This window comes from Centroberyx affinis, unplaced genomic scaffold (assembly GCF_046629955.1).
Source record: "Centroberyx affinis isolate AG114_WGS23_722 - 3 ecotype Tasmania unplaced genomic scaffold, CSIRO-AGI_Caff_v1 ptg001031l_1, whole genome shotgun sequence".
Classification (NCBI taxonomy): domain Eukaryota; kingdom Metazoa; phylum Chordata; class Actinopteri; order Beryciformes; family Berycidae; genus Centroberyx; species Centroberyx affinis.
The window spans coordinates 1-72,089 of NW_027279590.1; the positions used below are offsets into that span (position 1 = coordinate 1).

The following is a 72,089-nucleotide window of genomic DNA, read 5'->3' on the forward strand; positions in this document are numbered from 1 at the left end:
CCGCCCATATTATAGTGACTTTACATTACATTAAGCTCTACAGCACACAAGAAAAGAAATCGACTGGCCTTTTCCATCGGTCCCAGTGAGTAGTACAGTACCACAAAATGGAAATCACAGATTAATATATAATTACATTTATTCAACAGTTAAGATACAGTACATTTTTAAAAATGTTTGAAACATAAAAGCAAAACCAAGCAGACTCCATTATTTCCATTCTTCGAAATGAGTTTGAAATGAGTTTTATGTCACTGATCCATCACTGAACTTTGATGTTTCTGGTGTTTTTAGATATTTTGACCCGACAGTGATCTAATCTATTCATCATCGACACTTCCCAAACAGAGTAAACACAAATTTTCGGACAAAATATCAGACTAAACATGTTCAAGTGATTCTTCCCCTCTCAAAACAAGACACTTTCCAGACCTTACAAAACCCCAGTGATGTAAAACAAACCGAGTATCAAATGTTTAGTTTTTGTTGAAAGCAAATGCCGAAAGCTTGGAGGAGGGATCCAAAGATTTTTTCTTTTTAGCACTACTTTCATCTGCTTGTGCGTGTCCATTTTCATTTTCCGCACCTCCTCCTCCTTCTGCTCTCTTCCTCTTCTTCAGATCTGCTGCGTCTCCGGTCTGGCCCTTCGCTCTCTCCGTCCACGACTGCATCACACCGGAAAGGACAGAAAACACACGTTAATTATCTTACAAAAAAATAAATAAATAAATAAAAAGGACAAAACGGTCAACGCTCTGCTGTTTCCATCTAGTCACCAAACACCTACACAGTGACTAAACAGCAGCACACATGAACAGTCAGCCATGCAGTTTGAAATTGCATCCTGTCATGTATAATCATTATCGACAGGCCGCTGCCTCTTTTCCTCCTCCTGCTTTTTTCTCCCCAAGCCGAGACAAAAGGAAGCGGCTGCCTGGACGTAATGGAGCTGGGATGAATCATCAGGCCAGGCGAGCGGACTGGACCCCCCACCCCCCCCCACCCCACCCCCTCCCACACACACACACCCCCTCACCTCCAGCCCCCGGCGGAGCCCTGTCCATTAACCCCATACATATTCACGCAAGCAAACACACAGCACCATTATTGAGCTGATAGATAAGTACAAGCCATAAAGCCTATTCAATTGTCATTTTATTGTATTTGGAAAGGATAACGCGATTAGGAACAAGCCCACAGTAATGATAACCCCCCCCTCTCCCCCTCCACACACACACACACACACACACCCCCTCCCCCACAACCACCACCCAGGGTCAGACATTCAAATTGCTCTCAAAAGCTCATAAAACGCCTGTGAAATTCAAATGATCAGGCAAAAAATTCCAATATTTTGCATTTCACCCTGTTTACATGTCTTACATTATCTAGTCAAATATTCACATGTGAATGTGACTTTACTGTCCTCTGTGGGCCACCATAGATGAATCATGGGAGATTCTTTACTGTACTTTCTGGGTGAGAAAAAGTGAGCTTTTTTTTCCCCTCCTAAATCAGAAAACAAGTGAGTTCGCAGCCTGGAGCAGCAGAAACTGTCGGCACCACACGTCCAGATGTAGAGGAAAATGCAGACCAACACAAACCACTGCAGCATCAAAAACTCAAACCACCAATATAGTAAAAAAAAACTCAACAATTTACAGCTGGAAGATGGACTGGTTGGGGACAGAGAGTCTTCTGTAAGGCTGCTGCCAGTTTCCAGCAGTGGGAAACGAGTTAAAATAAAAAAACATCATAATACAATTGGCCCCGAGAAGGACGAAATGCTCCTACAAATCAAATCAAGGGGCTTTTAGTTAGTTATTTTCTTAACCTACTAGTCAGTAACAGTTTCTATTATGTGGATTAATGAGAGAATCAAAACCTTTCATCTGTGCTTGAAAATCTGAAGACCTTAAAATGGACATGAGGTCAGAATGGACTTCAGTATGGGACAGCTACGCACGTAAAACAACGGCTGATAAAAGATGCTTATGTTTATTTTATTAACAGTTTATTCCTGGCTGCTGTGGTCCTGACAGTGACGAGTGACGCGAGCGCAAAACCAGATCGGGAGATTTCTGACTGCCACACAGCTGAATCTAGGAATGAATTACCTGAGCCGTGACGCTGCCACCTAGAGGCTGCTGGGACATTTAGCGCTGTAGTTTTATAAGTGTTGCATCTCACTGGTGAAACAGATTATTTACCAAACGTTAGGTAAAATTAGGCCAGTGGAGTCAATATTTTGTGCTAGACATAGAATGATGCATAGGGCAGTTGAGGTTAAGGTCATAATAAATGATTAATCATCACTACACACACACACCTGGAATTTTACTGTATTTATTCAACCTGGGGCACATTTCCAAAAGAGAATCTAAGAATAGTAAGATAAGATAAATCATAACACGCTTTTTGGAGAAACAGCACCCAGCCCCACACTGGGCGTAAACCTTCTACATTCCAGAATTTCACACACACACACAATAAAGTGCCATCTCATATCTCTCTCTCATCTTATCTTATGTTAAGATGGGTCAAAAACTCAGAGATTTATTGCTCTGTAGATTTACTGACTCCCTCTCTCCCTTTCACACTCTCTGTCTCTCACACAATATTATCATAAGATCAATACTTTGTGCCCTCGCTGCCGATACACACTTGAAAAGGTTCCCAAGCAACAGGTGCCCCCCCCCCCCCCCCCCCCCCCCCTCTCCCCCTCTGTTTCACATCCTCTTCCTCTTGTCTTTGGCTGTGTGGAGTGTCATCTAGCTTTCTGCTGAGTGTCTTTGTGTATGCAGGGTCACGACGAGGGCTGCAACACACACACACACACACACCCACCCACACACACAAAGGGTCTGAGGCCATTAGCTGTGCAGGTGGGTGAAATGGAGAGAAGGGTTATCAGTGACAGAATATTCATAAATCACCGTGAAGTGAAATAAGGCGGACAGCTAACCTGGTTCCACCCTCACAACTGAAACAATGGATGGGATGGAGGTTTTGTAGGGCAGTGGTTCTCAACGTGGGGTCCAGGGACCACCAGGGGTCATTGAGGGGGTTCCAGAGGGTCCCCGGCAAATTGATGAATTGTTAAACTTCACCATTATTTCGTTATAATAAGTTAACACAATTATAGAATGTAGAAGAATGACTATTTTGATCATAGTTTCTCTGTTATCTCTCTACCTACAATACAGATAGTCAAGGAATTCTGGACAAAATCATATCTGACAGTAAAAATATTCTCAGATTTGGGTCAGAGAGACAAAATCTCATCAAATGGGGGTCCATGGCTCTAATGTGGACTAAATTAGGGTCCTTGATATGAAAAAGGTTGAGAATCACTGCAGTAGGGAATGAAGATCAGACCAAAACCAGCAAGGTTTGACTCAAACAGCAGGTGAGAGAGTGTGGAGGAGCTTCAGCCTGACAGTGAGGACGGGTCCTGGATCTGGAGCTGATGATCACCAGACTCACAGAGTCTAATTGATGGTTTCACTGGTCAGTTTTCCCACACCAGGGCCAAGTGGGTCAGCTGGGATGAGCTGAACATGACTGTTTCAGTCACATGGCATAAAACAAAACTTCTACCACAACTATACTGGACTCACTTTTGAGGCGACAAGATGTATTTTGTAAGAAAGTTGTAATATCATATATAATCATATATAAGTTCAGTCCCATAGCATATTTGTGGTTTTGAAAGCTACAGCTAGCTAGCGAAACATGATAGGCGAATATGAAATCTTTTCATCGCACAAATGTTATCCATTTCTTTCCCATACACACTTTTACAACCCACTTAATATGTTGAAATTGTTGCCAGCATATCTTTACATAATCCCAGTGTATTTATATTTTATCGTTTGATTATTTTCTACCATTTTTTATTGATATGATATTTCCTTTTCCCCGTTGAATCGTATTACTTTTGCCGCTGCAACAACCTAATTTCCTCACAGTGCAGTGTCATGGGACTCGTAGTCTCGCACTGTGCGGAGGGGGCGCTGACGTTGAAAACCACGACTCATGGTTGAGGGGGCGGGGCTTATAAGCCTCAGTGTCATCTCAGATTGTTCGGCCTGTAGCTTATAAACAGAAGCGTAGGAATCCTCGCGGAGCTGTGTGTTAGTCGGCATCATGTGTCTCCGACAAAAAGAAGTTTACACAAAACACCATCAAAGAAGATATCTGTGTGTCGTTGTTTTAATTTTAATTCCCTGAGGCAGAGACACAGTTACTGTTAGGAAAGAATGAGGACATTAAACCGGACCGCTCAACATCAACCGTGTTGCCAAAGTCTGATCTAACTGTCAGACCTGCTGTGTCGATCACTGATGTACCGTGGAACCAGAGCGCTTCATGGTTTGTAAAATATTCCTCACTACGCTCTATTTCGGCCATGTTTAGTGGGTTCCTTGTCGGTGACGATTCACTGCAACAACAATGGAAATATTGGGGTGTCTACTCTCTGAGATCTCCATTAGCCTCGTTCTATTTCCCGTACAGGATTTCTATCGGTTGCACCCAGATGCTTTCGCTAAGTGTTGCCAGAGCTTCTGGGTTTTCCCAGATCAGGGCACTGGTTTCAGACCCACAATCACATATTCCTCTCTCTCTCTCTCCCCTCTATCCCTCCCCCCTCAGCCCCTCGGTGTCCCATACCAGCCGCTCCTCTGCCGACAGCGTCCTGAAGCGCCCCATGGCCTCCTTGATGACGTCCGTCTCCTGCAGATCGGGGTTGTCCGCCACGATGCTCTTCCTGTTCTCCTCCAACCACAGCTGGAAGCCCGTCTTTGGTCTGACGCAAACGCAAACACAAAGTCAGTCAACAGCAGCAGCAAGACAAAAACCAGTGCAAAACAGAAAGCCAATCTGGAAACGGCTCCCTCACTGGACACCAACGCTGAATTTTGGCTCCGATTTCCCGGATAACCACGTAATCACATCTTACCTCTTGTTTTCAGCGTTATCTCCCGGTGAGGCTGGAGGCGGGGTCTCAGGTCGCTTCAGCCTATCCACAGCCGGCTCCGTGTTCTCTGGAGCCTTCTTATTGGCTGCTTTAGAGCCCGTCATCTGTAGCAGTGTGGACTGGGTCTGGAGAGGAAGGGGGGAAATGATCAGTGGAGAACTGAGACGAATAAATCTCTCTTCTGGGACAGCAGGTCTGAAGTGTTGCGTGATGTCGCTGCATTAGTGAAACCAGCACAGAACAAAGTTTGCATGGCATTCCAATACTAATACCACAAATAACTTCATTTGCATAGCATATTTGTATGAACCCAAAGTGCTTCACATAAGAAATACAATAAAATTAAAGAACAAAATGTTAGACATACAGTTAAGCAAATAACAGTAATAAAATAGTTGGAGGTTCACAGGGCTTAAAGCAAAAAACATTCTGAGCCTGAAATGTTCCTGACTGATTTTGGTGGTGGTGGTGGGCGGGGGGTGTAAATCAGCACACTGCACCATCAGGAAGTTCCCCAAGCGCCGGCTACTTACTCACTAAACGTACACACTATTAGAATTTGGTAGTGAGAACCGAATTTATGAATGAGAGTGACTGCGCATATGTATGGTACAAACTGGAGCAGACTGAAGTACAATGACTAGACTGTGTCTGTACAGGTAACAGGAGTCACTCCACTCCTCCGATCTCATGATGGCTGGAAATAATGTCTGTAACCATAGCAACGTTTACTTCAGACCAATATGGCGGCTATCACTGCCTGTATTTTCAGTTTATTTGACACCAGTAACATAAGTAACCAGAGGTGTCAATTAATCCATAAATTAATCTACTAATAATCCTAATAAATCACCACTGACAGCAGCGTCATGTTCTCTTTTTCCACCACAGAACTTGATACTTTTAACCGCAACACAAATTATATTCTATTTGGGACAGCAGATTATGTTGATGGCATATTGGATGGTAATAATTAGCAACTTTTTCCATATAAATAAAATATCCGTTTTGCTATACTCTATCAACGATTGATACCATACAATAGTAATTCAACCTATATCCAGTTAATAAAGCTTTTCCATTGTCTGTTCTAAACAGCCGGTGTCTGGTAGCTCTTTCCTGGGAAAAATCGTCTGCTGCACAGGAAGTGATGCGTTTTACATTTCCAGTTTATTTGGAATAAACAGAAGAAGAAGAACTGGGTAGTTAGCATGAGCAGCGATAGCCACCATGGCTGAACAGACAGGGAAAAGAGAAACTCAAAATGCATCAACAGAAAATCCAAGGAAAGAAACATTAATCGCTCCAATGCTGCTCTGACACCATGAAAGACGCTGGCTCGGGTGAGTGTGTGTGTGTGTGTGTGTGTGTGTTAGTTGTACCTTGGTCTTGGGTTTGGGGGCCAGGGGCTTGAGGATGGGGGTTTTGTTGGGTTTCCCTGTGGAGCCGCTGAGTGGAGCCAGCCTCCTGCTGCTCGTCATGCTGTCCAGGACGTTGGTGACTCTCGGCTGACCGGACGCAGCCGGCGACTTCCCCGAGCCCAGGACCTGCACACAGCATCACATCACATCACATCACATGACATGACATTACATGACATGGTGTCATTCAGCAGACGCTTTTGTACGGAAGAGGATTAGGGCCACGTGAAAAATGTATTTGAGCTCTGATTTTAAAGTCAGAATTCCAATATATTGAATATTTCATGAATATTTTTAAGCTCTAGCAAGAGAAAAATTTGAAGGATTGAAGCTGGATTGATAACAGAGACTTTTGTTGACTTCAAAGTTTTAAGTTTACCCTACAATAATTAAGAGTAATTAATAATAAAGAGTAATTTCACAGCTAAACCCACATAGAGATGCACTGAAATACAAAAAGCAGCAAAGAAAACCTAACTATAAAATCTAAGTGTGTTGCTGCTTACTCCAGTTTTGGTTCCCTGAAGAGGAACCATGAAAAAAAGGGGCTGCGGTTCTTTAACTGTTCTGCTTCAAATTAAATCTGATAATCTCCTTACAGTCATTATGCCTGTTTACATCCAAATAATCAGAATAGTCGCCATCAAAATACTCAAAAGTAAATAGAATAAACTCAAAGTCTGGACTTACCTTGAAAGGATTTACACGTCCCTCTTTGCTAACTGCAAAACAGATTTGAGACATTAGCCATTTATTCAAGTTAAACGTATTTGAACAATGCTGTCCTACCTTTCAATATTAATCATATAATATGCAATATCATTAATCATAATCATAGCAGAAGCTGTATTATACAGTGTATGAGTAGGTGTGTCAAAAAGCAATAATCCATTGCAATACGGAGATATGAATGTGGAAATCTAAAGTCTGCGATTTCAACTTCTGTCTTGAAAATAGACATGTAGCAAATTAAATGTATTAAGTTTCAATTATTGCTGACTGAATAAGTCCCCTAAAGTCACATTTGCATACTTATAACAGTTTTAATCTGATGAATCTCAGTAGAACAACCCCCCCCCCCCAAAAAAAAAACAGGTCTGAATGAATGGAGAACAGCAGTAGAAAAAGAATCTTTTAGTGGAGCTGTCAAAAGTACGTTCTGCTTTTTCCCCCACGGCACAACAGAGGGCATCACAAGGCAAATTCAGGTCAGTCAGTCAGTCAACGCTTAGTGAGATGTCACTTCCTGAACGCTGTGGCTAAACACCACATTGATTCTCATACACTGATGCCATATTGAATCCCACACAGAGCCACACTCTTCGCTGTCTATTTACAGACATCCACATCTTCTGCTGTCCTGCAGACCTTAACGGTCGGTCACGTTATCACCTGTGGTGTGACGTTGGAGTAGGTAATTTAACCGGTGAACGCGTCGCGCTAGCCGAGCATCGCTCCCACTCTGAGCCCCACTCTGTCGTTAATTTACATACGTCCACGTCTTCTGTTGCCGTATAAACTTTAACGTTAGGTAGAGTCATTACCTGTGGTATCGAAGTGATGTTAGTGGAATTATTTAACTGATAACCGTGTCGTAATGCTTCAGTGCACTGAAATAAACTGAACACACACTCTGTGGGTCTGTACAGGATCTGTGCTGGTTTCCCTTGACATTGTTGCATTTGCACACAAAAACACACACAGACCATATTTGCTCAGCTCAGTTTGCACAAGTAAAAAAACAACAAACCAGGCCTTTGTTGAAGAAAAACCAGAAGGCACTCAGAGCGCAAACCTCTGCCAAACTGAAAAAAATCTCCAACTTGCCATCACACCCAGACACATCATTCATATTCGTAATTTTTAAGATAAACTGATTTCTTTTACCTGCAGTCACAGCCTTAGGATTTGGAATCAAGTCTCTATCTCTGTTAGTTTCATAGTTATGGCTACAAAACGATAACTGTCTAATGGCGAAAATCCCAGATGCAGATCAGCACAAAAACTGATGAACTGTTCTTGGTCAAAGGTCGATCTGATCAAATTTATCAAATTTAATGGAATTCATAAGTTTTTGAGAAATCGTGCTGGCAGACAGACAAGCAAACTAACTTGCAGAGGTAAAAAAAAAAAAGCCGGACTGTGTGCATTTCTCATTTACATTATGAACAAACATTAAAATGGTTGCTAACAACCACAGTGAAGCTCCTCAGTTGACTTTTGTTAAGCCATGTGTTCTCAAACAGATATGGACTGTTGATCCAGTAATGTTTGATAATGTTTACTCACTTGGTTTCAGGGACAGCTTTTCAGGAGAGCCTCCTCCTTTAGCAAATGGATTCAGACCTGCATGGACAATCCAACATGTTAGAAGACACAATGCAGTAGAGTACAGTTCAATCTGCAGAAAAATCATCTGCATTTTGTGTCTGTCTTGTGGAGGACACAGAGGGGAAGAGAGAGGTGGCACTGACGTTTCCTGTTTTCTGCTGCCTCTTCTGTCTCCATCTCCTGTCCTTCCTCCTCCTCCAGCTCTTCTCCACGCTCCTCTTCCTCCTCCTGATGACGTCTGTTGTTGTAACGGCTTCCTGTGGCCTCACTCTGCCCATACCTGTCCAATTCAGAAACTCAGGGATCAGACCTATAGGGCTGAGGTCCCTCGGTGCAGAAATACTACATTCACCATTAGCTTCATAAATAAAAAAAAAAAATATCTATGCTTTTATTTTGAAGGTAATTCTGTCCTTGTCTGTCTGGCTTGACGCAGCTGATTCTACACTCGCTCTGCTGCTTTGAAGCGACTCTCAGTGTAACTGAAGCACCACAAATTAAACCATTTATGCAAACGTGGCAGTGTCGGTTTTGGTAATTTTTCATTTTATCGCCCAGCTCTAACCTGACCGGTTTCTCCAGAAACACTTTGGAGTTAACTGACATTTTGGCAAATAAGCTCTCTGATCAGCTTACCATTTGCATTACTCTTTATTGAGTAAACACAGAGTTTCTCTTCTGTATATCAGTATTTATGTGTGCTATGTTTCAAATACTAATCTGTTTGAGATGCTACTAAGCAGCTTGACCATCACAGTTTCACAAGCTCTCCATCCAAATTATATTATTGTCACTTTGTAATGACATTTTTAAATTGTTGTTTACATTCTAGCAGCCAATGCCATCGCTAGAAAGATTTGTGTCTCAGAAATAAACAGAATTCTGCACAGTCAGACTTTTTACATTGTATCGCGGTTGTATTGAATCCTGAACCCCATAATATATTGCATATCGAATCGTATCATGAGATAAACAAATCGTCCCATCCCTATTAATAACTGATTTGGGGAGCCAGGTTGGCCTATAAAAATGTCATTATCTGTGTCTGTTTTCAAAAAGAGTTTAAGGCAGCAGTTGCTGCTAAAATATGTTTAAGCTTGAATACCCTGAACGGCTGGGGACTTCTAAACTAGTTACTCTACTCTGAAATCCATTCAAATTGTACTGTTATTTCCACTTGCCATATGTCTCTATTGTATCTTACCTATTTAATCAATGTTTAGACTGATGGAATAAATGTCTTAGGACCATTTAGTAGTACTTTTTAGGGTCTTAGGTTAGTGTTTTAAAGTTTGTAAGTGTTACTGTATAATACATGCACTTTTTCAAATCTAGACGCGTTATAAACGCGAATAAACTGAACTGAACTGAACTGGTGGTTACAGAGAACGCAGCTAAACCAGAGACACGGGTTCAAATCCCTGTGGAAGTATCCACCCATGCAAAAAGACAATTTCCCAATGTGGATTGATAAAGCACAAGGAATCGAATGGCCTAAAAGTTGTAGATTCTAACAAGTAAACCCCAGTTCCTGACAAAACAACACTACGGCTGCTGCTTCTCTTCGTACAGCCTTAGTGATGTGTTGTATCGCCACAACCGTTACGGTAATTCAGTGTAGCAGCCATACAGAATGATCTTGTTGGACTTTACCCAGAAGCCCTCCTGGCGCTGGAGTAGTGCGGCGGCTCCTCCTGCTCCTCCTCCGGCTCTTCTTCCTGGACCTGGTTGGCCTTCTCCAGGGCGATCTCGCTGAGGCGCTGGGCGAGGGCCATGTGTCTGGACCGGGAGGCGTAGCGGATGGCCAGAGTCACCGCGTTCTGCGTCATCAGCTCCGCCAGCTCCACGCAGCGAAACTCTCTCTCCAGCTTACAAGACAACTGGAGGGAACAGTGAATTAAAATCATCCATCAGGAGAGTCGGAGCACACGACAAGCAGCTGGAGTGTCCAAGATGTAAAATGAACACCTCTAAAAGGTCTGATCACATCATTTTGCTTTTTTAAAAACGGCCAGAAACCTTTTTTTTTTACATTTAACATAAGTAGGAAGTGTCTGCTAAGACGTACGAAAAGTGGCCCTTGCTTGACATTTTTTTGGCACTTTCTAAAGCTGACAACAGTTCAGCTTTTGAGAGGAGACAACATGACAAGTTGAGCCAACTAACCACAAAGAAAGAAGAGGCGGGGCTTCAAGGTACAAAGGCAGCTGACTGTTAACAACACCAACAACCAGAATGAAAATAGAGAAAGTGCTACTTTCCCAGCACCTATTTCACACTCAGCCCTCCTGGTGGCCTGCCCAAGGTTTCTTCCATTTCTTCCCCCTAACAAGAGTTTTTCCTAGTATGCATGGAGGGTCCAAGGCTGGTGGAGCCGGTAGGTTAGGCTACGTAGATTAGTTAGGCTGTTATGTCTTGCTATAATCTGTTTTTGTGAGTCTTGCTCTTCCTGATGATTGTTCTATGGTTGATTGTTGACCAGTTCTATTCTCTGTACAGTCCTTTGAGACATGCTGTGATAAAGGGCTGGAGAAATAAACTAACTTGAACTTACACGGGTAGAAAAGTTGTTAGTAGCTGTTACTCTGATCATAAAGAGTCAGCATGGAGCGAACTGGCTGTGTTGTCAGAGTTTCTGATGTCTGAGAGCGGCAGCTGGTCGTTTTGGATACAAAGTGCATGTTGAGGCTGAGGGAACGCTTTTCTGCAAAAGTGGAATAGCGTGAGCACACCCCAAGTCAATACTTTTCTCCAAAGACAAGTTAAGGCGTTACACTCCGATAGTTCATTCATTTCAAATCCATTACTGCTGCATCATTCAGCTGCAGATGAACTATGTTGCAATGAAGGTGTTGCATTTATTCTTGTTATGTGTCGATAATAGATGCCCCATTTTTTACTATTTTAAAAGGAAGTTTTTGTGATGAAAACATTTCATCAGTGAATCAGAGTTGTAACAAAAATGTATATTGTAATGCTACAACCAATCACAAGCTCTAATCAGGTTCATCTCAAAACAGCATCCTTATGTAGAGCTCGGCTCACAGTCTGCAGCAACACAGACGCATTACGGATTAACGTAATCCCAGCAGAAGAGGTGTGTGATGTGTGTGGATCTCCATCAGTCTTCACAGGTTTCTTACTCACAGCAAACATCTTCATCAGCAGCTCCTGCTGCTCCTTCTGCGCCCGGCTCTGTCCCTCCTCGTCGATCTCATACCCACTGGAGGACAGGAAGCTGTAGTGGTTTTGGAAGAGGACCGAGCGCCAGAACTGCTCCTGGAGGAGGAGGAGGAGGCAAGGATGGGTGAGTGGGAACCGTTCACTTAAAATTCACATTTCAGTAAAGTTAGAAAGCGTAATTTCTTGAATTTAATTGAGTTGGGACGGTATGGTATATTTGGAAGTTCGGGTTTAGGGGACGGACCCCTGGTGTGTCTGGCTGGATGTGTTAGTATGTGTATTAAGCGTCGTCTCAGGTGTTCGGTGTCCTCACCTCCATCTGTCCCTTCTCGGTGACGGTCTGGCACAGCGGCAGCTTGAAGGGCAGGATGGCTACAGCCGGCCGGGGCAGGGTGGGGGGGTACCGGGAGCCTTTACACGGGATACATCTGGACGGACGAGGACACACCAGACTTAGGCCGAAAGTAAAAATAATAACCTGCAGGCAGCGGACGATTACTGCTGGGATCAGGATGGAATACTTGCCAAGAATGAGGCTGATAATGCTGGTGAGATTTAAAGGCCGTTTATGTTGAATTGAAATGGTTTCTTAAGGGCTTGTATCATGCAGTTCATATTGCTATATTACATTTTAATTATTATAACCAACAAATGCAAGCAAAAAGCCTCCAGCTGCTAAAGGAAACACTAGCCATGGGAAACTTACACTTCCCACATCTGCCCCCCCCTCTCAAAACATTGAAGTTTCTATGCCTTTTCTATTGTTTTTTTCAATATCAATATATATCACGATATGGCTTATATATGTAAAATCACATGATAAACAATCAAATTGATGTTCATTGCATTGAACTGCATGGTAAATTTAAGTCTCATGTCAAACAAAACACTGAGATTTTCAAATAATATTCCATAAAATGTTTCATACGTTACTTTTAAAATAAAATTTGCTTGTCGTCATCACTTTACACAACCAAATTGTGTATCACAATATCAAAATATCTTCATATCATCACAATATGATTCCAGTAAAACACAAAAAATGATAATATTGAATTATTGCCCAGCCCTACTTTCCTCCATTTAGATCAATGTGGAGATGAGTCATACAGATAGATAGTAACAGACAGTAACATATATTACTCTGTATACTATTTCACCAGCCAAAAACAGCCTCCTACATGCTTCCAACACACTCCCAACACTTTTGAAGAGAAGACTAACATACAAGCAATTTCTCGGACTAGCAAGTGTCAAACTGGAGGAAGATGGAAACAGAGTGGTAGACACGAGGAAGGCAGGAGAGAGCAAGAGAGAGAGGGGGGGAGAGAGAAAGAGAGAGAGAGCCAGAGACAGAGAGTGAGAGAGGGCGAGAGACAGAGAGAGCCAGAGAGAGAGACAGAGAGAGAGCAAGAGAGACAGAGCGAGAGTGAGACAGAGAGACAGAGAGAGAGAGAGTGAAAGACAAAGAGAGACAGAGAGAGAGAGATTGAGAGAGACAGAGAGAGAGAGACAGAGAGAGAGCGAGAGAGTGAGAGAGACAGAGAGAGAGAGTGAAAGACAGAGAGAGACAGAGAGAGATTGAGAGACAGAGATAGAGAGAGAGAGAGAGAGAGACAGAGAGAGATTGAGAGACAGAGAGAGAGAGACAGAGAGAGAGCAAGAGAGTGAGCGAGAGAGAGAGAGAGCGAGAGTGAGAGAGACAGAGAGAGATTGAGAGACAGAGAGAGAGAGACAGAGAGAGAGCAAGAGAGTGAGCAAGAGAGAGAGAGCTTCACCTGAGCTGCTGTGGGTTCTCGTGAACTCCGACCACCCAGTAGTGGTCTGACTTGCCCTTGCAGTTCTCCCTGGTGTTACACACAGGAGTCCATGTGTTTCCCAGGCAGCGGTTCAGCAGCCGCACCACCCCCTCTGAATCCACGTAGCAGGGGGTTCCTGGAAAACAACAGAGCAGCCAGGCTGTAATCTCATGGATCCTCAACAGAAATGAAACACAATGAGAGCGCTGTGTGTGGTCGGCAGGAGATGACACTCGTGTTGAGATAGTTCTCTTGCTCCTGATTTTGGTTAGTCAGTATTAGGGCTGAACGATTTTGAAAAAATATCTAATTGCGATTATTCTGACTGATATTGCAATTGTGATATGATTTGCGATATTAGAGGGAATGACAATTTTTACATCATTATTCTCATTTTCATTGAAAAACGTATTAAAATGATTATGGTGTGATTTTTGCAGGGATCTGTACCAAACAAAGATGTTTTCTTAAGTCTGTAGAATATGATGTGTAGGCCAGGACATCTCTGCAGCACCACAATATTTCATTTAAAATGGTATTTTGACACACATTTCGCCTTTAACAAATATTGCGCCTCCTGCGATTTGAAAATTGCAGTAGACCATATTGCGATTTTGATAAAATTTTGATTAATTGTTCAGCCCTATTCAGTATCCACGAGCGAGGTAATGACCATGTGGATGTGAATGGATATGTAGTACTTCTCAACTACTTATGAACTTACAACCTTAATGTTTTTTTCCCCTCTTCTCTCCCCCTATGTAAAGGATTGTTTTGGATTCATGCAAGCTTTGAGAATAAAGAATAATAAAAAAGACACGCACATCCCAATACCCAATAGGGTGGGTGCTGGATCAAAAAATACCTTGCAGAATTGAAAAAGATAGAGATCCGCACACCAAATAGCTCCCGTATAAAGGACTTTTATTGTGCGCAGCAGAAAATAAAAGCCCTTTATACGGGAGCTATTTGGTGTGCGGATCTCTCTCTTTTTCAGCTTTGAGAATAAAAACAAGTGAAAAAAAAACAAAAACATGGTTAATTTGAAAGAGAGGTAAATGTTATGAGGCATTCTCAAATTTTCCCTCCAGCCTGTTTCCTCAACATTACAGTCACTCCTACCAGTTCTGCGGTCTTGGGTCTGAATGTTGCAGTCGCTTAAAAGTATAAAGTTCATATGGTGGAAAAAGAGAAAACGCGGCCGATATGAATAAATGGATGGATGGATGGATTATGGATGGATTGACGCCTCTGGTTACTGGTGTTACTGGTGTCAAGTAAACTGAAAACACAGGGCAGTGGTAGCCACCATATTGGTCTGAAGTAAACGTTACTATGGTTACAGACATTATTTACAGCCATCGCGAGATTGGAGGAATGCAATGACTCCTGTTACCGTGCCGTCTAGTCATTTTACTTCTGGCAGTGTGTACGTCGCCCTAGACATACGTGTTGATGTATATATGTGTGTGTGTATGTAAAAATATGTGAGGTGGTCAGACTGACCCTCAGCGGTAAATCCCAGCCAGGACAGATGGGACTTGCGGGAGAGCGGGAGGGGCTCGCCGTGGATCACCTGCCTCTTCCTCTGACCCAACTGCAGCAGCTGGACCCCCAGAGCCTGTTCCCCATCGAAACCTGTAGCTGAGCACACACAAGGACAACAAAGTATGAATTGTGTTTATTTCTGAGACACAAATCTTTGTAGTGGTGGCGTTGGCTCGCTGTAAACAACAAATTAAAAATGTCATTATAAAGTGCAAATAATATAATTTGGATGGCGAGCTTGTGAAATTGTGATGGTCAAGCGTCTCATTTGTGATTACTACAGAAGAATAAAATGGAGCTAATATCACGATTCATTTTTCTATGTGCATATTGCCGCATTGCAATATATTGGATTTCGATATATCATCCCATCCCTAGTGTATAAACACACATATAACTTCCTGTCAAAACTTGTACATGAGAAAAAAATGCAGATTGAACTTCTAGCTTTGAGTGCATGATGCTTGAATAAATATACAGTATATAAAAGCAGATCATATCCAGAAGGTTATCCATTTGGATAAAAGAGAACCTGAAGTTCATTACTCAATATTTCTAAAATATATGACCTATGTTTCTTGCTAACCTTTAAAAAGTACCATCAGCTGTTTTAATTTTGTGCTGTCGTTTAGTAGGTGTAGTGTAAGAGTATGTCCCGCTTTTTCCAAATGGTGGATCTCTCATTTTAAAAAACACACATTTTCACACAGATAAATAAGTGTGTACAGAGATACATTGAAGTATATAGACAGAACTAATTTGAGCTTTTATTCTATTTCTGTGCAATTCTCTGTAGATCCCCTGCGGAAGAGGATTAGGACCACATGTGAAAAATCTGAGAATTCTGACTTTATTCTCAGAATTCTAAAATTAATCTCAGAACTCAAATTTTTCACACATGGCCCTAATCCTCTTCCATAATCCCCCAAGGATGTTAGGATGCTAGGGATTCAGTTTTGCTCAAAAACACGTTAGCATCGATTGAATCTGGACCTACTGGTTGAAGGACTCTGCCCAATTAGACAGGTTGAATCCATAAAAAACGATATGCCAGGGCTGTGTGTGTGTGTGTTTGTGTGTGTGTGTGTGTGTGTGTGTGTGTGTGTACCCCGGTGGTAGACGATGAGCAGCTGCTCTCCGTGCGCGGCCATGCAGACGACGGGCCCCGGCAGGCTGAACAGCTCCCTCTGGACTCCTCCTATAGAGAAGAGGCGGAGCATCATGGCGCTGGTGGCGGCGGCGGCCCAGCTCTGGCCCACACACAGCGCCTTCACGTCCTCGCCCCTCGGCAGGTCCACCATCCACTCCTTGTTGGTGTCCCAGGACGAGAAGTGGAGGCACTGCAGCTTACTGGGAAGGGGGAAGAGAGAGTGAGGAGCGGGGTGAGGGATTTTAGTGGCCACCAGTCAGATCTGGAAAAAGCACCGCACCTTGCTTTGTATTCATAACTTTCAAAAAACATCTTAAAACTCATCTATTTTCACTGGCCTTTAACATTTTTAATTATTATACTTTTACTACATTTTTACTTGTGTATTATGTCATTATACTTGTATTTGTGGCTCCTCTGCACATTGTTTTAGTGTTTTATCCATCTGTTTTATACTGCTGCAACACTTTGTACCCTTGTTGTTTTCTGTTTTCTCTGCTTTTAATTCTGTGAAGCACTACAGTAACTCACTGTTTTGAAAGGTGCTATATAAATAAAGGTTTACTTTTTTTTAGATGAGAAAAGTTAAACTTTTTAGAGGAACACATGACTCGGACTGCTTTTTTGTGAGCCAACCAATCACAACAAAGAAGAGGCGGGGTTTCACAATATGTAGGCGGCTGAGTTTGTGACAACAACCAGAAAATGTAGAAAGCAGGGCCAGAAATATACAGAGAAGTTGTTACTATTATAAAGAGTCAGTATGGAGTCTTGTCTTGTGGGAGTTTCAGGTACTGTAAGTGTTTGAGTTATACCTAAGCAAGGCAAGGCAAGGCAAACATACATAATTTGTCTAGTAAAATGACATTAAAAAAAGAAACACAGAAAGAAACAAAGAAATAGCTGAGTAAGGATGATAATAAAAAATTAACGAACCTCTATACCTGTGATTTACCACATTAGTGGAAACAAAGTGTACATTGTGCATAATCAGTGCAAAATAAAGTTGAGACAGAGCTTTTTCTACAAAAAAGTGGAATGGTGGCAACAAGACCTAATAGGCAATTACTGGTGGGAGAATATTAAGTGATTACCTTTCTATCTATTCCCTACATGACATTTAAGGCAGCTTTTCTCCCTTTGTTTATATGCAGATGAAGATCCAGGGACAGGACAGCAGGAGGCCTACCTGGCGAGCTCGTCGGTGCCGGGGCAGGCCAGCAGCACGGCCTCCTGGGACAGGTCAGCCATGGTGTGTCCCAGGGTGTTGGTGAGGTGCATGGCGTGGTGCACGGCCGTGTCGTGAAACTCCACGTCGATGGCGTTGTCCTGCTCGTCGTTGTAGCCTCGCACTATTCCCACTGAGTTCCACATCTGAGACACGAGAGGAGGAATTCGGTTTGGTTGGTACGACATACATGATTGTGAAGAATTTTTTCCTATTTAGTTAGATGAAGATGAGATAGATGAAATAGAGTTAGATGAAACTTTAATTATCTCCGTGGGAAATCATCACAAGAGCACAAGAATATGGATATCGATAAGAATAAGACAAATAGTCCTAAAGAAAATAAACAAATATTTACAACAACCACCAACGTATTGGAAATAATAAATTAATAAACCATATAGTTAAATATACACAAACTTCTACCAATATTTTCTGGGAGGAATTTCAAGGAAATTTTCTTTTCAGTGACTTTTAAAGATAACTAAACACTAGGGATGGGACGATATATCGAAATTCAATATATCGCAATACAAAAATGTGACAAAAGGTATCGTGAGGCAGAAAAATGAATGGTGATATTAGCTCCATGTTATTCTGCTGTAGTAATCACAAATGACACGCTTGACCATCACAATTTCACAAGCTCTCCATCCAAATTCTATTATTGTCACTTTGTAACGACATTTTTAAATTGTTGTTTACATTCTAGCAGCCAATGCCGTCGCTAGAAAGATTTGTGACTCGGAAATAAACAGAATTCTGCACAGTCAGACTTTGCTGTCATTGAACTTTTATTTATTACATCGTATCGTGGTTTTATTGAATCGTGAACCCCATATCGCATATTGAGTCGTATCGTGAGATAAAAAGATCGTCCCTATTAAACACAGAAAAAGCATGCACTCCCAAATCTCCCCTGGATTTGCCTACATGTTTATTTTCAAAACAATCTTCAATCTTCACATTCATTTTAAGATCTCTCTGTCAGTCTGTCTTACCATGAAGCGGTGTGTGAGGTGAGCAGGGGTGGAGCCGGGCTGGAAGGCCTTCTGGGGCGGCGTGGGCATCGGCCCCTCGTAGACGGGACGCAGCGGCACCGCCGGGGCAGCTGGGGGCGCTACGGTGCTGCCGGCGTCATCGTCCTCCCCGTATTTATCCAGCCCGGACTTCAGCGAGCCCGTGTCTGCAGGAACACACACAGGAAAATATGAGGGTTCACTGATGTTCATGGTTTTCAGATGGTAGAGAGGAAAAATCGAAATATTTCTAATCGTGCGTTTACATTAGGGCTGCAACTCATGATTGGTCATATGAAGAATTTCACCGTTTCCCATCTCTCTCCCTAACAGTCACATGATCAGTTTGGGACAGATCCTTCTCTAGACTGAGATGAATCCTTTAACTTACCCAGTGAGTTGTCATCGTCCAGGAACGCCCCCCTGTTCCTCACCCGCCCTGTGGCAGGCATGAGGTCGTCGTCATCGTCGTCGTCGTCCCCGGCGACGGGGTTCTTGGCTGGAGAGTTGGTGTCGCTCACTCCTTCATCCATCAGTCTGTCGTCATCGTCGTCAAACAGGTCGTCGTAGTCTTTTGTCACTTTGCTTGCTGGTGCCTGATGAAAGTCGACAACTCAACACAGTTAATGAAACCAAATTGATCAAATTATTCAGTCAATTTGTATGCGAGTTGAAAATTCGCACAACAATTTCATTTGCACATAAACCATTCTATCATGACAATGTCAATGAGATGATGCCACGCATATTCAACCACATTAAAGGAGCAATTTCACGGAGCAATAAGTAGGATGTTTGAAAATTACCATAATAAACCTGCGGGGGTTTGACACGGATGTTGATCAATACCAATGACTCAACGATTACTGGGCCAGGTGCTGAGATTTCTGGATTTGAAGAACCCAAACTCTCTGGCCCATATTCTGTTTTGGAAGCACTCACACGACACAGAACTTGATGGATACCGTTTCTTTAGAGTTCCAAAAATGGCAAATAAAAAGACCATAAAATTTCTCCATACAGCTCTGCAGCAGAATCCAAATGTTCTGAAGGAAAATTATTTCACTGTGGGTTAAAAAAGTCCAGAAAAAAAAATGGATTCTCTCTTCAATGTAGGGCTGCAGCTAACGATTATTTTCATTGTCGATCTATAATAAAAAAAAAATAATCTGTCGATTATTTTCTCAATTAATCGATTAGTTGTTTGGTCTATAAAATGTCTTTTGGGTACCAAAAAAAGTTTATTTACTTGCATTAGTAAACAAGGTTTGGTGAAGAAGAGGATGCCATCATTATAAAACCACGGAAGGGTTACAACTTCGTTGCTTGGTAACAGCCAGGTGACGACAGACTCGCAATGCATTTTGGTATACTTTCATGGTTTTAGTGACCAGCCTTGTTCACTAGAACACAGTGCATTGTGGGACATATGTAGTGCCCTCAAAATCATTCCACAATATCATTTTGCGATTCAGACACTAACAAAAAATGTCTGACGTACGTATTAGTGCCCTAAAACACAGATAGTGATCCATTCCGGTCACGGCCCAGTATTCACCTCATTACCTCATTATCACCTCACTTGTTCTGCACCATGGCAACCGTCACTACAGCAGCAAGCAGATGCTGCCTTCAAGTGCTGTTATAAATATTGTAATTACAGGTAGAGCGCGCTTAAATGACCCAATAAATTGGTGAATAGTCAGTGGCAAATATTTTGTTTTTGTTCTGTGATGTTGACTTCCAATTACTTGAATTTCTGTCTCTCGTTCTTGTATTTTGTTCTCTAAGGTTTTATGCCAAATGTTCCTTAGCCGTTTTGAAAAGTAATTCTGAGATAAAAGTAACTCTACACAGCAATGTCTGTCAAACTTAACTCCACTAAAGCTGTATGTAGTCTCTTAACCCTGAAAATGTATACAGCAGGAATCGATGAAGAATCTGATCGATAAGCAGAATGAAAAATGGCACCGGAAGCGGTAACATCCAAACGATACCCAGCTCTATTCAATGCTCAAACCACATTCCCAGTGAAACCCGGTTTTATTTGGGTGTTACCTTGGCGGTCTTGGAGCTGGAGTTGGAGGAGGTGGAGAGTCCGTCCAGCAGGCCCAGGCAGCCCTCTGTGTCCGTGTAGGCGATCTGGCTGCCGGACGGGTGCCAGGCCAAACCACACACTGTGTAGCCTTTCTCATGCTTCTGCCTGCAGCGGAGAGCGGAGGAGACTTCAGGGTTAATGATCCTGAACATCTCAGTGTCCCTCTCCTCCTGGTTCTACTGGCCCTTAGAGTTTCATTTTATTCTTTAAACGTTATTTAACAAGTGTTTGTCCCACATGAATGATGCAGGCACCTTCTTGGGCCAATCAGCAACAAGATGCATCATCGCAAGACTCATCACAATAGGACCGGTGGTGTAGCAGTTATGGCCTTTCACAGTTTGAAATTTGCCAACCAGGTCAAGTTTAACTTTATTATCCATTTAGGAAATTAAAAAGAAAAAAAAAAAAGGATTCTCTCTTCAATGTCTAAAATGAACTGTGCAGCAGCCATATTTAACCATTACACAACTGAATATTTTGAATTAAAGAGGTTCTGTGCTGTCCTAAGTTACAATTTTCTTAAGTTAGGACGCTTCTGTAATAACTAAATGCCTATTTGGAGTAAAGATAGGATCAAAATCCTAAACGCAGTTAGGAAACCTTATTCTGTAATGGCAAATCTCTTTCTTCAATGTTTCTGTAATGTAATGGGACCAACTGGTGTCTGAGATATCACATTTGATTTAAACATTTTCAGCCAATCACTGAAATATGTAAGGATAGCTGGATTTGTGTAGCTATCTGTTCATTGCACATCAACTTCACACTGGTGTACTCATTTCTATAGCGCACCTTTCCACACACAGCTTGTTCTCCACCTGCCACACTGTCAGGAAACCCCCGACGCTGCCGGCGGCCAGGAACTGTCCGCATGGAGACCAGGCCAACACGTTTATGGGCTGAACACAGAGGGGAGGAGGGAAAAAAGAAAGGTTAATGAAAGAGGGGAAACAGCTGCTTTTACATAGAGGTTTCAAACAGATTAAAGCTTCAGTCCTGCTGGTGGTTTAAACTAGTGATTCTCAACCTTTTTCATATCAAGGACCCCTAATTTAGTCCACATTAGGGTCACAGACCCCCATTTGATGAGATTTTGTCTCTCGGACCCAAATCAGAGAATATTTTTATTGTCAGATTTGATTTTGTCCAGACTTCCATGACTATCTGTATTGTAGGTAGAGAGATAACAGTGAAACTATGATCAAAACAGTCATTCTTCTACATTCTCTAATTGTGTTAACTTCTTGTAAATGAAATAATGGTGAAGTTTAACAATTCATCAATTTGTTGGGAACCCCCTGAAGGACCCCTGGTGGTCCCCGGACCCCATGTTGAGAAACACTGGTTTAAACTACAGAAGAGGGCAAAGCTCCACTGGCTGCAGAGCAACAAATTCATCTTCTGTTTTAACATCAGATGAAGGAAAAGAAGGAAAATGGAAAGACATAGGAGGTGATGAGCAGAGTTGGGGAAAGTTACCTTTGAGACCAATTACTTTACTAAGTTACTAGGTATTAAAAGTAACTCGTTAAGAGTATTTAAGTTTTTTCTCCTCAAGTGTGGTTGTATCTATTGTGCTTGTTATGCAAATGCTTTTTAAAATTTTAAGTGCTGTTCTTCACAGTCAACCTGTGTTTGTCCCCAATGAATAACTTGCAGGATACCCAGATTATTTTGAACTGCTTAAAGAAAAAGGGTGAAAACGTCACAAGTATTTCCAATTACTGATCAGAATTGGGAGCCCGCCAAAAACAGCGCTATGTCATGTAGTGAGAGACTTTCATTTTAACTTTATGGAAGGAAATAAAAAGGCAACGAAAGAAATGTACGAATAACTGACTGCTTAATAAAAAAAAAAAAAGACTGTTAAGTTACTCGTTACTACAAAAAAGTAATCCGATTACCATAACGCGTTCCCCCGACACTGATAATGAGCAAATGATTCAGATGGAAAGCATCACTTCACACTGTAAAGGCATCGACCTTTCACTGAGAGGATCACTTTACGATCAGAAGACCCACACAGGACTTTCTAACGAGCGCTGGCACAAAGATTTCCATTAATTCTCTTTATGAAGCCGCTGTGTTGTGCTTAATGGTGATGTGTGGGTGAGCGGGTTCATGATGAATCAACTCATAATGTCTTAATAGTTAACACCTCATCGTTTCCAGGCAAGACCGGTCCAGGTCTATTAAAAATAACTGAACTCTGCTTGTAACGAGACAGTTAGGATAACAAGCTGCTGTCTGTCTCCTAAAGATCAAACTAATGCTCCGTCTCCATTGAATTTTCTCTGCTCAGAAACGTACAGTATCTGTGCAATTTGCACTTTTCCCAGAATCTTTCACATTGTAAACTAGCATGGCATTTTATAATTATTTGATAAGCTCTTTTCGTGTTTTTCATGTCATCTTATGTTTCAATGTCTTTATGTTTTCTATAATTGTCGTGTTTGTAAATCCATGTTGATTGTGGTGAAGCCAAAGACAAGTTTCCAAATTGTGGACAGGAAAGTTTCTAACAAACTAAGAAAATTTTTACCAGCCAAATTAATTAATAGAAATATGTCTTGATAAGCGTTTTCAATGCTATTTCCTGTACAGAATCCAGTTCTGTGTGAGTTTAAATGTAAAATGTATACATACTTACACTTATACAATGAATGTTTTTTTGTGTTCGTTTTCTTTTCTTTTTAGTAGCCTGTGACAAGTTATGTGTCGACAAATAGGAATAACATTAAGATTCTACAAACTTCAGGCTGGCTAACCATCCAGACAGAGGTTTACACGCTAGTTTTATGTAAAACCAGTGTAAGAGGAGCCCGTTTGATACAGAGCCATCGTTTTATTTTGATTTGATTGGCTCACGGTCAGAGAGAGTGTACGGTGGCCAGCAGGGACAAAGTCTGAGAGCAGGCAAAGATCAAAGACTGAATCAGCTGAGGTATTCAAATGTTATCATCTCAAAAAGTCAGTGGTGTTACTTTCTGGCCCTGCTGCTAAACCTCCCTGCCATGTTTGTACCTGCCATGTTTGTATCGACTGTCATTTGTGGTGAAATTCTGAAAATGATCAATCGTTACAATGGCAAAGACTAGGAAAATAAGGCCCAGGTTCGAAATAACCGGAATTATCCTTTTAAAAAATGTTTTTGTTTATTTATACATTGCAGTGCAATATAATATAGTTTTTATATTACTGTATTTATTGGTTTTATATTGTCTTTCTTCTGTATTTTAAAATGTACACAAGCAACCACTAAGCTAAATTCCCTGTATGTGCAAATAAAATGATTCTGAAGGAAACAGCCCAGGGAAGCTTGTGTTCATGAAGAAGAAGACGCACTGACATCATCCCCATGTTGAAGGTGTGTGTGTGTGTGTGTGTGTGTTGAATGTGTGTGTGGACTGGACCTCACCTGTGTGAGCAGATCATCAGACAGAGTGCTCACATGATCCCAGGAGCCTCTCTCATACAGATTCACCTTCGTCTCCACAGGAACTGCTAAAAGCTGCGTATACACACACACACACACCAGATGTTGATTTTAGAACCAGTCTTCTGTTAATTAATATGAATTAGATCAATTAGCTGTTTGCAAGACCCTGACTGAAGCAGTAAGCGGTGACAGGCCGTGGTTTACAGTGATTTCTGAACAGCTTAGAGGCTTTGTATGAGTGAATAAAACCTTCTTAATGGTCCTAAATTCACTGTCAATCACGGCCAAGTGTGCAAAAGGACTCTAAATTGGCCTGACACTGGTCATAATTACAGAAGCTTCATGTTGTACTCTTGATCCTGTGAAGTCAAGAAATCCTGGTGAAATCCTTCATTTTAAAACAAATCTTCATCTCAGGTTGTGAAGTGTGAACGAGAAAGCTACGGCATATTGACAAATTGGGGTGCTATATTTAAATGAAAAAAAAAAAAATCAAGTACTTTGATCCATTCATTTTCAACAACTTTCTCAAATCCACAAACCTTCAAGAATTTTTAAAGCCAGTGGGAACCCAGTATAAATTCATTCGGTCAGAGAAGGACAATTACCGGGTATTTTAAAATGGCTTCAAACGTGACTCAGCCACTCAGAACTACAGTATCTGATTGGCTGAGTCACATCACATTAGATTGGCTGAACTATAGAATAAACTTCCAGATGCTCTGAGATGTGCCTCCACTGTCACCTCTTTTAAAAGGCTCAAAACATTCCTTTTCTCTGTGGCCTAAATCATCTGTATGTAGACGTAACAGGTGTTATTTTTATTGTTTCTTTTATTTATGTTTATTATCCTTACCTATTCTATCTTTCTTTCTTTTTAATATGTAATTTTATGAATTGATAATGTCATTTTACCTGACAAATTAGGTATTTTTTTGTGTTTTATGTGAAGCACATTGAATTTGCCTTATGTATGAAACATGCTATATAAACAAAGTTTTCCTTGCCATGCCTATCTGTTTCATAAAAGTCTATGATAGCCTTCCCCCTCCTCCTGAACACAGTGACTGACCTGAGCGGCTCTGGGTTGCCAGGCCAGCCGGCAGAGCGACTTGGCGTTGCTGACGTCATTGCTCTTCTGCAGCACGGGCCAGCTGGCCGCCCGAGTCTGAACGGACACAAAGCAGAGCGGCGTCTGACAGACCGGCCAGAGGGATGGAGCCCGCGTAACAGAAATATATGGCTGTGTGATTAAATCTGTCAGCGTCAGACGTCGGAACAGAGACGTACCTGCTCCTCGATCTTCCACACCGCCACAGAGCCGTCGCAGCTGGCCGACGCCTGGCGGGAAGCAGACAGAGGGTCATGTGACCTGACGGGACAAACCGTTTCCTATCTGAGGAGACGCTCGGCTGAAGGAGAGCGGGGCGATACGCACACTGCCCGTCAGAAGTCTGGGGACACCTTGCTTTTGAAAATGTTTAATAAATCAGCATGTTTTCTTTGTCGGTTTGCAATAACTTAACCCCATTAAAGACTAACTAGGTTGAGTTTGAGAAAAAACTAAAAAGAATCATACATGTAAATATTTGTGAGGATAACACAAAAACAATTAAACTATATTGGGAAATAAAGGTTTTATGTGATTTGAGTCGCACTCTATGTATGAATGGTGCTATAAAAATAAGCTTATTCATATTATTTGGTAGGTGTTCATGTCAGACCCTGCTCTTACTCATACTCAGCATACAAACAGGAAAAAACCCCATTGGCACATTGCAGCTGCTGGAGAAAAGCAGGTTCACCCACCAGGAAGTCGTCTTTGGGGTCAAAGGTGACGCTGAGGACGGGCGCGTCATGGCCCCGCAGTGTCTTCTGCTGGCTGCTGTCCGACACCTCCACCACCTTCACCATGAAGTCACTGAGGAAGAGAGAGAACAACATCAATCAATCAATCAAACTTTATTTATATAGCACCTTTCAAACAAATCAAATGCAAATCAAAGTGCTTTACAAGTGATTGACAAAATGCAGGATGTTAAAAACGGATTTAGAGACTAATGCACACCAAAACAAAAAAAATAAAAAAGTTAATTGAATAAGACAATAAAAGATGGGCAGTTAAGATAATAAAAGATAAACAATAAAAGATAATACAAGCAATAAAAATACCAATAAAAATAAAAATTATGAAATACTACACAAAATAAATGTATTATAGTAAAACAGTAAAACGTTAATAAAATAAAACCGAATAAAATAAATAATAATGATCAACAGTGAAATGTTGATAAAACAAAATAGAAAAAAAAATAAAAATAAATCAATAATAATGATAATAAATAAAATAAGTATAAATACTAAAACCATAAAATTATAAAACACTACATAAAAGCCAGACTGAATAGATTCGGACTGGAGAAAACATTCGGACTGGAGTGTGCAGGCAGTGTATGTGTGTGTGTGTGTGTGTGTGTGTGTGTGTGTGTGTGTGTGTGTGTGTGTGTGTGTGTGTGTGCGCGTGTCTGGCTGGGAGCAAACAGCAGCTCCAATAAGGGAAAGGGCATGTTGTCAACTGTGATGCAACAAGCGTGCAAATTGTCAAATCAATGCACAAGAGAATCATAATAATCCTGATTTCCTCCAACATCCTTCAGGATGCAGATGCCAAATCCGCCCTAACGGCCTCAGATGCCTGAATTTTCACAATCGATACCACAACAGACATTACCTGTGTGAAAACAGGAACATCAATATGGCGCCATGCTCTGTGCTTTGATTGCTGTGATAAACCTGTTTAGAGCAAATCAATTCTGGCAGCAAACAGACGTTTATCTCCAATCAAGACTAATCATAAACCAATCCAAAGTGCCGCTCTGTCTGTGTGTCGGAAGAATCATCCAGTTGTTGTTGTTGTTGTTGCTGTGTGTGTGTGCGGCTCATTTTGTATCGGAGGAGCAGAAATAAACCCACTGAGATCATGGTCCTGGCTTCTCCACAGAACGCGAGACATTAAACACAAGAGACATACGTTCCGCACGGCAGCTCCCCGGCCGCCACAGGGAAAGCCGGAGCAGAAGAAATGTGCACGACTTGGAAAAACTCAAAGTGACATTTCCCGTTCTTCAGCTCTGGTTCTCTAGCAGAATCACGTCACCGGTGGGACGTGATTCTTATCTTGGGATGAACTGGGTGGATTCATCCAGTCAACTGAACATTGTCATAAACAAAAAAGGAACTTTATCATTTCAGGAATAATTTCAAAAAGGACGCTCTAATTATTTCCATGATCTTGGTCCATAAACAGTGCAGTGGTTAAGACTAGGGATGGGACGATTAGTCGGTTAACAGAAAATTAATTGATTATAATTTTGATAATCGATTAATCGTTTTAGTCATTTATCAAGAAAACATTTGCTGGTTACAGATTCACAAATCAGTGTTCCCCATACATAGGTTCATTTGTGGCACACCGCCACAATATCAGCATGCGCCGCCACAAAACCAAAGGTTGGTCAGTATAATATCAAGGACCCCACAATAGGGCCATGGACCCCCATTTGATGAAATTTTGTCTCTCGGACCCAAATCTGAAAATATTTTTATTGTTATATATGATTTTGTCCAGAATTCCATGACTATCTGTATTGCAGGTAGAGAGATAACAGAGAAACTATGACCGTAATAGTAATTCCTCTACATTCTGTAATTGTCTTAACTTCTTGTAAATGAAATAATGGTGAAGTTTAACAATTCATCAATTTGCTGGGGACCCCCTGGAACCCCCTCAAGGACCCCTGGTGGCCCCCGGACCCCATGTTGAGAACCACCGGTATAGAGATTGATGTAAAGCGATCTGTAACGCTGCATCATGTTATGTTCTCTGTCACACCAGAGACTAATGTTCCTAACCTTGCTTGTAAACTCCCCACACACACGCCTTTCTTCCCCATCCGCTTGCATGAGAAACACCAGCAGACCTGCAGCTTTAGACTCAATCTGACAGATCGCCCCACTGTGAAAACTAAAGTGAAACTTAAAATCCTTCAATTTGCTCCAAACTCACATGTGTTGGTAACGGTGTTTGTAAACAATAGCTTTCCGCCAGAAAATTAACATGAGTGCAATGCAAAGACTATTGCCTCTGTTCCGTGATGTATTAAAAATAAGTGGTGACATATGTCCGTACGTAAAACTCCACAATATATTGAAAATGACTCATCGCTCAACCCCCTGCCACCCCCCTGCTTTTCTCCATTTCATATCATTATAAAATTAATTATTTGGCCTTTTTGGCTGCTAGTCAGACTAATTAAGACATTTTAAGTATCAGTTGGGGCACTGGGAACTTGTGATGGGCATTTGCCATTATTTTTAACCATTTATAGACTAAAAAATCATGTATAGATTAATCGATAATGACAATAATCGTTAGTTGCAGTGTGCGACATTCTGTCCTGTCTAACATGAGCTGATTTTCAACCGAGACAAAAAAGAAAATCTGTGAAATCTGTCATTACATGTGTGACGCAACGCATTTTCAAAACCAAAAGGATTCAAAAGGATTTTAAACGTCCTCTAGTGTCCCCGGCCTCAGCATCTCAGCAGACACCAACAGCACCAGCTGAACACGTTGCTTTACCTGGAGCCGGCGGCGACTCTGGAGCCGCTGCTGTTGAAGGTGACGTGGGTGGCGTTGGTGGTGAAGCGGGTCAGGATGCCGTCCGGGTCGCCGTCAGGAAACGTGTGGATCTGCACCGTGTTGTTGGAGCCGGCGGTCACCAGCCTCCCATTCTGTGGAGGGAAGTCCAGGGAATACACAGTGTGTTGATCCTGTTAGGGCTTACTGTTAAACTGTTAAAGGTATTGGTACTTATTCAACAGATACAACATCAATACTACAATGGGAGATCTAGCAAATCCCTCAGTTAAATCAAACTTTGCACCATGACACAGTAAACTACCCATCCCAAACCAACCTAGAAGCCTGCAGACGACCTACCTTCAGAGCCAGAGAGTAGGCCTTTTCCCCAACGTTGATGGATTTGGGGTCGTCATCATCCAGACTCTCCCATATCCGAACATCTCCGTCACTTCCACAGGTTACGATGAACCTGAGGGAAATGTGAAATGGTTAGGAGACGGGACGGGAAAGAGACAGGATCCCTGATCAGCGGAAGTCTCCAGAGTCTCCGGTCCACCTGAGCTGCATGTCTGTGGACTGTGGGAGGAAACCCAGGAGAACATGGGGAGAACACGCAAACTGCACACAGGAAGGGAATGGAATCGACAGAGCTAACCACTGATCTACTGGATAAATTAGGCATAGGATTTGAAGAATGATTATAATAGGACATTTATTTTAGGCACAGCATTTGAAAGTATAAATGGATTTTGAAGAGGTACTTAAAAATGACTGATTATAAGTTACAGTATCTTACCCCTTTTGTACCGCACCATGACATAAAGCATGAGTCTGCCTCACCCCCAATGTTTCCAAACACTGAAAAAATAAACTTTTAAACTTCCAACTAGGGCTGCAACTAACGATTATTTTCATTGTCGATTAATCTGTTGATTATTTTCTCGATTAATTGATTAGTTGTTTGGTCTAAAAAGAAAAAGCTTGTGATCTGATGACTACAAGGTATTGTTTCCACATAAAGTGAAGTCGCAAGAATACCAGTGTGCTCGAGTAAATTTTTGTATGATTTAATGATGTAGGCTACATGCTCTGAGAACCTGGAATACATATATACATTTCATCCCCCTCTCTCTCTCAATCTTTCTTGTCTCTTACCACTTTGAACTGTCCATTAAAAGGCAAAAATGCCCCAAAAAAATCTAAATAATAATAGAAAAAAAAAGACATATACGTAGGTGTGCAGACTGTTTCGGACACAATAGAACTGCATTTCCCACCAACGCTGGCAAAGTGTTGACCAAGGCACTGAACCCAAACTGGTTAAAGCTGCCGCACTACAGCCGCTCTTATGAAAAACATATGTATGTATGGAGATATACAGTACATGGGGTTTACAGGGTTCTCATACTCACTTGGACATCAAATTCAAGGACTTTTCAATTACTTTCAAGGTCTCGCTTGGTGAAATTCAGGGACTCATTACACTGGTCAAAATTAGACATCATAGAGGCCTGATTTTTCACTCTTATTAAGTCAAGAAATCATGTTAAAATTATTCACACTGCTGCTGTATCAACACAAATCTCCATCACAGGGTTTTACCTGGGATGTGAAGTGATGATGCTAGTAACTCACATTACTGTGAGTCGCATATTTTTTAAAGTCAGTAATTCTACTTGTATATTTTTACTGAGGTATTGTACTTCATTACATTTTAAATCCCATCCATTACAGAACAGATTTTGTCTTTCTCCATTAACAACAGAAACTGGACAATCATAAATTGACAAACTGTGGATCCATTCACAGTGAGAAGAGGAATCTGACTTTACTTTGATTACACCCTTTATCTTGTACTGTCCACATTTTCCAATTAAAAGAATCCAGTTTGAACTCTGTCCTCTCTCCTTAGAGGAATGATTCTCAACCTTTTTCATATCAAGGACCCCTAATTTAGTCCACATTAGGGCCACGGACCCCCATTTGATGAGATTTTGTTTCTCGAACCCAAATCTGAGAATATTTTTATTGTTAGATATGATTTTGTGCAGAATTCCATGACCATCTGTATTACAGGTAGAGAGATAACAGTGAAACTATGACCGAAATAGTAATTCCTCTACATTCTGTAATTGTGTTAACTTCTTGTAAATTAAATAATGGTGAAGTTTAACAGTTGCTGGGGACCCCCTGGAACCCCCATCAAGGACCCCTGGTGGTCACCGGACCCCACGTTGAGAACCACTGCCTTAGAGGATCATATGGGGAAAATCACAGCTAACAACATTCTCTTTTCTAACAAGTAACTCAGGAAGTTTTACTCCGAGGACACTTTAAATGAGACACTTTTTACTTTTACACTAGTACTTTTACTTCTACTTCAGTAAAATATCAGCAAAGTAACAATTCTTCTGTTTCCACCACTGATCTTCATGTTCATGATTAAGACTGTATTGTTTGACGTACTTGCCGCTGTCATCGAAGCAGACCTCGGTGTGTCCCTCGGAGTGTCCGTAGCGCATCGGCTTCCTCTCACAAGGCATTTTGACAAGCAGCAGCCTGTTGAACAGAAAGACAGACACTGAGAACTGAAGCTAGCAGCAGCAGCAGCACGGCTCCATTACACGTCTGACACACGGACACACCGGTGACCCTCTTGCCTTGCTCTCTCGGCTGTTTTCTGCCACGGCTAACTCAGTTAACACGACTCTACTTTATGTCTAGCTGAAGAGCTAACGCTAACAATAAAGCCAAAGCAACGTTAGCTAGCTAATGTTACTTTAAGCTTAACGATAAGATACAAAGAAACGCTGTCAACGGCATTACGGCTAGCACAACGCATGTTTCACTCAAGCTTGTGTTTTTAATGTGAACTAAGTAGTTAATGCATAGGTTATAACTTTACAAGAGCGTCGTAAAACAACTTACAACTTATCCGAGTGAGTTACAGAGTTTCTTCTCCCTGACGAGGCTCTGCTGAATCTCCCGCGCTGCGTTGAAAACAAGGAACAGCAGCGTCACGACTCCCGCCAGCTACGTCATGACGTCACTGTCATAACCCCTCCCAGTTGTGTTTACAGACTGATGAAAAGTAGAGCCTTTATGTCACTTACTCTAGGATTGTAATATTAGGCCTACTGCAAAAGTCTGGTATAATTATAAAAATAATTCCAATTATAAGATGACTTTGAATATAAATGTCTATTAATATGAAGCAAAAATAGGGAATTAGATCATACTTTTTTGTGTTGTATGTTCTGATAACTTATTCTTATTTTGTATTTATTGTTTGCTTTTTTGCGTTTATCTTTTTGTTCTAAATTGTTAGTTATGTGTGTTCCTTACGTGCTTTCTTACCGTATTAATGTATTGTATTCAAACATTCACCTTGTTTTTACTCTCTACTGACTCTCAGTGTAATGACGTGCTCCATTATGCTGCTCTTCTTTACAAAAATTCAATAATGAATTGTTAAAAAAAAAAAAAAAAAAGAAGAAGAAATGACTGCTCATGGATCCTCATGGATTTGCCTTTACTGGAATCACTAACAAGAGGAAAAGTGAATACACTGTAATTTGTTACAAATTTGTTACTTCTTCTTGCTCTCCTTCTTCCTCTTATGATTCATATGATGACTCAGTAACCTTTACTCTGAGGACATTTTTAATTTTTACTTTTACTTCAGTAGATTTGTACACTTTTTTTTACTTCTACTTCAGTAAAATAAGTAAAATATCAGCAAAGTAACAGTACTGCTACTTGAGTAGAACAGTCTAATACTCTTTCCACCGCTGTCCAGAACCATTTAAAATTAAAATTGCTCAGTGGGAAGTTGAGAGACAGAGCAACAAAATTGCCTGATTTCCACAAAGACTTGATAACAGGGTTTTTACTGATACTTAAGTAAAATATCAGTAAAGCAACAGTACTTCTACTTGAGTAGGATACTCTAGTACTCTAGTACTCTTTCCACCATTCCACCTAAAAGAGCCGGAGAAGAGGGCGAGAGAGCAAAGTGATGCCCAGAAACAATTATTCACTCATGCTATTCATTTAATTATTTACTTCATGCGAGTAGCTTTTAATATACGGCACCTCTTGACTGTTTCCAAGGCCGGCCTCGACCCGACCCGTCCGCTGCCTGGAGGAGAGGAGAGGCGTCTCAGGGGATAATTTGATTAGAGCAACAGGAAATACTCTGCTGCCAGACAGCTGTGTGTCTAAATATTACATCACTGAAATCTAATAGTCTACAAGAATCAGTGTGTGAAGGTGCATGTGTGTGTGCGTGTGCGTGTGTGTGTGTGTGTGTGAAACAAATAGACTACATCTATCAGCCAAATAATATTACTCCCAGTACCCTTTGTGTAAGTGTTTGTGTGTGTGTGTGTGTCTGTCATAACTGAAGTATGGGTTTCAGATATAGGCTTATACATGAACAGATGAGGTCGGCCTGCTCTAACTCAAGACATAAAAACTACTGTTTCATTTCTCAGATTTGGATATCAGATATATTCTAAATATAGTGTAATGCTAGATATCATTTCTGAGCTCCTGAAAATGCGCTCACTAACCAGATCATACAAGACGTCATTAATATTTCATGTATGTGGTCCGGGAAGATCAATATGTGTGGCTCCTGACTCTGTCCATTGACTGAAACTGTGCACTGACAAGTGGAGGGCAGTGTCGCTGTCCGAGGGATCAAACCTTAACCAAAGTCCAAACTAAAGAGGATTTCTATGAAATTTAAGACTGATATATCCATTTCTGAGGAAGAATACGGCTGCAACTATAAACCGACCCATTTACTCAAGCATGTAGTACTGAAATACTGACACATGGTTAGCAGTGAGGTAGAAAATAACACATTATGAAAAAATTAATGGCTGTATAGGCCTAATAGATATTCCATGTGCTGTTTTGTATGCGTACAACAAATACTAGCTGCTGTAGGGCAGATATTGCTTTATACAGCCACTCAGAGAGAGAGGGGTTGAATGACAGATGAATCTTTTGAAAATCTGAATTCCACCTCAGTTAGGGGTAAATTGTCTTTTTTTATGTCCTTATCTTTCCATTTTCTCTGCTGAAGCGCTGGCATTTAGAGGTGTCCTTTGCAGAGAGCGGGGTGAATTGTTTTCAGAGCGATACTTCAAAAGGAGCATTTTCCATACCATTAGCCTGTCTAAGTATGACACAACCCATGGCTGCAGCACAGGCATGGGTAAGCATGGATTGTACTGCACCATTAAGTCGGTATGATTTGAAGTCTGAGGTGTCTGAAGGAAATGACAAGGCCTGAAACACTGTCGTGCGACAGAGGCAGTGTAAATGGCATTTATTGGTTTGTGTGATGAATACAATATATGCCTACCCATAGGTGAAATCACAGTGATCCCAATAGTGCTTAGTCCTACACTGTACAGCACTCCACCATGTAAACAATATTCAAAAAGCAATACTTGATGCTGAAATACCATTTTCAGAGGTGCTTTCAGCTAATATCAGATGATGAAGAAGCAGCTGAACACAGTGAGAAGGTAAGCATTAGCAGACAAAGAAGTCTCTCTAAAGCTCTGATAAATGCACTTGTATCGCCATCTTGTGGTTGTATAGAAAAAGGCAGCTCACATCAAATCAGTTCAGTTTAGTCTGTATATATAGGAAGCTCACTGTTCTGTGTACAAAACCGAATTACTGAAAGAGGTGAAGAGTACAGGGATGAACATGATGCTTACATCATTATCTGAGAACGTTTTAAACCAGTTAGATACTGTAAGTTATCACTAATCTCTCTCTCTTTCTCTCCCATATTGATTGTTAGTCCAGTTCTTTCACCCATGACAGTTCTTAACAAGCACACACTTCCTCCTTGTCTTCTGCATGTCTGCCTCAACTTTCCCACAAAGAGGTAAACATGGTCAAGTAATCCATCAGTCTTTGGAAAGAGATGTGGTCAGTTTGTATTTTACGATTAGTTACAGTGTTAAAGTGTTCAGCTGATATGGCAAAGGTTGGAAAGTCTAAGTTTGAGAAAAGTCCGCCCTACCTCACCCTTAGGAGGGAAGAGGTCTAAATCCTTCACTTCATTGGAGAAGCAATGAAGAAGGAAGTCAGGAAATCATTGGGTTGGTTGAAGGCCATCTGGTTGTGTGCTGGGAGGGCAGACATGACTGACAGAGAAAACCAAAGCCAACTTGTGTTTTCAGAGAGGGCTGATGCTTGTTCGTAGGTTGGCTTGGTCTCTTTTTGATGCATCGAGATTAATAAATCTCTTTAAATAGTTGTTGTTTGCCTGCTGTCCAGCTCTGCACCTTCTAGAATTCAAGAATTCCCAACAGCAAAGCTACTGGGGGTTCAATGGCAATACTCTTGCCTCCTTGCTAATGGGATCTGTCTCTTTAGTTTGTCCCATGTTGGCCATGGTATGAAGCCTGCTTTGGAGTGCTACACAGCACAGGCCCCATTACACTTGATGTGGTACTGCCGGAGGTAGTGTCTGAGCTGAGGTGGCAGCGGCAGGCTCTCGATGCCCTGGTAGGTGGTGCTGCTGCAGATCACGGCCCTGCACAGGTGCTGCAGGGAGAAGGGGAAGGTCCTGGGAAGCGGCCGGGACAGGAGGGGCTCAAAGAAGAGGCAGGTGGCCGGGTCGCTGTAGTGCCTCAGCAGCCCCGTCACACTGGGGTCCCGGTACATGCACGGGTCGCGTCCATCAAAGCTGAAGCGCTTGCCGTTCTGCTCGATGCGGGCGTGCAGGGAGCGGCTGTAGCGCCGGAAGCTGACCGAGAAGAGGAACTCGTCCTGGGCGGAGTCTCGGAGCAGGAAGGTGCCCTCCGGTTGGCCCTCTAGAAGCTCCTCTGCCTCGAAGCGGTTCAGCACCCCCCAGTAGCAGGGGCTGTTGTTGATCTGGAGGAGATCCGGGACCAGGATGTAGTCGGTGTGGCCGCAGCTGCCCTCTGCTCCCCCGTGGGGACGGGAAGGGTCCCAGTCCTCCAGGCTGGTGCTTCCAGGCCCAGGGGAGCAGCTGATGTCGTCCCAGGATAGGGGTGTTGGTGGCGGGGAGGAAGAAGAGGATGAGACACTGGGCTTGAGGGGAGCCTCCAGGCCCTTGATGGCACTCGGGTGGGTGGAGTGTTTTTTAATAAGGTGCCAACAGTGGGCCAGTTCAGACTTGGGCGAGAAGGGGCACTTGTCCTGCATGAGCTCCGAGACGTGGATCTTGCGTTTGGACCAGAGGAGCACCGAGAAGGGCCGCGAGGAGCCAGGGGGGTGGTGGTGGTGATGATGGTGGTGATGGTGAGAGCGGAGAGGGAAACACTGGCCCACGGCATCCTGGAACTTCTGCCGCAGGGAGCGCCGAGACAAGGCCTTCCGACACGCCACGTCGATGTCTGCAGACGTCAACGCTTCCCCCAGAGTGCTGCAGCTACACTTCCTCTCTCTGCGTCGCCTCGGACAGGATGTAGACCGGACACCCAGCTCCTCCATCCCCTCCGCCTCCGGTCCTCCGGGACCCGGCTCAGTGCGGGAGCTCCGGGAGCGTTTCTTCCCCCGCCAAACATAGCTATCGGCGCTCCAACTGCGGATGCCACATTTGGGACGGGTGTCCGAGCCCCGCGACTTCTTCTCTGACATGGCGGCTTCCTCTTCCTACTCTGTGACACATTCAAAAACAGACAAGTCTAAGTCATGACAGGATCAGGACCATGTCTCAAAAGAAATGAAAAAGTAGCTTATTGTTAAAAATCGATTATCAGTAGCCTTTTTATAGAGTTGAATTTCTATGTGCATGAGGCAAAGGGAGGCAGGAAAAAAAGGCACAGAGTTATATACCTTTTGTCATTGTTACAAATGTAAAGCCACAGTGACAAAAGGTACAACTCTGTACCTTTTTTTCCTGAGAGTTTAGCCTGTACTCTTACCACAAAGAGTTCTACATAGTACCATAAAAGAATGTAAAGAATCCTTCTCTATAGCACCATGCTCTGCTCCAGTGGGTCTACATAAGACATTTATGGTTCTGTAAAGAACCCTTTCAGAATGCATGCAATGCTCCAATTCCCCAAGAACTTGTTAAGGGTTCTTTTCTGAGTTCTTTTTTCTGATTTGCCAGTTTGTTTTTTATTTCAAGGGGTCTTTGAGTCATTACTTTTCTACCCTAAACAAAGGGTAGAAAACAAAGAACCCTGGAAGACCCTTCCTTATTCTGTGTGTGCAGCACCATTGTGGAATTATTTGTTTCAGGACTAATAGATGTGATTCATTTATTTTTTTATTGTTATGGTCATTGCCAAATGCAATAAATCAAATTTAGACTGTAGATTGCAAGAACAGCAAGTGGAAGAAAATGGATCAGTTTCCGTGAAACAGGGGAAATTGGTTTAACATTCAACCAGCCAATAGACTCTTAATGCATCATTCTCAGATAGTGCAAGAAGGAAGTTTTGTTATCCTGTAGTCTAGGTTTTTATTTTAATTTGTACTTTGTAACAGTTTACAGAGACAGTGACTGACTGTAATCTGATTAAGTTGAACAGACCTTGAACACCAGCAGATTGAATTAAATAGACTAGTAATCATTCCCTATTGTTATCAACTGTTTGCAGATTACTGTAATGCAAGAGCATCTCTTACCTTCCAAACAGTTTCAAAAGGACAGCTCCATATCCATGTTATTAGCAGGCGTTCGCTGTGCGTTAGCAGACATGCGAGACCAGCCTGCAGCGTTTCCAGCTCCAACAGACTGCAGACTGTTCCGCTTCCTATATAATTATGATGCCAAATCCCCGAGGGAGCAGCAGTTTCCTCTCAGCCAGGGTCGGGTCTGAATGAAGGGGGCGGGGGCAGGGAGGGGGGGGGGGGTGTCTCAGGTTAATGGCAGTGAGACATCCTCTCCTCTCCCTTACATCTCCTCATTGACGAATTCCATTTCCAAAAAAAGAGATAAGATATCTGTATCCAGACAAGCCGGAGAGAGCTTTTTCATTCACAAAATGAATTATTCCCGGTCGTAATTCTATTTGTGCATGTCGACTTGTGTCATTTTAATTTGATCAAAAACCCATAGCTTCACCTAAAGCGTTAGAGCACATTTCATGGGGAGTTTTAAGATATAATCTATATCTGTGGGAGACACCAAGCTAAACCAGATCATTCCTCAGATTTACTAATAGCCTGCACAGTCTTACACATTAGCTGCTTGGCTGTCTGGCTAATTAACTATTCAGCCCTGTAGAGGAAACAACCACGTATTTAAAAAGCTTCTCTTATTGATTGGGTAACCTTTGAGTTTCCCAGTTAAAACTTCCAGCAAGTGCTGAAAGGACTCATCTGTCAAGGTGATGTCATGCTCACTGTGTGTCTGAGCAGCCTGCTGCTTCTGCATGACATTTTGCAAGATCTATAATTCATGAAACAAATAGACTACATCTATCAGCCAAATAATATTACTCCCAGTGCCCTTTGTGTGTGTGTGTGTGTATGTGTGTGTGTGTGTGTATGTGTGTGTGTGCTTGCAGCTCTAACAGATAAAGGATAGTCATCAATAAAATGCCTGACATCTCAGATAATGTAGTGACACTCAACTTCCTCTTAACTGAATATTTAATGCTCTTCACATTATCACACAGCCCAGCAGGGCGATAACACCGCATGTTCTGGCACACAACCAGGTCAATTTATCTGACTCTACACTACATTCATGTGGCTTAGACTCAAAAACAAAACTCAGCAGGCCATCCAGACTTTAGTTACCAGGGTTCGGTCGCCTCAGGAAATAATTATAAAGTCAGATAAGTTAGGAAATGTGCATTAAATCCATTTCTGTATTTCTCCTCACCTCCACCTGTTCAAAATGTTGGTATGATAAGATAGGAGTCTAATAGGACAAGTCAGTGTGGTTTGGGTGATTTGCTCTTTCAAACTCCTTTTTCCTAACTGAAATTCCTAAAAAAAGTAACACTGGAGTAAAATAGACCAAAAGCTTATTTTCTATGTATCTACAAGTCCAAGTTTTCAAGAACAGTCACATATTTAACATTCCCTTTGTTAAATTCAGTGTAAATTTAAAGTTATAGTTGCTTCATATTTGTAATCTGATTACATAAGCGGAGGATTACAGTTACTACCCATTCACAGATTCTCAGAAACTCCCCATTTACCGCACACTCAACCTCTCCATTGAACCAAAGCCCAAATTGATTCAGCAGAATAATGGAGTAGAGAAAAACACACGCACACACACACACACACACACACACACACACAAACTGTCAATGGAAACAGGTCAATAGTGTGCGGATGCCAGCGGTGTGCATGAGCTCCACAAACACAAACACACACACACACACACAGAGAGAGAGAGAGAGAGAGAGAGAGAGAGAGAGAGAGAGAGAGAGAGAGAGAGAGAGAGAGAGGTCAGGTGAAACATTGATTAGAAGACAAAAGGCTGATTGGAAGTGGCAGGAAAATGGACTCAAACCAACTTCATTTACTGCCTGTAACAGGTTTAAAGTTTGCAGGAATTGGTTCTCTCTCTGTTTTCTTCAGTCACAACTATCTTCACTCGTCACATTTCATGCAACACTTTTCCAAACAACCAGCAGGTAAAGAAACGGCCAGAGAGACAGCTGAGTGAGTCATAACACAAATCCAAGCAATAGTTTTTTTCTCAGCCTTTTTATGTTGCTAGTCTTTTGTTTTCACTTTTTTAAATTTATTACATTTTCCTTTTTTCCACTACAAGAAGAAATGAAGAACAAAGTTGCCAGTCATTATTTTGTATGAAAAGCAATAAAATCTCTGATAAAAAATAGAATCAATTACATCTTGTGCAATCTTGAGCAAGTTGCACAGATCCATGTACAAAAACACAATGGAATGCACCCAGAATAAATAAGTAAATAAACAAATAACTGAAATATAAAATGATAACTGAACAAATAAAAAATATAAAAAAGACAAAGTATAATAATAATAAAGTAAAAACAGAAACATAAGAATATGCAAATTAAAGAAAATAGACAAAGCGAACTGCATTAAGAGAAACAGTTAATAATAATAATAATAATAATAATAATAATAGAAGCACTACAATAAAATCTGAAATAAAATATATACATATATGCACACACACATCCATACGTAATTCCACATATAAAAACATAACCTACCTATTCCTACCTATACACTTGACATTGCCAGTCTTATAAAGTGGGAAGATTTGTTCAGGGAGTGCTGAGTCCAGTCCAATCGGCCCATTAACCCGCCCCAGTGCATCATGGGACGCGGGGACCGGACCAGGCGCTGGTATGGTATCAGGCCGACATTACAGATCCATCGATCTGACGAGCGTTTATGAATAATTGATGCAGCTGAATGGATGGGAAGTGTAGCTTTAGCTCTGCTTGTGTTTTTATGTCAGTGCTGGCCAGTTTTCATTTTCATTTATGCAGCAAAGACACACGAGGCTGTTACACTTCTTTATGACTGGTTTGACTCCATTTTCAAACTGAGGAAACAGCAATGTGGTGGTGTTCTGCTTCTGTAAATCAGTGTGTTTCCAGTTGAAACAGGATGTTAGGCAGGACAGAACGCAGGGAGGAACCGCTCAAAAGTGTTTAAAAGCTCAAAAATGCCTTGCTCATAATCTTGAGCTTCACAAAATCTGGATTCTTTCTGGAAAACTTTTGTGTTGAACCCGCTTTCCCTCAACCTGCCTCGTCTGCTTCTACTGCAGTTAGTGATTTCCTACGTTTCCCAGGATGCCTTGCAACAACCCCCAGAGATGATCAGTGTGTTCTCATACAATGTTTGCATGATATTTCATGAGAAGTTCTGCACCCTTGATCTATGCATGGCCAGCTGCCACCTATCACTGCACTAAAACCACTTGATACAAGCAAGGTCACCAATATCCTCAAACAGCATTTTAGGGTATTTTTCCTCATTAACTATGCATACTGTCGACCAATCAGAGCGTTCATTACAACCTGGGTGTATGTGACATCATTTACACCAGCAAGTAATTCTAAAACTGTTTGATTCTGTTGTTTTCCAAAGGGCATTAATTTCCACAGTGCTGACAGTTATAATCATTTGAGTAACTTTACATTAACAGGTTCTTTGTTAAATTATACCATGAAACTGACAAATGCAGTTCTCACTGCACTGGACCTTTAAAGTCTGTGTTGTTAGTTTTAATCTAAATGATTAAACCCTCTCTGTGCTGCTGTGCCTCTGTCCCACCCATCTGCCTTCCCCTAACTCCTGTGATGCTGCTGTGTGTGTGTGTGTGTGTGTGTGTGTGTGTGTGTGTGTGAGTGTGTGTGTGTGTATGATCATGTGAATTACAGAGATGGTAAATTGAATCAGCAGGGAGTCTCTGGCTCCACGGCTCTCAGTTGTTTCCATTGATCTGTATCAGAAGACTGTGGAGCAACAGATATTAGACCATCTCATTACATAAAGGAAGATTCCACCATTTCTGTCCTGCAGCAACAACTGAGCTGTGGGACTTTTTGTCTTGAAACTGTGGAAGTGTCAGATTGAAATGTAGCTTCAGTAGGGACTTTTTTTATTGGGGTTTTTTTTACAGATTTTTTTTTATAGTTTAGGCTTTAGTTTATGCATCCAGATATGTAGGTTGAAGCCTAGACTGGCAGTGTCTGGGAAATGATTTGTTAATGTAAATAAAGAAGTAAAACTTTATTTATACAGCTCCACTGTGGTTATAAAGTGCTTCATAATTGGATACTGGAAAAATAAAACAGTAAAATAATAAAACTTGATTATCAAAACACAGAGAATATAGTACAAGAAATAAAACATTGGACACAAACGGAGGCGAGAGAATAAAAAAAGGTCTTAATCCATCGTTTAAAGATGTTAGTTGGTTCAGATAATATGATATCAAGGGAAAGACTGCTCCAAGATTTCGGGGCAGCAGTAGCCTGGATGAATGCAGGCTCACAGAAAATACTAGAAAATGATTAGGATATGTCTCTCAGGGTTCAGGGGTCAATTCATGAATGAACTCATCAGTTCCAGTTCAGCTGAGGAACTGGAAAAACCTACAGGAGACAGGATTGGAAATGAATTGGAATTTTAGGAAGTTTAATTTAATTCAATGAAATTCTGTGAAATTCCATGTTTTTTGTTTTTTCTCACCACATATCTGAGATTAAACATAGTGTTATATATTATCAACACTGAATATCATAAAATGTTAAAGGAACCTTTCAGGTGTTGGAGCCAATATGGGTGTTTTAAGTTTTGTTGCTATTAGTTTTTGCTTTGGGGCAATAGCACAGCTGTAGTGGTGGTTCTCACAGTTAGATATTAATATGTACCTGTGTGCCTGGTTTGGTGTACAGGTAGTTGAATGGCGGGAGGGGCAAGAGTTCTTAACCCAGACCAAGAAAACACAAAGAACACAAACACAAGAACTATAAGACAACATTACACAAGACTCAAGAAATCACATGTTGAACACAGCAAGAATCATCAGTCTATATACAATAAGGTTAGTGTTTGTTAGTGGGAGTAAAGAAGCAAACTCATCATCATTGGCTCGGCTAATAGCAGCAAACTTTTGGACGGTTAGACTGTAGCCAAATTGTCACTATAGATGGTATTTGATGCAGAACATGACTGGTAATCCATACATTATGATTGAATGTATTTGATGTATTTGTCTTTTATTTGATTCATAATGCTTGATTTATAATGTTTAGAGAGTCGAGACAAACTCTCTTAGAAGTGTTTTTTTTTTAGTTTTTTTTTTAACAAATATATTTATTGCCATTTTAGTTTCAGCAACAGAGATCATGACAAAAAAAAAACCCAAACAGATAATACAGCACACGTCACCCCCCCTCCCACATCCAACCCCTGCCTAAATAAAAAACACAGAACTAGGAAAAAAAAACAAAAAAAAACATTTAAATTGTACATGACATAAAAGACACTGTCATTACGTTCTAACAATGTACAAGAGCTGAAGATACGCTTAGCTAGTTATTACAGGTCCCAAAGGATTATTTTCCATAAAATGTAGGAAATGTCCCCATATTTCTTGAAAGACATCAGGCCTTTGATAGCATAAGTCAATTTCTCTAAAGCAAGACAATTAGATAGATGGTCTCTGAACCATTGACTGATATCTGGTTTGTCTGTTTTTCCAAAATAATGCAACTGTGTGTTTAGCTTGGAGAAGACAACATGTAATCATTTTCTTCTTGGTCTTATTAATATTCAGTCCCTCAGGGAACAGACCTAGGATGCACAGCTGTGGACATACTGGTAGCTTTTCAGATACAATTTGTGATAATATATCAAGTACACCATTCCAAAAGTCCATGATTCTTGGGCAGTGAAACAACGAGCCTTTCTCCACATTACATTTTACACATTGGTCTGGAATATTGGCATCAAAACGACGGAATAGAGATGGGGTAATATATGTACGCATAATCCACTTGTACTGTAATAATTTAAATCTTGTATTGATCGTCTGAACCTGAGCTTTATGACAAACTTCCTCCCATTCATAGCAGTGGAATTTAATGGAATTTAATGGAATTCAGTTCTATTTGCTGTCATTCCAATTCAATTCACATTCTGTTTCCTTACAGCTGGGAGACTTTCACACTCACACTGCAGGAGCTGGACTGCAGTCTAACATGCATTCTCATGACTGGACCAAACATGCTGTCTCTGTTCTGCAGAGCATCACAGCCTTACACACACACACACACACACACACCTAGACACACACACACACGCGCGGTGCAGGCAGGCAGTGGCTGTATATTCATGCCATTAAGACGCAGACGGCCTGGATCTGCATCAGATCTATGCGGCGGACATGTGAGCCGCTGGATCAGCTTTCCACTGGGGAGATTTATTTCTGCTGCCGCCGGACAGCAGCCGCTTCCCGCAAGCTCCATCCAACCCCCGCTCCCCCGCTCCGCTCCGCTGTCTGTCGCTGCCCCACACACATTACTGAGAGAAACCCAAGACACACACACACACACACAAACACACAGACACATATGGATATGGATATACTTACACCAGTGTTTCCCCTATGTATTTTTTTTTCTACCAGTGGTGATAAGTGGGAATCTGGTTTTGGATCCACATTTGACCCTTTGTGTTTGTGTTTTGTTTAGCTGAAGCACTGAAGCTGTTATTCACTGGACAGAACGGTTTCTGTTCTAAATATTGTCCGATAGTTGAGTCAGAATAGCAAAACAGAATTGTCCAAGACACTTGGACACACTGCAAAAAATAAAAAGCCTTTATTTCACATGGCAAGCGGTCTGGTTTGGCCTAGATTTTACATTACATTACATTTTTCTTTTTCTTTCTTTCTTTCTTTCTTTCTTTCTTTCTTTCTTTCTTTCTTTTTTTCTTTCTTTCTTTCTTTCCTTCTTTTTTAAATGTCATTTTATGATTTGATAATGTCATTTTACCCAACAAATTATGTCTTTTTTTGTGTTTTATGTAAACTACATTGAATTTGTCTTGTGTATGCAATGTGTATAAATGAAGTTTGCCTTGCCTTGCCTACAAACACTCGCTTTCACTTTTCACATCACTTTTTTTTATAATTCTACTAAACAATTGTACATATCATATGAGGAAAAACATGTTCTTCATTCAATATCTCTAAAAAAAAACAGAGAATCTAGTCTGCTTAGTCTTACATGTTTTGCTATGAATCATTTTGTAAGAGTAGATCCAACATGAGATGTGTTGTCTTCCTTTTGAAAGTGACGGCATCACTGCTGCTGAGAGAACTTAAAGGAAACTCTGGCACACACACACACACTACTGCATGCACACAGCATACTGGCCCTGTTGTGTCTCTTCTGTTTGTTGGTGTGCTATAATAGATTTAGGTAGAAACTGGAAGCAGCAGTGTCTTTTTTCCCTCTCACTTGATGAGTTGCTGGTGTGAGACTGCAGGATGAGAAGAGACTCTATTTAAAACCCGGTCAGCTCCTCATGTGAACCATCCTGACACATTAGTGCAGCAGCATCTGGATCAATGTGAAGAGGAAGAGACTCAAGATAACAGAATTATCTCCGTCTGTAAAGGACTTCTCACTGCCACATGTCGTTGTATCATGACAGCAGAAATTCAGTTAGGCCTCATTAACATCAAAATGAACTGTCTGCCCTCAAGCTGGGCTATACAGCCTGAGTCAAACTTTATTATCTTGTCTGATAACATGAAATACAAAATACCTCTCATCTCATTTTTTATTTAACCTTTATTTAACAAGGCAAGTCCCATTGAGAAAATCTATTTTTTTTTTTGTATCTGTGTGCATGCATGTATATGTAGGTAGGTTGTATTTGCATCTGCATGGGCCCCTATGCAGCATTTCCAGTATGTCAAATGTATGGAAGGTAATTGTGTTGCATGCAATATATTGTCGATGTCTTGTTTTCCACTGTCCTCTTCCAAATCAAATAAACAAACAATAAAAAATTTGGTCATAAAAAAACCCCATCTTTTTAAAATAGTGAACAGAAAAGAGAGAGAGGGACAGAGAGAGACAGAGAGACAGAGAGAGAGAGTGTATGTGTGTGTGTGTGTGTGTGTGTGTGTGTGGTGGTAATGGTATATCTCTGAACACTCTAATGTATATCATTCACCCTCAGGGCAATACAGTGTCATGGAAATCTTCAAAGAAATGTGACACTGGATGAAAAAGCGGAGTTTTACTGTAAAGCCTCACAGGACAAACAGCAGCTACACACACACCGGTCTGTAATGTCAGTTATCACAGGGAGAGATGAAGTCAGTATTACTCATGCGAAAACCGAGGCTCCTGGACCAGAGGTGAAACTAAAAACCTTTAAAAGCTCACTCGGGTAACATTTCTGAAGCAATAATTCAGCTGAGTCACGATCCGACTGTTTTCTAAACTGAACACCTGGTGAGTTTGACTCTTCATGATGTCATCTAATATCTCTTCCTGAGATGCTTTGTGACTTTTTTTGTGTATCATCACCATCATCATTGTTACTTCATCCCAAAAACTGTCTCTTACCTTCCCACTCAGCAATTTCAGCCGTCTAAATGGTTCTAGACAGTCTAGTACTAGAATGTCCTACTCCAGTAGAAGTACTGTTACTTTGCTGATATTTTACTTAAAGGAATAGTTCACCCAAAAATGAAAATTCAGCTCAGTTTCGTCAAATCAAAGTGAGCACCCATATTAATGTTTTTGATGTCAAAATAATAATGAAAAATGCCATAAAATGTACCATTTTTAACTATAAACGCTTCATGTATTACACTGTGCAGAATACATACAGAACAGAGACTTAAAGGGTAACTTCGGTATTTTTCAACCTGGACCCTATTTTCCCAACTGCGGGTGTCTAAGAAACTAATGGGGACAACAATTTTTGAAATTGGTCCAGTATTGAGCGAGATCGCTTCAGCCGGCAGCCGCGAAACGGGCTGCAATGTAATCCGACGGGGCAAATGCGCACCGTCAATGTACGTCCACTAAAAATGCTTGTTTTTGCCACTGACTGGCTCAGATTGTTATTATAAGTGTCTGACACAGTATGGAAAGGACCCTATACAGAAATGAAACGTACTTCCTTACCTTTAGCTTGATCCCGTCTGTGTGTAACCAAGTCTCGCCCAAGTCCCGCGAGAGCTTAGTTGTTGCAGGAAGTCACCTGTGGAAACGTGAGTGAGAGTTGGAGAGAGGAGTGCTACCGGGAGGAGTTTGTTGTGTTGGAGTACAGAGATCGTAGCTCAGTGTTATCTAAAAGATTTTCTAAGTCATGGCTGAATATTTACCTGATTTCGACAACGTGGAAGAGGCCTTTGAATTCGATGGCGGCCCGTATTTATTTGAGCCAGAGTATACGGATGCAGAGCTCCTACTCATTGAAGAGCTACCATCATCATTCATTGCCAGTAAGTATCTCTATGATATCTGCTAATGTATAGGATATACAAATGTAGGCATAAAAGTGGTCTTATAGGTCGTATAATAGATAAGCATAAATATGACATTTTTACACCACGCACACACACTTTGGCAACAATATTACACAGATAATTTCAGCTTGTTGATATCACTTATTGTATTATTATGAATGTCAACTGCTGAAAAGGGGAAATGAATCTATATACATATTTTATAATCAATCATGACTCAGTTGATAGGCTATTTTACACATACTACTGGCTAGCTCCGCCAAGGAGGTTATGTTATCGGTGCCGTTTGTTTGTTTGTCTGTCAGCAGGATTACGGAAAAAATACTGGCCCGATTTTCATGAAACTTGGTGGAAGGGTGTAGCATGGGCCAAGGAAGAACCCATTACATTTTGGAGCGGATCTGGATCCGACTCACGAACAAACAATAATAGCATGAACCTTAGCGGAGGTCTGCGCTCTCCGAGTGCCTTTCTAGTTTAGTGATTGTTTTTGCCGTGTGTACTGATGCCAGGACAACGCAATAACTTTAGCTAATAACATTACCTCCACTCTGTCTGCAGCAGGTCTCTCCACTCTTGGGACAGCATTTTTCTTTAGGAAAAAGTGCTTTGGGATAGGATTTCGTCTCCTCTTTGGCTGGCTGTAGTCATCCCGGTCAAAATGGTCACTGCAGACCCGATGGTCTGCAAGGCGCAGCGTATGGACAGGAGTGTTGGCATCCATTTGTAGCACAACTAGCCACAACTTCAGCGGGTCACTGTCCAACAAAGGCAGTCTGTGAAAGCTGCGCGAAGTGTTGCGCGACATTTTGTTGGCACAATTCGGAAATGCGCAAACACGAACCATTGTTTTTTTTTAATTATTTTTTTTATTTAGATCTTTTAGATAACGCTAAGCTACGATCTCTGTACTCCAACACAACAAACTCCTCCCGGTGGCACTCCAACTCTCACTCACGTTACCACAGGTGACTTCCTGCAACAACTAAGCTCTCGCGGGACTTGGGCGAGACTTGGTTACACACAGACGGGATCAAGCTAAAGGTAAGGAAGTACGTTTCATTTCTGTATAGGGTCCTTTCCATATTGTGTCAGACACTTATAATAACAATCTGAGCCAGTCAGTGGCAAAAACAAGCATTTTTAGTGGACGTACATTGACGGTACGCATTTGCCCCGTCGGATTACATTGCAGCCTGTTTCGCGGCTGCCGGCTGAAGCGATCTCGCTCAATACTGGACCAATTTCAAAAATTGTTGTCCCCATTAGTTTCTTAGACACCCGCAGTTGGGAAAATAGGGCCCAGGTTGAAAAATACCGAAGTTACCCTTTAAGTGGACATCAAACATTAATATGGGTGCTGACTTTCTACCTATTATCAAATCTTGCGCTTTTATTTTGAAGGCTAAACCGCCAAATTGGAAGTCTTGTTTATGCTAATTCGAGCTAGTCTTACCTATTGAGGCCCGGGTGCGAGTAAATGTGATGTATTTTGAAATAACAGCTAGAGTGGTGATGTCATAATAATGGTGTAAATGTCGGTCATTTCAAGTTTGGCTTGCATTATGATGGACGAGCCATTCTATGGTTATTTTCCGATTCCTCTTCTCACTGTGAATGGATCCACAGTTTGTCAGTTTATGTTGATCCAGTTTCTGCTGCTGATGGAGACACAAAATCCGTTCTGGGGTTAGGGTTATTAACATGGGTTTCACATGAAGTCACATGGGTTTTACATGGGTTTAACATAGGTAGTTGATCACATGGATTTATGAGATGTGGGATTTTAGATGGGTTTAACATGGATTTCACATGTAATCCCATAGACATCACATGGGTTTTTATATGGGATTCACATATAATCCCACAGGTTTCACATGGGAATTTACACAGTCACACTTTACACCATGAAAAAAAAACATGGAGTGTTGAAATGCCGCCTGGTGCTCAGTGGGATGGCTTCGTATCTTTAGGTCTGGCTGGGGGTCGATGTAAATCTGTCAGTGCAGTAGGCTTACAGTGTGGCCCCCCATACATATAATGTGTAATAATGTGATGCTTTATTGATCCCTGCAGGGAAATTCTCTTTTCACTTCCCTGCCTCTACAGCAGTGGTTCTCAACGTGGGGTCCGGGGACCACCAGGGGTCCGTCAGGGGGTTCCAGGGGGTCCCCAGCAAATTGATAAAGTGTTAAACTTCACCATTATTTCATTTACAAGAAGTTAACATGATTAGAAAATGTAGAAGAATGACTATTTTGATCATAGTTTCACTGTTATCTCTCTACCTACAGATAGTCATGGAATTCTGGACAAAATTATATCTAACAATAAAAATATACAAAATAAATACAAAATCTCATTAAATGGGGGTCCGTGGCCCTAATGTGTACTAAATTTGGGGTCCTTGATGTGAAAAAGGTTGAGAATCACAGCTCTACAGGCAGGTCAGGGTCAGAGGTCAGAGGTCAGGGTCAGTGTCTTACTCAAGGACACTTCAGCAGGGATGATGGGGGGGGGGGAATGTGGCGGAGGTTGCGGAAAAAGAAAATAAAAAACTAAAAATAGCATTGTGGGTCGACGTTTTTCAATGTCACCGCCCCCTCCGCAACTGGAGGTCGACCCGTCTCTCCTCTCCTCTCCTCTCCTCTCCTCTCCTCTCCTCGGCTCGCCCCTCTTCTCTCCTCTCCTCCTCTCCTCTCCTCTCCTCGGCTCTCCTCTCCTCTCCTCTCCTCTCCTCTCCAGGTTTACCTCCAGCCCTCCAGGTCGACTCCAGGCTGTCAGACTGTGACAGACTGACTGACGGAGAATCACTGACAGCTTTTCCATCCATTCCTCCTAGAGCGGCTTATCTGCCGGCTCACATCCTGCCTGTCTCCTGACCTCTAATGCACGGAGGAGGAGGAGGAGGGGGCAGAATCATTTGAAAAGGCTTGTATGTCTCTTGCTAGTCATGTAAACGTTTGCAAAGCCCACCAAAAATCAATAGCAGAGAGCCGAAATTCCAGTAACTCTGTGTCTGTGTGTGTTGTGTGTGCAGCTTGTCTTACAGCGGAAGCCGGTGACACAAACACATTAGCATACGGAGCCATTAAACATAGTCAGGATGCACTGGGTGGTGTGATCAGGGGTCCGGTAAGGGCCTCGCTTTTCTTATTCAATGGAGTAACATCAGTGTTATTATATGCTACAAAAATACACTACCAGTCAAAATTTTTACTATTTTCCACATTTTAGAATAATAGTAAAGACATCAAAACTATGAAATAACACAAATAGAATTATGCAGCGACCAAAAAAGTGTTAAACAAATCAAAACTATCTTATATTTTAGATTCCTTAAAGTAGCCTCCCTTTGCTTTGATGGAAAGGCAAAGGCTTTGGAAAGAAATTCATACATAGGATCAACTTCACTATTTATATTTGTCTAAGAAACACATTTCAAGCATTCAAGCAGAAGCCTTTAGATCAAAATGGCTTTAAGAGAATGAGAAACATTGTACATTCAATCAGGTGTGTCCAAACTTTTGACTGGTAGTGTAGTACAGTGGTTCTCAACGTGGGGTCCAGGGGCCACCAGGGGTCCTTGAGGGGGTTCCAGGGGGTCCCCAGCAAATTGGTGAATTGTTAAACTTCAGCATTATTTCATTTACAAGAAATGAACATTAACAACAACAACATTAACAATTAGAGAATGTAGAAGTATGACTGTTTTGATCATAGTTTGACTGTTGTCTCTACCTACAATACATAGTCATGGAATTCTGGACAAAATCATATCTAACAATAAAAAATATTCTCAGATTTGGGTCTGAGAGACAAAATCTCACCAAATGGGGGTCCGTGGCTCTAATGTGGACTGAATTAGGGTCCTTGATATGAAAAAGGTTGAGAATCACTGGTGTGGTATAAGTAAAAGATAACAATTTACCCACCATACTGGATTTCTGTCTACTTCTCTAATACGTTATCTTTATCAGTGAAGAAAAAGCTCCTGCACTCTGTCTACTGAACTTTGCAGTTAGAGCATCTTTATTGAGGACGGCGTCTTGGTGCTAAAACCTTCATCAGGTTAGTTTTACAGCAGGGGCGCACCTAATGATTTGAGGGTCCTATAGGCAAAGGCAAGCATGGCCCCCCCCCCCCCCCGAATCCCAACCCTCACTGTTTTCAACCCGTCCTTTAAAGACAGGACTTTCAAGTTGGGGCTGAGCAAAGTCTGTATGCAAGGGCCGGACAAGAACACTGAGGTGAATTTTGAAGCCAATCCTGAAGTGCAGCAGCAGCAGTTCCTCTAACATCTGCTGGAGGCTCCAAAAAGACTCCAAACCGCCCAACTCCATGAAGTCAATGGACCACAACCCAACTTCTGCTAAAAATATAAAGTCAGTACATTTTTTCCAATAGAGCTTATGGTCTCAGTAGCTAATTTCACTTCTTCTAATGTGTGTCCTTATGGAGATTTTCAAAATAATTGTGTCATTAACAGGATATAATGGATATAACACAGGGTTGTTTTCCTAGTAATCGACAAGTTGCCGATTACTGGCTCTGCAGACGACCCAAACCCCGCCCCCTCCACCTTGGCTCCACCCTTTGCCTCTCTTTGGCTGCTCCGGCTCCAACAAATGTCAACATGGCAGCGACCATAAACACAATCTGCAGGCTTCAAAACGGCTTTCAGAAGCCAATGGGTGACGTCACACTCACTACTCCACCTGTTTTTACAGTCGATGGTTCTGACACACACAAGGTGATCCATCCATCAATAGTCCCACCACCCCAAGGACATAATAACTCAATGAATGAAAAATGCCTCTCCCTATACAAGAGGGGAAATTTTATTTATTACATATCTTACACATACAAAACATAGGGCTTACAAATCAATCATTCAACAAATCTTAATGAGCACACATAAGCTTATACATCAGCAATATGGCTCAAAGTGACAAAGTCCTTGAGTTTGAGGACTTCTTATTGGATGTAGTGCAGGTTGCTGAGGACTTCTTATTGGATGTAGTGCAGGTTGTTGAGGACTTCTTATTGGATGTAGTGCAGGTTGTTGAGGACTTCTTATTGGATGTAGTGCAGGTTGTTGAGGACTTCTTATTGGATGTAGTGCAGGTTGTTGAGGACTTCTTATTGGATGTAGTGCAGGTTGCTGAAGGACTTCTTATTGGATGTAGTGCAGGTTGCTGAGGACTTCTTATTGGATGTAGTGCAGGTTGTTGAAGGACTTCTTATTGGATGCAGTGCAGGTTGTTGAAGACTTCTTATTGGATGTAGTGCAGGTTGCTGAAGGACAGAGATTCTGTTTCTGAGAGCGGGTAAGGCTTACGGTAGAGTCTTCTGCTTGACAACATTAGGATGAAGGCTTCAAACACTTTCAGCATGTGGTTGAACTCTGTGGGACCAAACAGAGGAGACAAATGAGGAGAATGAGGATAAAACAAGTTATACAATAGTATCACACATGCTATATTAGTGACTTGCAGGCATTACAGACCTGAGGAAGAATAAAGTTTGATGTGGTTTAGAACATTTGAGAGGCGCTTGGTTTGTCTTTCCAAACATATCGCTAAATTCTACCATCCTTGGTCCTATAAAACTCTTTCAAACTCCACTGAAAAAACTCAAAAATGCATGGTGGTCAAGCTGAGTCAGCTTTTCTCAGTTCCTGAAATGTTGACATTTTGGAGATTTGGGATTTACGCCATTAGGTGATTTTCTTGTTTTAGCAATAACTATAATGCTGCATTCATGTGCTGGTGGGAAAGGCCGACATCCAGGACTTTCAAGTCAGCTGCTAAATAGCGTTGCATTCGCGTGCTATTTTTTCAGAAAATCAAACCCGGAAAACAAACAAACAAACATGATTAACAAACATGAACCGTTATGGAGGCTGCAGCTTTGCAAGTGTTCAGCGTTGGTGGAGGTTTGCAATTTAAGTGACCTTTTAGTCCCGAATGTGGTTAGATCAGGAATAGGCAACCGGGTGCCATGGAGGGCCGAGAGTCTGCAGGTTTTCATTCTAACCAAACAGGGAGCGTTCCCAGGGTCCTATGTTCCCAGGGTCCTATGTTCCCAAGGTCCTATGTTCCCAGGGTCCTAAGTTCCAAAGGTCCTATGTTCCAGGGTCCTAAGTTCCCAGGGTCCTGTGTTTCCCAGTTCAATATTCTGTTAACACACATTAACCTTCCTATTGTGTTCGGGTCAAATTTGACCCGTTTCAAGTTAAAATATTTCATAAATATTATCCAGTTTTTTTTTATTGGAACAAGGCTTCAATACAGCTATATAAACAAAACAAAACCAATGGTTATCATTTTATTTAATTTTGAAGGTCTCTAACCCTAACCCTATGGCCAGTGCCTAACCTGGATAGCTCTGATAAAAAAGCCTCTGTTCTGTGAAACAGTTGTGGTCAGGGCTCTGGGTAAAAATCTACTAACAACCAACCTAACCCTAAACCCTAATAGCCCTGGGAACATAGGACCCTTTGTCATGTTCCCATTATGTGCCATATAAATCCGGGGAACACAGGACCCTGGGAACATAGGAATGACTCCACCAAACACTACAGCAGCTGATTTCACTGGTTAGTTCCTCCTCTCTGGTTGAAGCTGTGCTAACCAGTGAAACCAGCTGCTGTAGTGTTTGGTTGGAATGAAAACCTGCAGACTCTCGGCCCTCATGGTCCACGGCGGCCCGGCTCCTGGGTTAGATCCAGGCTGCTACCTGAGGCCCGGCCGTTCCAGTGAAACTCCGCTGTACAGGGGATGACGCTGTAGGCTGTCAGCACTTCTATGAGCAGAGGCTGCAGGCTGTTAATCAGCACCGTAACCATGACAATGCTGTATTTAGGCAGCAGGCGGTATCTGTGATCCGCTATCTGTAGGCCGGTTCTCATCAGGATGTTGAAGACATAGAGAGACAGCAGAGTGGAGACGCCCATCACTATCCCCAGGTAGAACACAGGACTGTGAGCATCAACCTGAAGAGACAGAGTGGAACAAGAGGAAGCAATATGGAAACAGGCATAGTGTTACCTCCTGGTCAATACTGTAACTAGTCTGAATATACTGACTCAGACGTACCTTTTCTTTGAAATATTTTCCATCTGCCCACAAAACGGCATTAATAAAGTGCAGTATGGGAAGCAGAAACATGGTCTGAGATATACAAACACGGAAAATTGTGTAGATTCTCCTGGAAAACACAAATCAATTAAAAAAAAAGCAAACATTCAAATTAAGTGCTGCAAGGAAAGCTTCTTCCCTCGACAAAATGAACCAAAATGGACAATATCACTGTACTGTGTCCTGTACCTGCTGTCATACAGTCAGTTACTAAATATTCAACTCTGCTCTGGCTGTATAGTTACGCATTTAAACCTATTTCTACTCTGGAACCCAGTGTAATACCCTGTATATACTTCTGTTTATAATTATTACTATTGAATTTTCTTCTATTATTGGCTTCCATAGCTTTGCATCAGTGCAGTCAGTCAGCTGTATAGATAAGAAACCTATTTCTATTTTTCATATTTTTATATACTACATATACTACTTACACTTGTATATTACTTCTTGGTAACACTTTACATTAAGTGTTTATTAACTACTAATGAATTTACTAACATGAATTAAACATAAACAACAACATTAGCAAACATTAGTTAATGTTAAATGCACATGAACAACTGCATGAATTAATGTTGTTATACATCTTTATTAACTACAACATGTATACCAAATTACATGAATAACACACATTTGTTGTGACTTACTCACTTTAGTTAATGTCTGGATATGTTTAAGTACATAAAGAGTTTGGATTTCAATTTAGACAATACATTAACAAACATGTAGAAAAACATTACTTAATGCAGTTGTTTGTTGTGCATTTAATATGAACTCATTTTTGTAAATGTCACTGTTCATGCTTAATTTATGTTAGTAAACACATTGATTGTGATCCAGTGAGGAAAGTGACTGACCGGTGGATGTGGATGGTGGGCAGGCAGAGGCAGCAGCAGCAACATGGACTCACACTCAGGACTGAATCCACTCTCTGCATCTGCTGCAGCATCTGCTCCTCCCCGCCCAGGTAGGCTACTGTCAGGTGGAAGAAGGCAAAAAGGGCCGTGCCAGTATAGCTGTGGACACACAACACAACAACAACAACACAAAAACACAACAAGACAACAAAAAAACACAACAAGACAACATAACTGGGTTTTAGAGGTGACTTGCTGCAGCGACCAAAACTGATTGCTGGACCAGGAAGGAAAGAGTCTTGAGAAGAAGCTGAAAATGGTGAGTGAAAATGGCACTGATGTACTGATAACAATATCACATAAATGTAATCGGCTGTAAAGAAAATTAGCTTTAGATTACATGTAACAGGATAACAGCAATATGATTTTAAAAAAGAAGTAACTTTAGTCTGTTAGGTATTATAAAGTTAGACCAGGTTACAGAAACTAGGTATATAATCCAACTGTGTTGGATTATACAGAAACATGTTTGAACAGATAAAGGCACTTATATTGAGAGATTATAGTCACTAATATCATTTGACACATCTTGAACTAATGGTTTATCACAGTTGTCATGAACATACCAATGTTCTATTTACAGTCTGTTCAATTAAATACATATTTTTTCTGCTGTATCTATGGCTTCTGTAGGCAAAGTAACATAAAAGTAATTTCAAAGAATTAGATTTGCAATTTTGAGGACTCCAATGGTTTGTGTTGTTGTATCCTATGAATATAATATCCCATCCAGAGGTTAGTGTGGTAAGAGGTGGACAGTGTATTTACACAGAGGAAGCACTCACACTGAGGTTATGAGGTCTACCAGGGTGGCGGCCCGGGGAACAGTCATGCCCAGCTGTGCAGCGATGCTGATGACCTGAGAGAGTCATAACTATGGTAGAATCTTTACCACACACACTCTGACACACTAATACAACTCCTAAAGCTCTCCATTTAAATCTGAGGAATTGACTTTTAAAGCCGCGTTCCATTCAAGCATGTAGCCCATTATTCCTATACAAGTTGAAATGTGAAATGGTTGTGTGGAGTACATTACTATCACTACTTCATTTTTCACTGGAGGCAGAAATAATCTCATTGGTTGAGTTAAACTGCAGTAGGCAGACTCAAGGAACCACAGTTTTTCTGGTAAAGTAATGTTTGACTGAAGCCCAGTGAAAAGGTCAAGAGGTAAGAGAGGAGGTAACGTACTGTCGGCCAATCCAGCACACACTCTTTGATGTGGTTCCAGATTTCCAGTCTTTTAGCACAATTTTTTGAAGAGTTTCCTACTGAAAGTCAAGTGATGTGAAATCACAGATTTAAGAAGCTTTTAAATTTCACATCCACGAGTGTGTTGGATTTGGCTAAAGTTCTCAAGAATTTGCCAACGGTACGTTAGCTAATGTTATTAAGCCTGTAATCTTATCTATCCATACTAAGTTATCTAGGTTAGCTAGTTAGCCTAGCTGACCTTCCAAGTTCAAACGGGGTCATACCTATGTTCCCTCATGAATTTTTTCCCCATCCAAATTAGGCCCTATGTTCCCTCAGCATCAGAGGGTTAGGGTTAGGGTTAGGGGGCGAAAGGGGCGAAAACATTACCTCATTGGCGCTGAGGGAACATAGGGCTGAGGGAACATAGGGCTGAGGGAACATAGACATGCTCCCATTCAAACCAACTAGCCATACTAGCCTGTAGCTATCAAGGTAAGCTAGTTAGCTAGCTGCTGACCTTCAACATCATGAATGCCATGGTCATGAATGAATGAAAAAAGAAGTCAGTACCATTTAAATTTTTAATATTTTGCCCAGAGTTCCTTCTTTACCATTCAAGTTTGCTACTTAGCTTGCGCTCCAAAAAACTGTGGTTCTTTGGCTCCGCCCACTGAGGTTTAGGTTGTTTTGTAATAATGACAAAGTTACTTGGGAATGGGATCGAAATCACTGAATCACTCCAATAAAGCGAGGAGGTTTGCCTCCTCTAGTAATACTAATGCTGTCCGGACAGGTCCAGTGATCTTCTCCGGTTGTCCAGGTAAAAATTCTGGCTGAACTGCAAATGTCTCCGCATTTGCTCCAAAACAATCTGGCCAACTTAACTTACAGGAAACAGTCCCAGGACGATGAGGCAGCGGTCCTTCACAAGGGTGGAGCTGACGTTCCTGCTCAGAAACACCCACAGCTCCACAAACAGGCCGCATGTCGACAGCGTCACGAGCGAGAGGAAGACGAAGAAGCCCAGCGTCACGGGCCTCAACCCTGTGTGACACATACATACATATAACTATGTGTTGAGATGGGACGTCCTGGTGGCTTGGTGGTCTAGGTCAGGGATTCTCAACCTTTTTCATATCAAGGACCCCTAATGTAGTCCACATTAGAGCCACAGACCCCCTTTTGATGAGTTTTGTCTCTAAAACCCAAATCTGATAATATTTTTATTGTTGCTGTTGTGATTTGATGTTGTTGTCCTGTTTGATGCTGCTGTTTGACCCTGTCTTGGCTAGGTCTCACTTGTAAAAGAGGTTTTAATCTCAATGTGACTTCCTAGTTAAATAAAGGTTATAACCTTTATTAACTAGTCTTAACTAGTCTTCTCTAGTAACTCGCACACACACAAACACACACACTAACACACACCCCACACAACCTGCACCTCCAATGGATCGATCCTTTTTTATAGCCTGTACTTTTTTTTTGGTATTTTTTGTATTCAGTCCCAGCAATCCCACGTTTTTCAGAAGCAGAAGAAGAAAGGAAGCCTGACCCATAGAGATAAAACAGTCTTATCCTCATATCCTCCACTCCTTTAAACTGTTTTATCTCTACGGCCCGACATCCACAGTCAGATCAGAGTCGTACCTCTCATGAAATCCTCGGCATAGGGCGTCTCCACACTGCAGTTCACCATGCTGCTCAGACAGGAGGGACTCAGGTCCACTTCAGCGGGACTCTGTCTTCACTCTGCAGGCTGTGGTTCAGGTCTTTATGTCTTTAAAGTGCCACATCTACCCACTCCAGACCTTTGAGCCTGATACCAGGGTCATAAATTGGTGATACAAGCTGCTTGATGAAGAGAAAAGTGTGTCAAATGCGTGTGTGTGTGTGCATGTTTATGTTCCTCATGTTGTGTGGGGCTTTTCTGGTTCAGTATATGTATGTTTTAGTTCCTTCCTTTGATCACACCTGTACTGCTTGCTCTTACCTTTGTTTTATTCCTTTATCTATTATCTGTAGTCAATGTTTTACTGTTTTTATTTAAAAAATGTCTCCTCATTTTATTGTAAAGCACCTTGAAACCTTGTTAAGAAAGGTGCTATAAGTAAAACAAAGGACACTCCATGGTTTCTAATAGCTATCTCAGATTCATTAGGCATCAAAGTTGCCCTCCTGGCCAACATTTAAGGATCAGTTTATTCTGATAATAATGAGAATGCCATACGTATTTCACTCCAGCCATCTGAGTTTGTGTGATAGCCTAGTTGAGTAACTACAGAAGAATCTAGATTTCCATCAGTTAAACCCCAATCAAGCCAAAACTTCAAATAAACAGGGTCAAATTCCTGTCACAGTGTTTTTTTCAGATGGTAAAAAAAAATACACAAAATAAGTTGTGATGAAGGTCTTGCACCAAAAGCTCAACTGAAAAGATGAAAGACAAGATGAAAAGCACAGTGTTTACCAAGCACTGTTGCATGGAGCTTTTTTATGATTCTGGGATGGTAAAAAAAATAAAATAAAAACTAAAAAAAAATCACTGTGTGTGTGTAATGTGTGTGAAAAGCTTGAAAAAGGCATTGTGAATCAGTCAAATGCAATAGGAGTGACATGCTGCTGCACTCTAATGCAGTGAAGACAGACAGAGCATCTCAAAGGCATAAGGAGTTGGTGGCTTTCTATTGAATATCAAAATTAATGAATTCATTTATTCATTCATTTATTTTCTTTCCAGTCCATCACAGGGTGAACACAGACAGACAGACTCTCATAAAGCCCAGGATCAGGAGCAGTAAATATATTATTACATATTTAAACTGCAAATAAACTAAAAAAAAATGGCTTATACATATCCAGAAATGATCCTGGATGACATGAGAGCTAAAGTAGAAACACAACACTGAAATGCCATCCAGAGCTCAGTGGGACAGGTTTGAATTTTACATGTCAAGATCATGAGTGAACCGTGAGCTTGCAGTGGGGAAATGCCTTGTTCCCAGTTAAACCAGTTGCTGCTCTTGTCTTGAGAACTCAGCAGCATTAAGCCTGCAGCACTTTCTGTGCCAAACCCCCATAGTGTGTGTGTGTGGCAGCAGGATCCAGTAGATGGTAGCAGAGAGACATGACAGACTATTCAACTGAATCTGGCTGCTACATAATTCTATTCTATTTATGTTTTATTTCCCTCCTATTGTCATTGGTTAGATCGCCTGGAAGAGATTTGTTTGTGCAGTTTCTTTTACTCGTGGCTGCAGGGAACCAGAAAATTGGGAAAATGTGGGTTTGAAGTTTCATTCTAAACAAAACTCTTGGCTAGTTTCACATGACAACACTGTATGGCATGGAAAAAGCTAGAAGACTCACAGCCACCCAAACCTCTCACATTCAAAATTGCAATTATTTATTATTTGCTTATTGTATTCTTGACAGTTAAGAGGACAATTTTTTTTTTTATCATGGCATAAAAGTACTATATATCATACGTTTGAACACATTTTGACATTTGACATTTTTTGTAGGGATACTGGAGGTTTTTATGCCAGTGTAGAAATATTAGGATCATAGCTATGTAATTTTATCTGCCTAAGACTACAGCCAGCTGCTGTGAAGTCATTAGATCGGGTTTTATTTGTCTAAGAGAAGAGAAGAGAAGAGAAGAGAAGAGAAGAGAAGAGAAGAGAAGAGAAGAGAAGAGAAGAGAAGAGAAGAGAAGAGAGGACTTTATTGATCCCCTTGGGGAAATTCAGGTACCACAGCAGCAACTGGCAGACAATGCCAAAGAGGTCAAGCATAAATCAAGTACAGGAAGGTAATAGAAGAAATGGGTACAAAGATAAAAAATAAAAAAATGTAATGTACATAATATACAACAATAGTGACAGACACAAGGTAAAACAAACTTCAGATAGTCCACCCAGCAAGAGTCTCGAAGGATCATCAGATGTCCTGGTCTCTTCTTGGCAAACCGCCTCCAACTAAACTCCAAAAATGAGTTTTGGTCTTGTGAGCCGGTTGCCTGTTCTCCGCCTCACACCGACTCATAGCCAATCTGTTTCATCCAGTTTCATCATACACTCTGCCCTTCAACATAAAACAAAGAGTTGAAACGGGGTTGATCCATTACACAAAATGTTCTGCAAACCATACGGAAGTGTCACTTACAATCAACAAAGTCATCAACAAAGTGATTAAGTGTAGACTGGGACCTGGAAGCTGGAGCGGACCAGCTTCCATCAGCTGCCTGCAGTTTTAAAAAGAAATCAAAGTATTCCGACATTTTATTTCAAGATTTCCTCATTCTTCCTGTGTTTACGTTCACTTTTCAGATGCAGCATGGACCACTGAGGGTCAGGCTGGGATGATGTATCGAAATTCAATAAATATCGCAATACAAATATGTGACAATACGTATCGTGGGGCAGAAAAATGACTGATGATATAAGCTCCATGTTATTCTGCTGTAGTAATCACAAGTGAGATGCTTGACCATCACAATTTCACAAGCTCTCCATTCAAATTATATTATTGTCACTTTGTAATGACGTTTTTAAATTGTTTACATTCTAGCGAGCCAATGCCATCGCTAGAAAGATTTGTGTCTCAGAAATAAACATAATTCTGCACAGTCAGACTTTCTTCTCATTTAACTTTTATTTATCACATCGTATCGTGGTTTGGTTGTATTGAATCATGAACCCCATACCGGGTATCGAATCATATTGTGAGATAAACAGATCAGTTCTCCATTCAATATAAAGGATCTTGACTGTGGAAGAGTTCTTCACACTCACTCCACGGTTTCAAATCTAGACTTAAAAACCTGTCTGAGGAACTAATGTGCGTGAAGATATCTTCCTTCAATAACTCGCTTTCTCTCTTTGAACACACACACACACACACTCCCACTCAGTGCCACACTTTCACTTGATATTATCATTATCTACATCAAGATTATTTTTGTTTATTTCCCTTGCTTTTCATGCATGCATTTGTTGTTTTGTACCATTCTTCTTATTGAGTTTGATATCTGTCCTGTTTTTCTTCTTTCTCTCCTGCAGTGAGATGATTTGTCTAAGCCTCATGGGGTTTCTTTATCCCACCTGCAGTTTGTATTTCTTCTCTTCTCTTCTTTCGTTTCCCAGTGTTTTATCATTTGTACAAATAAACCAAACCTAAACCTAAGATGGCAAAGATCTGCAAGTATAGGATAGGTGTTAATACAAATAGACCAAACAATTTTGTTAGGGTTAGGGTTAACACAGGGCTAACCCTAACCCTAACCAAACAATTTTGTTTGGTCTATATAAGATGCCGGCTATATAGGCTACCTTTTTAAAGTCTGAAGAAGAGCAGTGTGCTCCAAAAGTCACTTTGTGGTGCTTTACAATAAAGTAGCAAAAGGGAGCTACAGTGTGTGGACTTTCTTTCTCAGACAGTAAAAGTTCTCAGACAGGCCCTAGGGAACCAAAGTTGACATAATTTCCGTCAACCCTATAGTTGACTTTCCCCTCTGTCAGTGTATGGGAGGTTACTTCATATCAGCAATCTAAAAGGCATATGGCTTTGATTTTGAACTATGTTATAGTAAGCATCAACATATCTGGTTTGGCTTAATTTCACAAAAATCCATTCATTATTATTTACAGGAACCACAAAATTAGTTACTGAACTACACTACCCAGCAGACTTTTAGCTAGTTGGAATGTTCCATCTGCTACAAAGGGAACAAGCTCTGATAGCTAGCTAGCTAGCTGCTGCTTCATTCTATGTTGTAGTTCTCCATCGTTACAAAATCCTAAAATAAAAATAACAGAAACGTGCAAATTGAATAAAAGCTTTTGCTGCGTAGTGAGCCGAGGGGAGAATCTCAACACCATTTGTTGCTTTGTTTAGTTGCAGAAGACAGAATACTTTATGGTTGATGGAGAATCGCTTTAGCCATTTGACCAGCAGCCACTTAGCTGCTGGTCAGGAAGCCTACACTTCCTCTTCGGCTCCCAATAAAGAACAGCAACTTGTTAGATAAACTGTAACCTCCAACACCTGGCCAGCTCATATCTTAAACATATGTTTAATGACAGGAGCTAACAACAAATGTTTCAAAGACGTGTGCAAGAGTTGTGGATCACATGAGTCTGTTTCCCATCATGGCACAGCATCAGAAGTCACAGTTGCTCACTGTTTGAGTGGGAGACTTTGGGTGTAATCCAAAATTTGCCTCCAGGTTCTGGAGGCGAGACTGGGGATGAAAATGTAAATCATTCTTTTTGAAATTTCTCCAACGTATTTTAATGTTCTCTTCAATATTCACTGATGACCTAAGGTGTCAAATAGAAAAATACTTCTGCCTCTCCCACTGAACCGTGTTCCAGGCAGCATCTTACTCAAAGACTACTAATAGAGGTATTATAAAAGTGACAGTTTTTTATTTTTTCATTGAGACAGAGCGCCTCAGACAGTTTTTTTGCTTGGAACGACAGTTTTGACTGGATCTTAATGTACATTTACAAAGACTTCCCTTGCATTGGTCTATTCTGACTCAGCACCATATTTACACTAATACAGTGATTCTCAACCTTTTTCATATCATGGACCCCTAATTTAGTCCACATTAGAGTCACAGACCCCCATTTGATGAGAATTTGTCTCTCTGACCCAAATCTGAGAATATTTTTATTGTTAGATATGATTTTGTCCAGAATTCCATGACTGTTGGTACTGTAGGTAGAGAGATAACAGTGAAACTATGATCAAAACAGTCATTCTTCTACATTCTCTAATGGTGTTAACTTCTTGTAAATTAAATAATGGTGAAGTTTAATGACTCAACAATTTGCTGTGGACCCCCTGGAACCCCCTCGAGGACCCCTGGTGGTCCCCGGACCCCACGTTGAGAACCACTGCACTAATACTGCATTCCATTCAAAGTCGGAAGTCTCTAGTATTGGCACAGCCATCTAGCGTCCCTTTGGGGCTAAGTAGCCCCCTTTCCACTGAGGGCCAAAAACTGGTGCTTGAACTTAGATCCAGAGTTCCTGAGCCGTTTCCACTGGGTTGACCTGGGCCAGAACCAGGCTTGTCCAGGAACTCAAGCCCCTCTACTCGGCCTTTCTAAATCCTCCGGGCCAAAGTTGTTTGCCCTGGTGTTTATACGTCATCACCATTTTTAGCCCCGCGACAGCAGGTGCTCTATGGATGGTATTGTCGGTCGGCCAGTCGGTCGGTCGGTCTGTTCACCACTTTATGGGTCACGTGGGCCACAGGGAGCTATTAAATCTTTGTTCAGCAGTGACACTTTGTCTTCTGACCTGAATGGTGTTGGCCTCATCCTGAAACCTTACTACTACCTTTCAAAACCTCCCACAGAGTTATTAAAAGTAACGTTAATGTATACACTGTAATATGACACCAGCGTTGTCCGCCATGTTTGTTGACAAACAGTTGTGTAGTTGTCATGGTTACCCGGGAACCTGTTAATGATTGGAAACACGTTAACAAGTTTAGCTCCAGTGCTTAAGTTCCAGGCTAGAGTCCCTGGACCAAAGTTCTTGGGCTTTTGGCCTTCAGTGGAAAGAGGGCTAAGAGAGTGCGTCCATGTTGCTTTGGTCTTTATGGAGTTGGTGAGTTCAGTTAGTAGAAACCGCTGTTCAGTCAGTGAAAGCCAATGAAGGCCAATGCAGGCCTCACCCTGACAACATCTACAGCACGATCCCTCCCCAGGTGAAAGGTGAAAGCAGACAAGGCCTCCCACACTTTGCCGCTGTGTTTCCTGAGTCTGCTCTCTCTCTCTCCTCTCGCTCTCTGCAGCTTCACTCACATCCCCTCTCAGGCTTTTTGCTGAGAGTCTCGTCTTCAACGCTTCATCGCTAGTCGGTTCTCATCATTGCTGTGTTTGTCCTCACTCTCCTCACATTTCTTCCTCAGGTCTAGATGTATGTGAGGGGATTGTGAATGACTCAGACACCAATAGGTTTGTCATTTGTGGCTGGGCTGATGAGGATTTAGAGATGACATATATAACCTTTATAAGGAAGTCACATTGAGATTAAAACCTCTTTTACAAGTGAGACCTAGCCAAGACAGGGTCAAATAGCAGCATCAAACACATAACAGGAAAACAACATCAAATCACAACAGCAACAATAGGTACGACAAGAATACATTACATAATACAGTGCATAAACAAAAACAAGGCAGCAATATTTAGTCAGGTGTTTGTTAGTTGAAGCAACTGCAGCTAACAGTGGCCACTTCCATTATTCTAAGTTTAAAATCATTTAAAGAGATAAGGGTCTCAAGTTTGAGATTGGCCTGCAGATTGTTCCAGGACCATGGACCGTAGTAGAACAGGCTTGATGTGCCAACCTCTGTTCTGCTAGAAGGCTTTAAACTGAAGCCATTTGTGTGACCTAAGATTATGACTGCTTTGCAAAAGTGAAAACTTCTGGTTTAAGTAAATAGGTAATTTGCCTGAAATAATCTTATAGACTAATATGTACCAGTGTTGTAGCCTACGCAAAGTGAGGGATGACCATCCTACCATGCTGTATAATTTACAATGATGGGTCCTGAAGCTAGAATTAGTGACATACCTCAAGGCTGAGTGATACAGGGGGTCGAGTTTGGCCTCTTTAGTTTTTTTCCTTTGCACTGTGCATCCAATGGTGGGTTTTCTTAGTCAAGTCAAAATCGTTCAGTATCAATAAAAAAACACTCCATTTGGTAGGCTATATTCACAGAAATGAAGGCGCTCTTTGGTTGGGAAAAAAAAAAACACAGTACCAAGGCAACTCTTCTTGTGACAAAACATTAAAAAGACTTTATTCACTGGCTAGAACATTTTGAACAGTTAAAACATGTTTCAGCTGACGTCTCCATCAGGGAGAGATACAAATGCCAACACACTCTCACAGAAATAGAGAATACTCACACATAGAAAGTGGGAGGTTATTCAAAGTATTGATAACAAACAAATTGATAAAAGTTTAGCCTACCAATCAAGCATAATACAGGGTTCCTACACATTTTCAATTAAAAAATTCCATACTTTTCCCAGACCTTGATTTGTTTGGAAGATTTTGTCTGGTGTTCAATATGATTTAGGCAGATAGACATCTTGCCCCTGCTAACTAGGTCATATCACTGTATAGATGAAGATTGTTCTTCACAGCGACAAATATCAGAATATGTGAGATGATAGGCAGGGTTCCTACACGCTTTCCATTTTGAAATTCCATATTTTTCCCAGACCCTATGTTTTTGACTGGATTTGATTTTGGTGGGTATTTGATATAATGCATGCTGACAGCGGCTGGGTAATAAGAGCGTCCCTCTATCTGAACATTATTCTTCACATCAACAAAAACTGTGGACTCAAAGTGGGTCAACGACAACATAAAAGCTAGAATTATGTGTGTATCGGACCTGAACCGCAACATTTTCCATACTTTTCTAGACATTTTTTCAAATTTCCAAACTATTCAAGACCTGGAAATGATCAAATTCATTTTTAATACTTTTCCAGACTTTCCAGACCTGCGTAGGAACCTAATACCCATCTTTGGTGTTGTGATGAACTGTAGATAGCCTACACTGACCGGTTTACCACGTTATTCCAACTACAATATCGGCACAATTTTCATTACAACAAATAAAATCTTTGAGACTCAATTTAGGAAAATTGCAGAAGAGGATCAACATTTATTTGAGTTTTGAGAATAAAGTCAGAATTCTGAGGTTAAAGTCAGAATTCCAATATCAGAATTTTGGTAGCCTATTCTGACTTTAATCTAAGAATTGCTGACTGTGTGGCCCTAATCCTCTTCCGCATAAAAGATAGTATTAAAGGAATATACAGTATCGACAGCATCAGATATGTGAGATCCAACCCGCTGGGAGAGGCTGGGCTGTGATGTAACTGCCACTCATACAGCCGTGTGTCAGCGTGTGCGCGTGTGTCAGTATTTGTGTGTGGGTGTGTGTGTGTGTGTGAGCGCGCGCGCGACGGATTCCCATCACAACCAAAATGGCGGCGGAGCGGACAGCCGGCTCGGCACTACACTGAAGCGTTGGACAGCTAACGTTAACCGACTAAAAAAAACAAAATCCCAAAATACCATAAGTCATCTTCACCTTTCCGTGCCGACAGCACTGTAATGCTCCAGCACCGGTAGGCGACACCGGCCGAAGTTGTGTGAGGACTAATTTCACGTTCACAAGCGGCGTAAGTACGAAATGATGAACCGTTATAGTGACTGACTGACTGGCGGAGGATTTACCGAACAGCTGCTGATTACTCGTTAGTTGCTAGAACAAGCTAGAAATCCCTACGCCGGTTAGCTTCAACTGTCCGCGCACTTTGTATGCTAGTCTGTGTGTTTATCACCAGTGTGTAATTTTCCCCCATAATTGCTGCAAATGTCAGTTTTGACCTGATGGGGGTTTGACCCGGCGGTTGCCACGCTTTCCTTGCTGCTTTTACTCCGCCTGCCTTAGCCACGCATGTGCTACAGGTTGTTTGCAATCATTCCTAATCCTTTCTGATTGAACTGTACATGGCATGCTGCAAAGGGGAACATTTCCAGTCTGTCTCGCACACACCGACCTTCTCAGCGGTGATATATGTGTCTTTTACCCACCAATGTGCGGGCGGTTGGGGCTAAAAATAACCCCAAACACTGCTCCCTCCGTGTTTTCCCCCCCTGCCAAAGAGGATATTTTAGGTCGTAATGCCTGTACTGCTGGCACAGAGAAATACACTTCTTCTCACCTAGCCTGCCAAATGATGCTTTTAGGCAATGCCCTGTCCTCCTGCCAGTAAGGATAAGGATTTCATATTTTGTAAAGCATTTATCAGTCCAAGTATAACAGCTGTCAGTGTTTTCCATAGGTTATTAGGCTGGCTGTGGTGGTGTCAGGCAAAAGACAGGGTTTGTCAGTGGAAAAGGACTGTGTGTGTGTTTTTAACAGCCTTGTTAAATATAGCCTAGTGTTAGTTTGAGAAACCTATTAATGGTGGGTCTGTCTGATATTACGGTGGATCACCACCAATAAATCTGTATATGGGAAACGCAGTAAAGCCAATGTGGGTGAATTTGGGAGAGCAGCAGTGATGGAGTCTTGACATTCTGGAGGATTGCTTCACATAAATTCCCCCTCACACTTTTAAAGTTTCTGTGGTGTCACACAGGACAGGCAAGTCTGGTCAAAGCATATGCGACAGAAATACTCACAAGCCTGTCATTTTAAAACCTCAGCTGCACATACCAGAAAGGTAACCCATACTGTAACCCATACAGTGCGAGTCTGTCCAAATCCTAAGTCTTGCTCTTGTTTTCTTTCTGTCTTCTCATCACATGGAATTTCTGATGGTCAGACTCTGTCGTTGTGCACATGATGGACAGGATGTTTGTTTTTTCCGTCTTTGCCCCGTCTGTTCTTGTTCGGAGGACTTCAGGCTGCTACAGTGGAATGCAAAAGAGGAAGACTAGTTGCACCAGAGACAGTGTTACATAGAGGAGACAGGGCACTCTGTCAGTTTTGAATGGGAAAATCAGTAATGATAAAGATGGCAGCACAGCCAACGTCATGCCATCAGCAACACTGGGCAATCGACGCACCTTTGTGTGCATATCATTAGGAAAATCCGCCAATCATACTTTCAGGTTCACGCAGCCACAGAACTGTTTAGTTTACTAAAACTGATGTAAGTTGGGGCCCAGCAGAGCCGGGACAATGGAGCTCCATACTGTGAGCTGCATGATGACATCACCGTTTACAGTTGACACCATGACAGTAAAGTGTCTGGGACTGCTGTAAACCAGACTGGTCTTGAATGTTGTAATATTTCCGTTTGTATGGTGCATGCTTACAAGCATCGGTAAGTGGAAAAAAAGAAATTTGTCTGTGACAACAGTGTCCTTTGGAACAGATTTTAACCCTGCGTGTTGTATACAATTTGTCAGTGTTTCTAAATATGAACCATAGACTGTAAAAACAGATGGAGTAGTGAGTGTGGCGTCACCCATCGTCTTCTGAAGGACATTTTGAAGCCTGCGGATTGCGTTTTCAGTCGCCGCCATGTTGACATTTTTTGGAGCTGGAGCAGCCAAAGAGAGGCAAAGGGCGGAGCCAAGGTGGATGGGGCAGAGTTTGGGTCGTCTGCAGAGCAGCAGCGCCGCCTGCTATTGGCCCATAATGGGTGACCTGTCGATCACTAGGAAAACAACCCTGTTTTATATCCATTATATCCTGTTACTGACAGGATATAATGATAGAAGAAGTGAAATTACCTACGGAGGCCATAACCTCTTGTGGGAAAAACTATTGACTTTATATTTTTAGCAGAAGTTGGGTTGTGGTCCCATTGACTTCATGGAGTTGGGCGGTTTGGAGTCTTCTTGGAGCCTCTAGTGGACGTTAGAGGAACTGCTGCTGCTGCACTTAAGGATTGGCTTCAAAACTTCACCCGGGGTTTTGGCTGGTTGGTCAGAACTTTGGATAGACGACTATATAGACGGATATAGGAGTCTTGTCTTGTCAGTCACAAACTTGCTGCTTTGGGGCGTTACCAAGATGCCGCCCGGGTGAACTGACTCTTAAAGACTCTTAAACTAAAACTTCAACTCTCTTAAAGGGATTTCAGTTGCACTGCAAATGAAAACGCTGTCATGTCACACACGTGAGTCGAGGGCATGGACTGAACGCATGTGCTGTGGACTTGGCCTGGCGGTGTAGTCCTGTGCAGATACAGGAGGTGGATTTACCGCCGAGAGTAAAAGATCAAAGGATAGACAGACAGCTAGACGCCGTCTGCTCAGCTGATTGAAGACTCCAGGAACACCCAGTAACCCTCGACTCCTCTTATCCTCACACTAGCCTTAGGGTTAATGCCTGCCATCCAGCTATTTTAAGCATTTATAACTGAGACTGAGGCACTGATGTCCTTTAAACCCTGAGGCAGAACTCACTTGTTATTCCTATGGTCTTACACAATTCTGTGACCACAAACCGCTTCACCAAAGCTAGGATCCAGAGTGCCAAGATTGCTGCTTTCGCAACGAGTGGAAATCTGATACGGGGTCTTTGTAGAAGGTTTCACCGTTGTGTTTCCAGGTAGTACCGCAGTTTTAAACCAGAACCTATGGAAATCCCTGGAGATTCACGCTGGGTACTGTCACAGTGAAGCTGGTCTGACATTTACATGATGCTTCAAGGAAAACTCTGCTCTCAGATCCTCTTCCACTGTTATATCTCATCAGTCTGTGATGTTCAGTATTCCAGGAGTTAGTGTTGTAATTTAATTTCTTGGTGAACCCACTTTCCCTCAACCTGCCTCGTCTACTTTTACTGCAGTTAGTGATTTCCTACGTTTCCCAGAATGCTTTTCGGCAACCCCCAGAGAACGGGTGTGAACTTGTTGCATTCAGCTGTGTGTTGTATGTGAACATGGAGAGAGTGATGGCGAGTGCATAGAAGAGCAAGAGAGTGAGCGTTTTGCCAGTCGAGAATAAGTGAGAGTCTCCCCCTTACTCAAAACACAACAGCTGCATTGCATTCTGGTCTCTCTCCTGCTCCTGTGGGTGGAGAAGTTGGTCTCTCTCCTCTTCTACGATGGATTTCTCCCTGTATGATTGTTGAACGTCTGATGTTTACCATTGATGTTTTGGATCGCTGAAACATTTTCTGATATCAAACTCCATTGTAGCTGCTGGAAATATCTGGACATGACTAGAGCTGAACAATTAATTGAGAAAAAAGTAAAAATCGCAATATGAACTTCTGCATTTTCCAAATCACAGAGGCTGCAATTAGTTGCTTAAGAGAGAGGGTTTTCTAGGTGTTTTAGAGCTGCAGGTAATCTGTGGTCCATAAATAAAGTGCAACATCGGTGAAAACCTTTCATCAGACTCAAGCTCAGTAAATCCTCTACAATGACTTTTTAACAAAATCACTTTTCTTTAAACAATTTTAAAGTTCTAAAAAATGTATGACCAGAAAAACTTGTGAAGATATGACGTAGACACCTTGTCTACGATTGGCCAATTATCCAAGATACATCAGTGTTTTTTAACCATGTTTTAGGGTTGATTTTTCCCTCAAGAATATCATGATTAGAGGTTCTGTTTCTGCCTTTAGTTGAGATTCGTAGACATAGCCTATAAATATACTGAAATGTTCAACCCTGTAGGAATAACATATTTGAATTCAGCTGATGGTTGGATTTTTGTGTTATGGTTTCACTGCAGAAGATAACGACACACTTAAGGTTTCAGGGACGAGATATACCAGATACACCAGACTGTATCTGCCAGTGATATCCATATCATCCCATAAAGGAAAGATACTGTGTCAGCAGGACTTTAATGCAGAATGTGTCCAAAACAAGACATTGTACTGGAAGAGAAAAACTAGCTATAGATTTGCATGCAGAACAATGGAGAACAGGATTACATGTTCCCAGGGAATACCATCCACAAACACTAATTATCTGTAAGCTCACAGTATTGTCTAAGGGGAGAAAGGCAGGATGTCTCTCAGTCGGTGGGTGGCATCTGGTATTAGACAAGATGAATTTGGGCGCCGGGCCCTGATCTCCTCCACTAAAGCACGATTCATCGCTCGTAGCAAAGTCATCTGTCAGGAGTACGCAAAACCACAATTCACTCGGTTCAGTTGTTTGTACTTTTTTCTACGTGGGGTGGATAGTTGAGTAGACTACAATATGTGTGAATCGGATAAACACAATTTTGTCCAATCAAAGGACAGTGGAGTAGTTTAAGAATTGACTTTCCCTTCACACAACTGAATGAATAGACTCACACAGATAGGAATGGTAGGTGTGAAGTGGCCATTTGCTGTTTTAGGTGCACCGATACCAATTTTTCAGAACCAATGTCAGTACATTATTAAGGACAATATGAGAACCAAGTAGTACCATAGCTCTATGTAGTATAATAGGCTGCCTAGTACTTATTATAAAACAATTACCGCAACAAGCGCTTCATTTGATCAAAATCTGCACTGAAAATTGTGTAACACATAATAATACTAATATTACATTAGAAAATTAGCAGAGTGTTCACAAACAGTGACATTTCAGCATTTTCTACCAGTGTCAAGCAAGCCAGAATTAAAAAAATAACACATTTCAGTCAAAATTTCAGAATAAAACCAATTTTGATGAACATATTGCAGTTTTTTGAGTAACGCAATCTACCTAGGTGAGTATATTTAAGGGAGGGTCTGTAGTGAATGAATATAGAAATGTTGTTTTCCAGAACTCCTGTGGGAGTTGGATCGACTCTGATACTACATATACAAAAAAGCTTGTGAGCAGCACATCACGCAGACGACATATTGAACTGCTGAGAGAACAAACAGGAGAAATGTTGTTTTCCCTTAACAGAAGTACAAGAATACCCTGCAGCAAACAAAAAACTATATCTGATATAGTTATAAGTAGCAGAGCTCACCTGCAGGACGAGGCTCTGGAGTCAGTTGATGTCAGTATGACATTCACATACAGGGAGCCGGCTGTATCTTCACTTTCTCATATTGATATATAAAAAAAAGCATCATACCACCAGCTATGTTGATAAAGGCATTTGCCGAAACATCGAGACTGGTGTGGTATGATCCTTTTTTTGATATATTGTGTGTGCACCTGATAGCTACATCAGTTGACTTTTCCCTCAACAACTTCTTAATCCTCCACCAGAGTCTTAATACTGAATTTGCAGATTAAATCGGGTCTTAAGGACTTCAGGCCTACTGTAGCAATGACTTGAGGAAACTTGAATTGCTAGTTTTGATATGAAGCACAACATTAGTCTGGATTCACATGCATTTCAGGGTTTACATGGATTTTTCCAGGCATAAATTACATTATAGCCGATTTTACACTTGGTCCTCCTCTGAGGTAACCTAAAATTTCTGCCTGCCATCGCCACGACTCCACCGATGAAGGCTACAGACTAGATAAACCAAATTGTACGATTC

General features: G+C 41.5%; 3 protein-coding genes across 3 annotated transcripts; all 3 read right to left on the reverse strand.

Moving 5' to 3' along the window:
• Nucleotides 1-239: 239 nt before the first annotated feature.
• wdhd1 (WD repeat and HMG-box DNA binding protein 1) lies at nt 240-31,798 on the reverse strand. Its single transcript, XM_071522831.1, has 26 exons — nt 31,774-31,798; nt 31,312-31,404; nt 29,203-29,314; nt 28,843-28,994; nt 26,010-26,121; nt 25,491-25,541; nt 25,273-25,368; nt 24,180-24,272; nt 21,554-21,660; nt 20,719-20,863; nt 19,052-19,256; nt 18,643-18,827; nt 17,603-17,787; nt 16,372-16,613; nt 15,222-15,359; nt 13,695-13,851; nt 12,230-12,344; nt 11,881-12,012; nt 10,387-10,613; nt 8,877-8,986; nt 8,692-8,748; nt 7,093-7,124; nt 6,364-6,528; nt 4,964-5,106; nt 4,675-4,810; nt 240-665 (listed from the first exon to the last, which is right to left on the reverse strand). The coding sequence occupies exons 2-26, from the start codon at nt 31,386-31,388 to the stop codon at nt 477-479; spliced, it is 3,363 nt and encodes a 1,120-aa protein (XP_071378932.1). The 5' UTR covers nt 31,389-31,404; nt 31,774-31,798; the 3' UTR covers nt 240-476.
• A 3,497-nt stretch (nt 31,799-35,295) lies between these two features.
• On the reverse strand, nt 35,296-37,567 carry socs4 (suppressor of cytokine signaling 4). The gene is made up of 2 exons (XM_071522835.1): nt 37,483-37,567; nt 35,296-36,503 (listed from the first exon to the last, which is right to left on the reverse strand). The coding sequence occupies exon 2, from the start codon at nt 36,481-36,483 to the stop codon at nt 35,296-35,298; it is 1,188 nt and encodes a 395-aa protein (XP_071378936.1). The 5' UTR covers nt 36,484-36,503; nt 37,483-37,567.
• Nucleotides 37,568-52,101: 14,534 nt separating this feature from the next.
• Nucleotides 52,102-57,783, reverse strand: LOC139647017 (organic solute transporter subunit alpha-like). The gene is made up of 6 exons (XM_071522824.1): nt 57,735-57,783; nt 56,977-57,131; nt 55,673-55,746; nt 54,881-54,986; nt 53,567-53,822; nt 52,102-52,232 (listed from the first exon to the last, which is right to left on the reverse strand). The coding sequence occupies exons 1-6, from the start codon at nt 57,781-57,783 to the stop codon at nt 52,102-52,104; spliced, it is 771 nt and encodes a 256-aa protein (XP_071378925.1).
• Between the last annotated feature and the right edge of the window lie 14,306 nt (nt 57,784-72,089).

What these genes read in the sequence shown, in the direction of transcription:
- wdhd1 (XM_071522831.1), bottom strand. Translation starts at nt 31,388, where the DNA reads ATGCCTTGTGAGAGGAAGCCGATGCGCTACGGACACTCCGAGGGACAC. An exon ending in CTGATGATCTGCTCACACAG is followed by an intron (nt 21,661 to 24,179) that starts GTGAGGTCCAGT and finishes CTCTGTGTTCAG; the next exon opens with CCCATAAACGTGTTGGCCTG. An exon ending in AGCGCCAGGAGGGCTTCTGG is followed by an intron (nt 8,987 to 10,386) that starts GTAAAGTCCAAC and finishes GGCCACAGGAAG; the next exon opens with CCGTTACAACAACAGACGTC.
- LOC139647017 (XM_071522824.1), bottom strand. Translation starts at nt 57,783, where the DNA reads ATGGTGAACTGCAGTGTGGAGACGCCCTATGCCGAGGATTTCATGAGA. An exon ending in TCGTCCTGGGACTGTTTCCT is followed by an intron (nt 55,747 to 56,976) that starts GTAAGTTAAGTT and finishes TGACTCTCTCAG; the next exon opens with GTCATCAGCATCGCTGCACA. An exon ending in GTAGACCTCATAACCTCAGT is followed by an intron (nt 54,987 to 55,672) that starts GTGAGTGCTTCC and finishes GTGTGTCCACAG; the next exon opens with CTATACTGGCACGGCCCTTT.
- socs4 (XM_071522835.1), bottom strand. Translation starts at nt 36,483, where the DNA reads ATGTCAGAGAAGAAGTCGCGGGGCTCGGACACCCGTCCCAAATGTGGC.